This window comes from Nicotiana tomentosiformis, chromosome 6 (genome assembly GCF_000390325.3).
Source record: "Nicotiana tomentosiformis chromosome 6, ASM39032v3, whole genome shotgun sequence".
In the NCBI taxonomy this organism is placed as follows: domain Eukaryota; kingdom Viridiplantae; phylum Streptophyta; class Magnoliopsida; order Solanales; family Solanaceae; genus Nicotiana; species Nicotiana tomentosiformis.
In genome coordinates this window covers 96,474,314-96,545,595 of record NC_090817.1, presented here as the reverse complement: position 1 = coordinate 96,545,595, position 71,282 = coordinate 96,474,314, and the positions used below count along the sequence as shown (strand labels likewise).

Genomic DNA, 71,282 nt, shown 5'->3' with positions numbered 1-71,282 from the left:
TGATAGAACGATTTCAATACTTAATATGATTTGATTTCTATATAAAGAAATTGAATCTTCTGCATTCTATCACTGATAGAGAGCTTCAAGCTTCTGTCTTTAGAGGTAGAGTCGAGAGGGGAACAAAAAAGGCTGAAGAGAATTAGCACAAAGTCGCAAACCCGCAACCGCAACCGCACCGCACAGATATTCAAAAAAAAATATTTTAACATGTCCCACACCCGCATATGTCTAAACCCGCACCGCCCCGCACCCGCACCGCCCCATTGCCATCCCTGAAAACAGTGTCTCAATCTATCGAAAACAACCTCTATATCTCCGCAAAGTAGGAGTAAAGTATGTGTACACATTACCCTCCATAAACCCCACTTTAATTAAAATATACTAGTATGTTATTGTTGTTTATCCTTAGGAATGCCCAAGGTGAGGTAGAGGAAACGGGAAGAGAACTAGAGAAGGGCTGATTAACTACCATCGAGCTACCACTCAATTATTTTAATTGACTTCCTTTTTTCAAATGCGACAGAAATAACTTTAGTTAGTATATTTCTGAATCATAAGAACTTTGAGTTGTGCTCGATTAAAATAACCTTTTGAGTGACTAATAATAGTAAGAAATGACCATTAGCAAATAACATCAACATGGTATTGTAAAGCTAAGTTTCATGGTAAAATTTCATTACAAGGTTTGTATTACAGAAGTCATACTTTTAGGTAAAAGATACTTGGTGGATTAACCATATATCTCAGTTCTCAACTAAACAGATGCTTCCAACTTTTCATCTTCAGAATCTTTTTCATCCTCCGAGAAATTTGGAGCTTTAGGAACAAGTCCAAGTAATTTGAACATATTCTGATCAGCATCATAGTCATTGTTGGGTGTAGTCAATAACTTGTCACCTGTAAAGATGGAATTTGCACCAGCAAGGAAACACAGAGCCTGCTCAGGGATAGAAAACCGAACTCTTCCGGCAGAAAGCCTAACCATTGCGCTTGGCATTGTTATTCTCGCTGTCGAAATCATCCGAATCATATCCCATATTTCCACTGGCTGAAAGATGAAAAATGAAAGATGAGATTGTCAAATAATTTGAGAAACTCAGATAGAATGACATTCATTTTGCATAGCATTCATTTCAAAAAGCTGTCTTCGTATCCTTTCACTTAATCTACTTACAGAAAGGCATTGAATTTCATCTGAGACTACGTGTCAATTATCTTGTGGTCTATGAATATCACGGTTTTGAAGAGTTTGCAAAGACTATCTCTGTTTATTGTTTTGCTCTTTAAGTTGCCGTTAACTAGAGATTAGGTTTCCAGTCATGTTCTAAGTTAGTTGACATTTGCCTGAAACCACGTGTGCTACTTCGCAGAGATTGAAAGGTAAAGAATCAAAGCTCAAACAAGGCTAAAACTTAATAAGATATAGTTCCTTAAAGCGGTAACGCTCTACCAAGAGCTCTTCTAGGACGGCTTAATGTATCATGTTGGTACTATATTATGGTTACAGGCCAAGTCAATCAGCATGTTTTTATTCCTGTTTTGGCCGCTGAAAGGAGGTGTACAAGGCGCAAAGCATTTTAGAATCACAAGTTAACAGAAAGTACTGCAATAATACTTAAAATTTCATTTCTAAAAATTACCTTCTGGTCTTCCAGGGGCGTGCCTTTTACTGCAATAAGTGCATTAATTGGGACACTCTCAGGGTGAGTCGGAAGAGTTGCCAGGGTATGCAACAAACCAATTCTATCCTCTTCAGCCTCACCAAGCCCTATTATTCCACCTGATAGCAGAAAATAAGGGGTTAGCTAAGATTTTGACAAGGTTTGGCACACCTTGGAGAAATTTACGGCACAACCTCAGAAAGATTGTGTCAAAGTAAAAACATTCCTCTTCAGAAAAGAAAAGTAAACACATTTAACACAATTTTTAATGATTCCCTTGAATTTCAATAATGACATATTAATTAAGAATATGTACCATCTATATTAATGATTCTTATATCTATGAACAGGAAGTCATAAAGGAGAAAAACATTTCAAGGAAAAGCAGCAAGAAGCTCATTTTGAAGTAACTGAAAGACCTTTCATTGATAATTTAAAACTCATGTCCAGTACTTGAAGTAGAGTTCAGTTTTATGTTCCATCAAGGGGCTGTCAAGGCTGCTTAAGAAACCTTAAACTGCCGATGAAATTTTACTTACGATCAAATAGTTTCAACTCCATATGTGGCGGTGTGAACCTAATAGTGTGATACTACAGTATTTGCATATACATACACATGCATGCACCAAATATAGAGATAGAGGTGTCTACTTAATGTTAGTTTCAATATATAAACACAAACTGCAAAAACCAAAGGTGAATGACAAGTTTTATACTTCAAACGAATACCTGAACACACATTAATTCCTGCTTCACGTACATGCTTCAGTGTTTCCAGCCGCTCGTCGTATGTTCTTGTGGTTATAATATTAGGGTAGTACTCTCTTGAGGTGTCAAGGTTGTGATTGTATGCTGTAAGACCTGCTTTCTTGAGCTCTAAAGCTTGTTGCTTCTCAAGCATTCCCAAGGTACAGCAAACCTCCATTCCCATGTCCCTTCATATTGAATATATTTTGCACAACATTAAGTGGCCGTTTGGACACAAAAATTGTAAAATTCCAAAAAAAAGTGAAAAAAAATTTCAAGTGAAAATGGTATTTGAAAATTAGAGTTCTGTTTGGACATGAATATTATTTTGAGTTGTTTTTGAAGTCTTGTGAGTGATTTGAGTGAATTTTGAAAAACAGCTTTTTGGAGTTTTTCAAATTTTTGAAAAATCCCAAAATTTATCTTCAAGTGAAAATTGAAAATTTTATGGCCGAACACCGATTTCGAAAAAAAGTGAAATTTTTTTGAAAAAAAAAAGTGAATTTTTTTTAATGTCCAAACGGACTCTTTATTTGGGGAGAGAAAAAACAATGGATGCCTCGGTTGTTTTCATGTCATAGCGAAATATATCAACATGCTTGTGTGTACATTTATATATGATACCAATGGACACTCACAATTTATGGTTTTCCTATTATTTTTGGTTAACTCCAATAAACAAGATTTGGAACAAGGAGCTAAGATGAAAATGCTGCACGCTTTTGGATTAAGAGTTGCAGAATCACAAAATTACCCATCAAACCTTCTCACGCAGAAGAATGCTTTTAGAATGGGTAACAAATGGTTTAACCAACAAAGAAGTAAATATATTCCGGCTTCTGTGTTCATTCTATGAAGCGGAAGGAATGCCTCTCAATTTTAGCAATGATCCTACTTCTCAATTTCATCAATCATCATAAATCCAGTTTCCTCACTCTTTCAATTTCACTACTTCAAAGAAAAAGCAAAATAGAGAGCAAGGCCATGCATTACTGTCCTCAACATCTAACCCATGTCCATGTCTGTTAGAGCACTGTGCAAGCACCAAAGCAAGCAACTAGAAGAACCAGATGAAGAAGCAGCAAGGATATTGCATAAGATGAGCTTAAATAAAAGTTCCTACTAAATATTTCTCATAGATTCTAAATGAATCTAAATAGCATCCATTTTCAACCCTCCTCCAATCTCACTTGGCTGGACCAAATATACTAAACCCATTTGTGATGCACTGCTAGAGAAATGAGCTCACAACGCTCTTCACTTCTGAGCGCTAAATCCTGAGAAAAGAAACATCATGTCTACGGTACCGACCTTGAAGAAATAGGTGCCAATACAGCAGAGCATTAAACTTTTTTATCAGGATATCAAGATGACCCTGTAATATACAGACATAACAGTGTTCACTAGCTTTCCGTTTTTCTTTGGATAAATAGCTTCTGACAAGGTGATTTACCCAACATATCTTATTGACCTTGAGGTTGGTGTTGCCTACATATCTACCTATGTAGATGAGGATGTGTGGTCCTGAAACTAAGCTTGAGAACCTTCTAAATGTTTGTAGATAATGGTCTACAGTACGTCAATTTTTTAGCTAGTTCTCTGGTAGGAGACAGGACACTGCAAGACAAACATACTGAATGTGTCAGGAGCAGTCTCCTGAATACATTCTTTGACGAGAAGAATAAACAAACAACTCCCTGCAAACTTGCATCTGTTTCTTCTTTACATAGATTAACACTTAGTTAACAAGTGACATAGTAGCTTATACATTAGATGAACAATTGTAATCTTTACCCTACCCAGAAAAGCAAAAGGCAGAAACAAGCCTCTTTCATTTTCCCTTCTCTAACCAAATAAGAGGCTATTGAAATAGAGCTAAAACAGTTCCTTCAGCTTCTTTTCAGCGAGTTGCCGTTCAGTGAGTATTATGACCAGCTAGCTAGTCAGATACCCCTCTGGCAGCTCAGAAAATGTGAAGATAGAAGAAAATAAAAAGAATAAGGAAATGCATAAACATTAAGTCCAGTGAATAGGGGACACCAAAGAAATGCTACAGATTCATCAAACTGCTGTCTACTTTACCCACCTCATTATAGTGGTGCATAACACCAGATATAGAAATCACTTGGCTTTCAGTGTAATATCAGAGACAGTTTATCGGAAGGTATTGGAGTGTAAAGGAGAACCATAGCCCATACCTTATTTCCTTCACATACTTGGTGATCTGGTTCATATTGGTTTTCCTTCCTATGGTATCCCTCCATGCAGCACCCATACAAAAACGAGTGCTTCCTGCCTCTTTTGCCTGTCAACACATAAAAGTAGCTAAAATACATTTAAAAGGAGATTGAACCTCATTGTATGTTACGTATAATGCTGCCAAAAGAAATCTAATTGATTGAGATAATTAATTTTTACTGCATATATTGTCATATTTATACATCTATAGGTTGGCCTATTATGGGTTACTTTGTTAGCCGTAGTGGTACAAGGGGCAGAATCTAGGAAACCTTAAATTTTTGAGAAATCATAACTTCCTCAGATGCAGTAGTATTTTATTAAAGGGCATCAATTTCAGGAGGAACTCCTCCCTTAGAAGTGGGATCATTATCATCTAGCCATTGTCACCCTCCAATATCAGGCTAAGGAATAAATAATGTCTACTTATACTTGAGGATAAAATATTCCACCAAGAGAAACAGAACAGAGCACCTTTCTTGCTGCTTCAAGAACAGCATCCTCATTCATGAGTTTTTGTGCTTTCAGTCCTGTATCGTATCTAGATGATTGAGGACAATATGAACAATCTTCACTGCATCCCCCTGTCTTAATAGACAGCAAAGTACACTGCTGTACTTCTCTAAAGTTATGAGAATGTCTATGTACTTGAGCCTGTAAAAATATTTTTTTCAATGAAGAAAAGAAAATATCAAAAACCAGATAGAGGGTCTCACAAGAACTTAAGTAAAACGATTAAGGAGCAAGCTCCAAAGTAACTAGAAATGATAACTGAAAAATGCATTTTTCACGTTGTTCTGGAATGAATGATAAAAAGTTCAGGTCACTGAGTTGTGGAATAGATGAAAATGTTTTCCATGAATTCATTTTTTACCTTGGGAATAATTCTTTTTATCTAGGAAAATAATTTCTGAAGCATTTTCCATTATTTGGTTGGACAAAATGCAGATTGGCATAGGATAGTTGTAAAAGAAGTAGCCCCGAGTATAAGGATTGTGTTACTTATTTTTAAGTTATAGGTTGACAAAAATATCTAGATGTTGATTGAAGTAAATATATGTAGTAGGAATCAAGATAGTTGTAAATCAATGTATTTGATGACATTGATTTACAAATATCTTGATTCCTACTACATATATTTAATGTATATAAATCAATGAATCAATGTATTTGATATGAAATTGGTTTACAATATATTTGATATGACGAGGGGAGCCTTGGCTTAACTGGTAAAGTTGCTTTCATGTGATCATGAGGTCACGAGTTCGAGCCGTGGAAACAACCTCTTGCAAAAATGCAGGATAAGGTTGCGTACAATAGACCCTCGTAGTCCGACCCTTACCCGAACCCGCGCATAACGGGAGCTTAGTGCACCGGGCTGCCCTTTAACGTATTTGATATGATAGGAGAATGTTTTGCTCAAAAATGTTCTTTTTTCAAGGAAAATATCTTCCGCCACAATTGACAAAATGACTTCTCTCACCTATTTTGTAATTTTTCTTTACAAATTTCTCAACTGATTCAATCTCATTGTATCAATCAACACCTAGACAGTGTTAAAAATGTTTACTAGTTCCTAAAAGTATCATCAAAACATTGTTTTTATAACTTCTATATCCAACCAAATGCTGAAAAATGATCCAGAGAATTATTTCCTAAGGGGACACAGTTTCCTCCACACCAAATGCACCAAACACGCCTTAAAAAAAACTAAAAATCATACTGTAAATTAGCACAAAGTTAACCACGTTAAGGGAAAATTAAAGCAAAACCAGTCAGGCTAAAACTCAGAGGAAACAACAAAATAGAACAAAAGAGTAAAAAAACTAATTTGATAGCTTATTTATGATTAAAAATGTACGGTCGACACTCAATTCATCCGCAATAGTAGGAATTTTCTTTAGAAAAACTCAAAATAAAATCAATGCAGGAAAATTCAGTAACTCAAATGATTCAAAAATGGAAAATTCGTACACAAAAATGTCAGTAAACAGGAGAGAGGTAAAAAGGAGAAAGAATACGGACGCCATGAAAAAGGAGATCGAGGAGTGGGGAGTCGTAAATAGACTTGATTTCATCTCTGCTCCAGTCATTTCTAGGCCCTTCCCTTATACATCTCTCCGATTCTATTGCAGCTGCTGAAGCTGATAATGAGGAATAATTCGGGGGGCGCGACTGCAGTAGAACTAACGACGATAACGGCCGTCGAATCGATCGAAGCCACATCATCGTCTTCACTAACAACGATAACGGCCGTCGAATACTCAACAATGGCCGCTCTTTTGCAGAAGCACTAGTGAGCTGAAGCAGCAGTAGCAGCTCTCTCTATTTGCTATTTGCTGCTTTGGAAGTTCCGCTGTGTTATTGTTAGCACTGATTTTAATAGAGTGGGTAGTGGTTTAGGTTCGATTTTATTGTACTTTGTGCATCTTTTGTTGTGACGTTCTCCTTTTTAGTCGTTTCCTTTTTCTTTCTTTTTGAAATTTACTCAAAAGAAACCAAACTTCCGTTTTCTTTTTGCATAACATAAATCAAGTTTTGTTTTATTTACTGAAAAGGATACTCTCTGCCGTCCTAAACTAAACTATCCAAGTTTGCTAAATTAAGCAACTTGGTTTATGTTCCACAAAAGTTTGAGAGCAATAATGCACTTATGTACTTGTAACTCTTTTATAACTTTAATTAATGTCCGAGCTAGTTCAACTCATCTTGTTTAAATTTCGAGTATACGTTAATTCCCACCCGATAAAATTCACATAATGTTGTCTCTAATGGGATTCAAACATTTGTTTACATAACTATCAATCCAACTCTTCGACCACTAGCTCGCCCCCATAGAAGCTACTGTTACATTTGAGTTTATTAGAGATATATAAGTGAGACATATAAAGGGTAAAAACAGTCGCTTAAAACAAAGTACATATTTTTACAACTTAATTTGGATTTGTAAAAAATAAGGAAACGGGTCATTTTTGTCTGGACATACTAAAAGATGATGCTTATATTTCTTGGTTGAAAGTAGAAGAGATTGAGAAAAATTAAAAGGGAGTGGTGCACTACATGGACTCCATTAGTCCCAGCCCTTCTAATTGGGAGGTTCCAACTATAAAAACAATTAAAGAGAATGAATAATACTTCAATATAAATTAACAAATCATCCTCCCACTTGCACTTGATTATAGAATATAGTGTGAAGGACAAAGAGGGAGGAACAACAGTTATGATAAATCAGACTTAAGGGTGGCTACTGGCCACTTAAAATCCAATATACAAGCTGGTTTCTGTTCAACAGAACTTCTCTTTATTGGTTGAACAAGGAGGGATGTCACTCTTACATGGAATCTCTTGACAGGCAAGCTTAACATATCCACGACGAGCAAAATAATGGATTGGCAGTGCTAGTACTTTTGTTGTGCTTTTTCAGCATCTGAGAAATCACGGATGATCAACGACCATGCTGAACTGAATAGGTGTAAACTCATATTTTCCAACTGGAGCTCCGGTACAACGTGTGGTAGACATGAAGCCTCCAGAAGCAATGTAGAGTTCAAGTGCGCCTTTCTCAAGGATTAGCTTCACATAGTTCTCTTGTTTCCCAAACAAAGACCTTCAATTCATGCAGTGATATTACTAATCCTAGATAAGCTAAAAAATCTGCAATTCAGGTACATGTTACAATTCATAGGTTTAGTTGGTGGAAGACGAGAAGGTACCTTAAGTGTATATGATCACAATAATACTGATGCACAATAAAGGAAAGAACTGTATACATCATGTGGCATCAATTCTAATGCAAATCGACAACAGATTGATGAACTCTCTTAACACTTTAAACTAGAAATTACACCTCCATTATAATTTGCAGAAAGGCCACTTTACAGATGCAGATAAAAAAGATTTCAGAGTCCGTCAGCACAGCCAAAATGTTCCTAATCCATAGGTAAATCAATCAGCATATAAACTTTTTTGCAAATCATTTTTCATTTTGTGATGCCTAAGATATTTATACTTGTTTGCTGCTGACACCTTAAAGAATTTAAGGCGTCTTAAAACGGACAAGCAGCAAGCACCACTAGTATGAACAATTAAATCATCACAATTGACAACCATAAACTTTTCAAAATAATACAACCCAAGGATATAGTTCATCGGTCCATGAAACTGAATGAAGAACATTGATAACAGGATTTGAATATCAGTACAAGAAAGAGAAGGGAAAAAAGCTTTGTGATTTCTTCCCATCTACCTAAGCTTTGGTGAGCCAAGTTACCCATATCCTTGCAAGTTGGCCCAGATACTACCATTGTTCTCCCAGAGAAGAAAACATAATGATGTTCATAAGTCAAATGTGTAGTTTTCCAGCATTGAAACTCTGATAGGCCTCATTACCAAATTTCTTGCCGCGAATTAATGATAGTAACAGGTAATAATGATATTTTCTGAAGAAATAGACGGTAATAAATGATACTTTCTGAAGAAATAGACAGACTTCATGAACAGAAATTACTAAGAAGGTCTATTAGTTCAAGTTAAATGCCCAACTGCCACTGTTACATGAATTGCATTAGGCAGTCAATGTCTCTCCTACAAGTTGGCAAACTAATTAAAGGAAAAATAAGAAGTGATCAAACTTCTTCAACAAGAATAATACAATTAAAAACGACAATGACGACAGCAATAACTGTTTGACAAGTAATGTATCAAGACACTTACCAGGAGCTAAAAGCAATTTGGCCTTTAATCCATGCAACGTAGATTTACCTTTGGTCAAAACGGCACATAACTTTCCTTGATAAAGAGCAGAAACCAATCACCAGCTCTTAGATTGAGTTTTCCAGCCATGAGGAAGCAGCTTAATGAAGTCGTTCCAGGATTATGAAAATATGCCTTTGCTAGATTTTCTATATATTATAATGCTGGAGGAGAAAATTTTGTTAACCTGTTCTTCAGTAAAAGTGAAACTTTATGTATGAAACAGCTAGAATATTCCAAAAGGTTATTCAATCCCCGGGAATGGGCTTCAGCAGTCAATGATGTCAGGATCTCGCTTTAGGTCATTACATTTGGCGTATCAGGAGACAAAATTCTCTATAGTTATCCAAGGCAAGACTCCAAGCTGTAAAATTGTTTCAATGATCCCACAAGATAGTCCATGGAAGACCATTGGTGCATTTCCAGCACTTCTCCAGATTATGTGTTTCTAGTGTTTCCATCCACCTAAAGATAAATATACTCATGATCTGTGATCTGAGACTGAGAGTGTGAACCTCAGTAAGAATTTACAAAGGAAGAAGGCTGTGGAGGTTCACGCGATAGATGTAGTATGCCATGACAACCTTACTGAGAAGCTGGTATTTTCTCCAACTTCAAAGTGTATGGCTTCATTATTAACATTGAAAACCTATAAGATTCCAGAAGTTTTGCTTTCGCTGAAACAGAAAAGAAAAATTGGACAAGTTTGACAGGCCAATAGCCATCCAATTAATCATGGAAAAAACTAAAGGGACAAACTTCCTCTTAGCTGGAGGGATTAATGGAACCAGAGCCAGGTGTAGAATGTCTTCCATAGATTTATGTCCTTATTTAGGGATCCTTTTTCTATCAGACTTTAGGCTTTATGAACTGTTGTGATTTTTATAAATCCCTTGGTCTTCAATCCATTGTTTTGTCCTCCACTGTTGTTTCATTCTTATTTTATTGTTATCCACAGTCGTTTCGTTCGTTCACTTTGGTTCTTGCCCGAGTCCACACTCAGCGCCCTTCATAACAGAAGAATGACAGCAGAGAGTCTAGCTCAGCTCACAAATTTCCCAACAAACTTAACGCGATAGCTTTGTGCAATCATTTTGGATCCTAAGTACCCTTTAACAGAGGCCTCACCTTGAAAACTTGGTTATAAAATTCCTTAGAGATTTTAAAAGCTTTCTGATAGATGATACAGTAAAGAATTACTTCGTAAAAAATATTCTACTTAATTAAGTATTAGTAAAAGATAGGCAGAAATTCGAATTTAGAACAAGAAAAAAGGAACTTAATAGTGCATCAACTAATGATTTCAGAAGTCATAATAGATACAAATTAATGCATTAATAATGTTACAGAATTTGTTAGATTTGATCGCAATATAAAAGTTGTTAGACTAGCTTTTGATAGAAATCCAAGTACTACAATCAACATGTTGAAAATTCCTCCAAACTTCAACCATTTTATTAATTGAACACTTTATGAGATACTTATCTTCTTAAATCTGTACACAAGAGACTCTATTGACTTTTGTATCCTGGAGTTTTCTGTTTGTCTCACTGCCTCAGAAGCTTGATGTAAGCTTTGGATTCCACGACCCAAACTGGCAATTGAAGGAGCTGATGGAAGAGATTCAGCAGCACATTCTATTCCATCTCCATAAACAAGCAAGGTTGCACAAGTGGCTATACTGCATCCAAAGGTAGTCCAAGGCAGAAATCCAACTGGCCGGACTCGGCGTTTCCTCATAATTTCATAGAATGCCGTTCTCATGGCTGAGAGGCTAGTTTTCTCTGCAGAGGCTATAACTCCGTGAGCCACGGCACGGATTTTCTCTGCTGAAGCAGTTGCCTTAAGGACAGATGATTTGACACCAGAACTTGCCATTCCAGGTGCTACTACGTTTGACTTCCCAAATGCAAGAGCAAGGGCCTTTTGAGTTTGAGTCATGATGAGTTTTAGAGAAGCAGGGACTTTGAAGGTAACAACCTTCACTATCGTAGATGCAGGAACAACTTTAGAAAACGAAGAAGCTCCTAAAACTGCTGTGGCCCCAGCCCCAACAGCTACCACTGGCTTAACAGCTAGTAACCCTTTTCTGTCACTTCGGCTCGAGTTGTCCCCATCGCTCTCAGAGTCAGTGACCAGCTGCTCAACAATGTCCTTAACTTCTTCAGGTATATTAATTTTCCAGTGCTTCCTTAGTCCAGCTAAGCCACTGGCATCTACTACTGCAACTATTGATTTGAACTTCTCGGCCTGGCTTCGGAGGGCCTGTGCAAGAAGGGCGTGCGACTTGTCCTCAACAGAAAGCTCAGAAAATTCAGTTGTATGATATCCCATTTTACTAAGAGGCAGCCGACCAGCATTATTCAAAGCTATTCTCAATCCTTCGACGGCAATCTTGAAGACATAAACCTCAAAAAGGATATTTGAATCAACAGCATTTCCATTGCAAACATCATTAAACATCTTCTGAGCACAAGCTAGAGCTCTTCCTATTGAGGGAATATCAACAAAAATATCATGTAGATCAGAGAGCAATGGATAAACAGTCTGTGCAAACTGTGGTACTTGATAATTCAACTGCAGCGGAACATCCTCAGACCCCATCTTTTGCAAGGAACCTGAATTGACCAAATGCGACGACAACAACTTTACCATCTGAGACTGAACATCACTCGTAACACAAAATGCACGCGAATTTGCTGACACCAATAACCCCGTTCTTAGAGGAACCAGACTATTACCAGCCTCTAAACCAAACACTCCAAACCTATTCTCGTACCCCTCATCCCCCACACTAGAACACTCATTAGACGTGCTGCATTTAACAAAAGGTGACTCGAGCAACAAGAAAGACGAACCAACTTCTTCAGCTGCTTTCTTAGCAGCAGACAAATGCCCATCAAACCCAACACCAAATATCTCCCTCAAAACAACCCGCCCCGCAACATTCTCATACTTCTCCTTATTAATTTTATGCACAAAACACCTCTTCAACACCTCAACCGACGAAGTTGGTACCGAATCCTCCTCCTCCTCCTCAAAATTTCCACTATTACTCAACAAAAGTTCCTCTTTTTGATCACCATCTACTGAATTACCCACTTGGACAACTACAGCCTCAGGCTTAACTTCTCTAATTAAACACTGGGCATCTACAGCAGATCGTTCAGATAAATTCTGAACACACAATACGTATATTACAGCCTGTGATTCGGGTTCACGAATCGCGTAAACAAACTGCTTTGTGTTTTCGGGTACTGATAATTTCCTAACTAACCCATCAGAAATTCTCAAGTCATCAGGTTTTATTACAGAAAAAGGCCACAGATTTTGCAAATAGCTTAAACCCCACATGGTCTTTGATAGCTACTGCACCTTTTAAAGCTTTATATGTAAGTCTAGTTACATTTGAAAAACAAAGAATAGACTTAATACTGGATTACGTATACAAAAAAGGGCTAAAAGGGATGTATGTAAATGGAAGAAGCCAAAGAAGAGAGAGAATTGAAGAAGGGTTACCTGGCGTTGATGAAGAAGTGTCAAAACTTTTTGTGTTTCAGCTGTCTATTTTAAGGGATTTTTTTTTTCCCAAGGGGTGAAATTATGTAATTAATGGTGTATTTGGTACAACGGAAAATGTTTTAGGTGATGTTTTCCAAAAAAATATTTTTTTGAAAAATAAGTAGTAATTTTATTTATTTTTTGGTATTTGGTACGCAAATTAAGAAAAATAACTCAAGAGAATTCGTAAAAATTTAGATACAATAAACATGAAGTTATAAACTTTCAAACCAAATAACCTTTTTTCGGGGAGGGGAGGGGCGGGAGGGGGTGGTGCATAAACTCGAAGAACCAATAACCATTGGTATAATGGAAAATATTTTTCGTAAAAAATATTTGACAAGAAAATATTTTCTTGAAAAATAAGTAGTAATCTTATACGTTTTCCGGTGTTTGATACGCAAATTAAGGAAAATAACTTCTCAAGAGTAGTCATAAATAATTTAGATACAATACACATGAAGCCATAAACTTTCGAATCAACAACCTTCCGAACACACAAATTTCATAAACTTCTGAACCACTAAACTTTCAAACCCGTAAACTCTATAATTTCTAAACCCGCAAATTTCGAAACACATAAACATCTGAACTAATAACTTTGGAACTTGTAAAATTTCGAACATGTAAACTGAAAAATAAAAAAGTCCGGAACTGAAAATATAAAAAGAAAAAAAATTGTGTGGGTGGGGTGGGGTGGGGTGGTGCAGAAACTGCAAAATATAAAATACAAAAAAATAAAATACTGGGGGGGGGGGGGGGGGCAAAAAATGAAAAATAACAAATAATTAAAGTTGGAGGGGGTTGGGATTAGAACTTAGATGTGAGGATAGGTGGAATTTTTGAAATTTTTCTAACTTTTTTTAGAGAAGTCATTTTCCTCAAATTTTAGGAAAATCTGATATCTAAAAAAATATTTTTTAAACTATTTTGTGCAACCAAACAGTAAAAATAGAAAAATATTTTCCGTCGTATCAAACACACTCATAGAATAGTAACTTTTAAGGGATACTGTGAGCTATGTTTTGAACCGGAACAACTCATTTAACCATAGCTTGAGCAATGCAAGATTATATTTTTGAAAATAGATTACTTTAAGTTGTGAAATATAACAATTCACAGTGTTAAGCCCCGAAGAAGAAGTTCCAATGCTACAAAATACATAAACAAAAAAGTTTTCAATTTATTACTTTGGGCTTTAAATACTTTTAAATATTTTTCAAAACAATGATGGCATCCTGCAAAAGGTCGAACATAGATTGTTCAAGACAAACCATTTTGCTTCATATTTGACAATAATATGAAACAAAATTGTATCTATTGCAATAGATATTCAAAACGGAAACTTGTCCAAATTATATGATATATAAATATTTTTATTTTTTATAACCTCGCGTCAAACTAGTGATTGTTTTCACTACCTAAAAATTCAATTATTAGCTAGCGTTTAGACATATATTTGATTGAAACTTGAAAAAAACAGTTTTTGAAGTTGTGTTGAATAATAATTTTTGAAAGTTAAAGTTGTGTTTGGACATGCATTTTATTTGAAAAAAAGTTGAAATTTTGTGAGTGGAAGAAAAAATTTCACCAAAAAATTGCTCTAAACAAGTTTTTGAGAACTTGAAAATTTTTGATTTTTTTTCCCAAAATATAATCATATTTCATAAATAAAACAATGTTAAAAAAAAATTTAAAAAATCAAGCCAAAATCTATGGCAAACGGGAGTTTAATGCTTGAAAGATGTATTTTAACAAGTGAACTTAATCAACAAGATTTAGACTTTTCCAAACAAATTGCATCATTACAATTTACAGACAAAACTTTATCTTCTTTTTTTTTCCAATTACTGGTTGACAAGCATGTGGTCGTTGAAGTATTTTGGCAAATCTTGTTGGACTTTGACCTTTGATTCCTCGTTACTTGTGTGACCATTTCATTTATGGAGTGTCAAATGGGCGAGTCGAGATAAATATGGACAGGTCAAAAACGGATAAATATTCGATCTATTTTTTAGTGAATAATATGGAATGATAACTGTTTTTTATCCATTTTGTTACCGTTAATCTCATCTAAAAACTTAAGTTCTTAGACAAACCACACTTTTATCTACTTAATTATGTCTTCAACACGCCCTCTCACGTACGTGCTTGACTCCTTTTTATGAGTCAATCACGTAAAAAATCTTTTTTTTATTGGATGACGGTGAGACTCAAACCCAGAATCTTTGTCTGCTCTAGCAATATGTTGAAGTGTGTGATCATCCAATCCAAAAGCTTAAATTATTAGAGAGAACATTATGACTCCAGCACTCATTAATGTTCAAGGATTGAAAATAACAATAAAAAATAAAGGTTGAATATTGGCTGATAAAATATATTAAACTCTACATATTGCGCAAATGTAATTGGCAGGTTCAATTCCTGATTTTAATAGCTACAATTTACTCATTAATATAATTTAGGGCAAAAGACTGAAAGAATACGTGTTGTCAATTCCTAATAATATTCAATTCCAGACATTATACTGACAGTCTGACAACGATTTAGATTTAAAGTAAATGACCGAATTAATAAAGGTTAAATCAATTATTCTGCTTTTTCATGTTTTCCCATTTAATATTTAGAATCTTTAACAATGCCCAAAATAGAATAGCGACTAGATAACTATAATAAGAATTTCAAAAACAAAATATAGCAATTACAATGGGAGAAAACACAAATATAAAATCTTAAGTTGAGTTGTATCTATCTTCTATATATAAAATAGGAGAAGCAAATCAATATGATGATGCCAAAGTGTAACAATAAATATTTAACTAGTTTCAAATTTTAGGACAAAATTAGTTAGGTTGGTTAATAACTAGTTACTCTTTTTTGAATTTGAATTTAAAATAATTAAATATCTATATAGTTTAAAGAAAATATTATCAAAAAAAAATATATATATAAATATATAACTTCAATGTAGAGATCTATCTATATAGAATAGGAGAAGCAAATCAATATGACGATGCCAAGTGCAACAATAAATATTTAACTAGTGTCAAATTTTAGGACAAAATCACTACTAGAAATTACAACTATGGCAACTCTTCCAAATCCGTTGCAATAGACACACTAACCGTACATGTAGGGCTATTGGGACGGATTTGGACGCGTTTCAAGATCCAACGTTACAATAGGTCTATTGGAACGGGTATTTGTAACGCTTTACAAACTGTCTCCATATAGGGATATTGTAACGGTTATGGAACTGATACCATTGTTCTGTCTATGGGAACATTTTTATTTTCTGTTGGGACAGTTTTAAACCGTTGTTGTATAATAATACCAGCGATTTTTTAAGCCTATTGCAACGGTTTCATGATATATTGCAACGGTTTTTGTAATATATTGGAACAATTATCAGTACCCTATTGCAACGGTTATTATGGGTTGTTGTTATTATTTGCTAGGTCTATTGGAACGGTTATATTCTCTATTGCAACAATTCACAACTGTAATTTCTGATATTTATGGAAGCAAAATGAGGAATATTTTCCTATTCAATGAAATTTTTTACACCCATAACTTATATAAACTACGAAATAAAATTAAAATATCCAACTAACATTATCCATATACAAAAATAAAATAAACATCGTTTGATTAACAATTCAAAAGTCAAAATATATAAGTTTGCATACAAAAAGTTCTAAACTAAAATATCCTTAGACATGATAATAGAAAGTCTAACAACGATCAACAACACTAAAGTAAGGTATTCATCACTGCTTTCATCCGCAATCATTGTACCCACAAAAGACAATCAGAAATAATTAAATAATTTTTTTAAGATAATGGAATCACAAAGTAATTAAATGACCAATTTGATAACTCAAAATTTTCACTCTCTCTAAATTCTTAAATTTTTCGGCAGAGTTTTCTTTGTAAATACGACTATCGCAAAATTTTCAACCCGCTCAAAACATTATTTGTAAATACGACTATTCCAAGATTTTCAACCTGCTCAAAACATGATACAATTTCCATACAGAACCTAAGATTCATCCACAAATCATAAGATGAGTAGGTGTACTTTAAGCAACATACAACAAACCAAAATCGTAACAACAACAACCCAGTATAATCCCATAAGTGGGGTCTGGGGAGGGTAGAATATACGCAGACCTTACTCCTACCCCCAGAGGGATAGAGAGGCTGTTTCCGAAAGACCCTCGACTCGAGAAGAAGAAAAATAAACAATAGACAATAGGTCAGTGACAGCAATAGAAGATAAAAAATATTAACAGCATCGTAAGAAATAGAAAAATAGATGTAAAAGCAATAACTATAAACAGCAATACTGCCATAGAAAATAGTGAGAAAACTACATAAAGCACTAACAACCCACAACAAAACAACAACAACAGGCCAACCCTGCCCCCGGAACAACCCTAACCTACAATCCTAATGCTCGACCTCCACCCCTTCCTATCCACAGCCATGTCCTCGGAGATCTGAAGTCGCGCCATGTCTTGCCTGATCACCTCATCCTAATACTTCTTAGGTCGTCCTCTACCTCTCCTCGTACCTGCCAATGCTAACGTCTCACACCTCCTAATCGGGGCATTTATGCTTCTCCTCCGCACGTGCTCGAACCATCTAAGCATCGCTTCCCGCATCTTGTCGTCCATGGGAGCCACGCCCACCTTCTCCCGAACATCTACATTCCTAATCTTATCCAGCCTAGTGTGCCCGTACATCCATCTCAACATCCTCATTTTTGCCACTTTCATCTTCTGGGTATGGGAATTCTTGGCTGCCCAACACTCAACCCCATACAACATGGTCGGTCTAACCACTGCTTTATAGAACTTGCCTTTGAGTTTCGGTGGCACTTTCTTGTCACACAGGACTTCGGATGCTAACCTCCATTTAATCCATCTCACTCCTATACGGTGCGTGACATCCTCGTCTATCTCCCCACCCCCTGAATAATTGATCCAAGGTATTTGAAACTCCCTCTCTTAGGGATGACTCGAGAGTCAAGCCTCACATCCATGTCCGCTTCTCCCGACTCATCGTTGAACTTACACTCCAGATATTTTGTCTTAGTCCTACTCAACTTGAAACCTTTAACCTCAAGGGCCTGTCTCCAAATCTCCAGCCTCTCATTAACGCTGCTTCCTGTCTCATCAACCAGTACTATATCATCAACGAACAACATACACCATGGCACCTCCCCTTGAATATGGTGTATTAGCGCATCCATCACCAGGGCAAATAAGAACGGGCTGAGCGCAAACCCTTGGTGCAACCCCATAACATCCGGAAAGTGTTCTGAGTCACCTCCCACAGTCCTAACCCGAGTCTTAGCTCCCTCATACATGTCCTTTAATACCATAATGTAAGCTACCAGCACACATTTCCCCTCAAGGCATCTCCAAAGAACCTCCCTAAGAACCTTATCATACGCTTTCTGTAGGTCAATAAACACTATGTGCAAATTATTTTTCCCATCCCTGTACTATTCCACCAACCTCCTGATAAGGTGGACATCTTCCGTAGTGGACCGACCCGGCATGAATCCGAATTGGTTGTCGCATATAGACACTGCCCTCCTCACCCTTCCTTCCACCATCATCTCCCAAACTTTTATGGTATGACTTAGTAACTTGATGCCCATATAGTTGTTACAATTCTGGATGTCACATTTGTTCTTGAACAACGGTATCATCGTACTCCACCTCCATTCATCTGGCATCCTTTTCGTCCTGAAGATAATATTAAGTAGCGTAGTCAACCATTCCAAGCATGCTCTACCCACACTCCTCCACAATTCCACCGGAATTTTGTCCGGTCCGGTCGCTCGGCCCCTACTCATATTGCACATAGCTCCCACGACCTCCTCAACCTTAATACACCTACAATACCTAAAGTCTTGGTGACTCCCACAATGACCCAATTCCCCTAGCACAATGTCTCTGTCCCCTTCTTCATTCATAAGCCGATAGAAGTAATCCTGCCATCTCCGCTTAATCTGGGCATCTTTCGTCAATACTCTGCCTTCCTCGTCCTTGATGCACCTCACTTGATCCAGGTTACGAGCCTTCCTCTCTCTAGCCTTGGCCAGCCGAAATAGCTTCTTCTCCCCTCTTTTGTCCCCCAACTCCTCGTACAGACGACCGAACGCTGCATCCTTAGCCTCCGTGACCGCTAACTTCGCCTCCTTCTTGGCTTCCTTATATCTTCCTCTAGTCACTCTCCTCTCTTCCTTATTTGTGCTCTTCACTAACCTAAGATACACTATTTTCTTTGCTTCCACTTTACCTTGGACCACATCATTCCACCACCAGTTGCCTTGGTGTCCGCCATAGTAACCCTTCGAGACCCCTAGCACCTCTCTCGTCGCCTTTCTTATATAGTCCGTTGTAGTTGTCCACATCTTGCTAGCGTCCCCACTACTCCTCCAGGCGCCCATAGCCATCAACCTCCCCTCCAACTCCTGAGCTTTATCTCCGTCAAGGCTCCCCACCTGATCCTCTGTCAGTCGGTTGACCCTGGACAAACTTCTTCTTCCTCCTTAATAATATATCGACGTCCATCACCAAGAGCCTATGTTGTGTCGCGAGAGTCTCACTCGGGATAACCTTGCAATCCACACACAGCCGCTTATCACATCTCCTAAGAAGGAGGTAATTCAATCTGAGTCTTAGCCACCGTACTCCGGAATGTAACCAAATGATTCTCCCTCTTCGGAAAACTAGAGTTCGCAATCACCAACTCAAAAGCTCTAGAAAAATCCAACAGTGAGGTACCTCCTTCGTTCCTATCCCCAAAGTCGAAGCCACCATGCACCTCGCTATATCCATCAGCACACGACCCTATATGCCCATTGAAATCCCTTCCTATGAATAACTTCTCCGCAACTTCTGCGCTAATAACATTCAGAGTGATCCCACCAACTACTAACTTAATCTCCGTTAATCTATCGTTTACCCTCCTAACCTCTACCACTGACTCTCTAAGTTCCCTATCTACCCAAATACCCACTATGTTCTTACCTTTCCTGCCACCCGAGTACCATAGTTTATACCCGTCCGCATTCCTCGCCCTCGACCCTACCCACCTAGTCTCCTGAACACAATCTATATTGATCTTCCTCTTCTGTAGGATCTTCGCCAGCTCTATAAACTTACCCATCAATGTCCCTATGTTCCACGATCCAATTCTCAACCTATAGGCTCCATTGGTCCCCTTACCCCCTTTTGGCCCCGTCACTTCCCATATCTCCTGCCTTCTCCCCCGCCCACCCCGAGGACATGCCCTTACTCCACCATTACAGGCTCCAGCTACTGGACGAACGGTAGCCTAGGGAAAATGCTAACACAAACAGCAACGGTCCAACTCTAAGCAAAAAGTAGTAGATATTGGCATTCTACTAGAATGACTAAACTAGAATGTACCAATACGGCAACAGTATAACTACACAAGAGTATAACTAACACAAGAGGAGGGAAACTAAAGAGCGGAAGGTACCAACTACCGAGAATAGAACCTGGAGTGCCGACTTGATGTACACCCGAGACTGCGGAGCCTGACGTACTCCCTTCCAACTTTCCTTCGTCCCTTGGTAAAGCTCACCGACATGCTCAGCTACGTTTGCACGTGCGTCCCGCCCGTCTCCAAGTATCGCAACAAAACAACCTAAAAAACACTCAAACACAACGGGCCAACAAGAATGGGGGAGGGGTGGCAGGGCAGTCACCGTACTGATGTGACACAGGGAGTCTGGGGTGGTCTGCCTTGGAGGTGCCAGACCGGACTACTGTCACCGGTCTGCAATCACCGGAGAAGAAGAAGACGCAGAAGCTAGGGTTCTTACTCTAAGGAAATAGAAGAAACAGGGGGAGAAGGAGAGAAGGGCAGGGGGAGAAGAGAGAATATATAGAGAGAAGGGGGTTGGGACTGGAAAAAGAGAAGAAAAGAGAGTGGCCGGTGGCGGCACAGTCGCCGAAAATGCCACTACTAGGGCTTTGAAAAGAAGACGAAGAGAAGAAAAAAGAAAAAAAAGGGACGAAGAGGTGGTCGGGGAGAGAAGGGAAAATAGAGAAATATGAGAGAGGGTGCTTACCTGGCCACTAGTTGTCGGCGGCGCCAGAGCTGGAGTTTTCTCCGGCCTATTTGAGCGTTACCTAATGAGAACGAAGAAAGAGAAAGAGAGCGTATGGAAGAAAGAGAAAGAGAGAGATGTGCGTGTGCGGTAATATCAAAACAAAATCCGCAAACAGACAAACCAAATCAAACAACTCACCAGTCTGTTATTTTTTAAGCAAGACAATCTGCCTTAACAGCTTCGAACATTATTTCATCACAAAACAACAACACCCAAACACCAAGATAATTTGTATCCTCTTACGTGTATATGCTCCGTGTAGCTACATTAGTAACTATAAGGACGATATTACGTACTAATGATATGACCTGAAGAATTCAAGCATGACACACAAGAAGATATAACAAGTTACAGGGCATAACTTAGAAACCGAATCCATTAGATCTTCCGAGATATACTCGCATACAATGTAAGTTAATAACATAAATTAGAAATAGAATCCTTCTAATCTTCTAAGAGCACCATCTGCATCAGAAGCCAGTATTACTCTGACTTGTTCAAATACCTTAGATGGAGAAAGTGGGCATGTTATTGGCTTAGTGTTCTTAATCACTACTGAGAAAGACATGAATAAAAACTAATTTGTGTCTGATTCAACAGGGAACGGACTTTGACAAACCTTAATTTATTAGAGCTAACTGGGCACGACCCTTTAGATATAAGAGGGTGTCTGATGCATTTTCATCTTTTCCCCCTCAACTTTACTCAAGTTCAGCACGTTGAAGCAACATCAACTTAGGATTCTTGAAGTAAACTTCCATTTCTACATGTTAAAACTAAGTGGAAAAGTTATCTTGTCGGCTACTCAGTTGAATGCCTTTTTACAGTGACCAGTTCTGTATTTTCACGACTAATTAGGTTTAATTGTAAAAAGAATAGAATGTTCCAGTTGTGTGTTAGTGAAGGAAGATACGGAAGCTAATGAATCTCTGATGAAATAGGAAGAAAGTCCAGGGACAACTGAACATTGTAAGAGAAATTACAAGTTTCCCACACAAGAGAAAAAGGCAAAAAATATCACAAGCTTCCATTGTCATTTGAGATAAATATCGTCAAAATCCAAACTTTATAAAATTTTGTAATGTTGGCTCTACTATGCAGAAGTTATATATCCTCCACATAAATAAAATCACCATAAAGATACAACTAAAAGATAAGGTAATAAACTGAGCATACCACAACTGCCTTGATTTTTGACTCTAGTAACAACACATTTCTCTCTCCAATCCAAAGACGAACGACTATCAACAATACCAATATCACTTAAAACTCTAGCAGAAGACGATCCACACTAAAAATCTAAAATTCAAGAACTCATTGTTGGTTACAAACAACCTAAAATTAAAGAAAAAGGAAAGATTAAAGGAAAAAACCCAAATTAGATAACAAAACTTACATATTCGTTTGGACGACTTCTCCGATTCGAGCATAAAATTGATTTTGGAATTTGAGGATTTGGGGAAGGTTAGCAACTGTCGTTGAGATGAATCTATAAGGAGTTGAAAGACATTAGAAGTAGAATGATCTTAGGTTTCTGGATTTGGATTTTAGGAGAGAAAGAGAGAATTTTGGGGGAATGAATCTTAAGAGGCAAAAAAAAAGAGATGGGTTCATTGGATGTATCGAATGAACCAGTGGGTGGGTTTGCTGGGAAAAGATTTTAACTTTATATTTACATTATTAAAATTAATCAAAAATATAAAAGGGGGTGATTTGGAGGGTTTAGCAAATTTCATAGGGGGGAAATGAGGAGGGAATGAAAAACTGTTCCCATAAAAAAAATTCTACAACCGTTCCCATAAATATGTCTATTGGAAGGGTGTACAGACCGTTGCGGAAAAAACTTCTATGGCAACGGTTCTGCTACAATTGCAACGGTTTGATAGTTAAAGTGTGCTGATATCACCCAAATGTTATTGTAACGGTTGTAACTGTTGCTATATACACTCTATGGCAACGGTTTGTGAACCGTTGCAGTAAACTGTTGCCATAGGCCCATTTTCTAGTAGTGAATTAGTTAGGTTAGTTAATAACTAGTTACTCTTTTTTGAATTTGAATTTAAAATAATTAAATATCTATATAGTTTAAAGAAAATATTATCAAAAAAGGAAAAAATATATAATATATAAATATATAGAATAGGAGAAGCAAATCAATGTGATGATGTCAAGTGTCACAATAAAAATTTAACTAGTATCAAATTTTAGGACAAAATTATTTAGGTTAGTTAATAACTAGTTACTCTTTTTGAATTTGAATTTAAAATAATTAAATATCTATATATTTTAAAGAAAATATTATCAAAAAAGGAAAAAATATATAAATATATAACTTCAATGTATAGATATATAAAATGATAAGACTAGTTTATTTTTTGAGATGAGAAATATTTTGAATAATAATTCATATGGTCATATTATATGCTATATGGATAAGATAAAATTAAAGAAAATAACATAAACAATAATTTCAAGAAATAAATAAAATGTATAAATATATAATTTAACTTCTTATATAGTAATCTTAATAAAAAAATTAAACTTTCATATTAAATACAAACGGGATGAACAATTTAATTAAATTTCTTATTGAAAATAATACAAAAATAATTATTAGTAGATTTATGACATATAATAAACGGAAAAGGGCCAGAACTAACTGTGAACTATAGTTCAGGATTAAAAATATCCTTTGTCCACCTATTGGGTTATTGGTATCCCTAACATTTTTTCCCCGGCCTTTACATGCCACTCCGACTAACAACTGGTAATTTTTTTAAAAAAAGGTTAATGACTAATTACGTGGAAAATGCTCATTGGTCTATTTTGAAATAAGGGACCTCAGTACATATTCAAACCAGATGAACTGTACCCACCACAAAAACCCACCCGCTCCGACCCACAAACTAATAAAATACGAATTTCACCTAACTCTAACCCTTATTTTCTCAACCATCTTCTTCTCTCCTCTTTAGGCGATTTTATAGTCCCGAAAATGTCTGCCACTTTATAGAGATTGTGTAGTAAAATATTCGTTAAAGCTGAAGGATTAATGTTAAAATACAAGATCCGCACAAGATCTTCTCTCATTCAAGTAAGATTCTACTGCTTTTGTGAATAATATATGTTTAGGGTTTCCTTGAATCTATCAACTTTTGTTGCTTTTGAAGTTTTAAGAATATTCACTTATTTCTTCCACGTTTCGATGCCTTTGTTTAGTCAATTTCACATTGCATGTGGTCCCAATTTATTATGTGTTGTCCGAAATATAGGGTTTAAGGGATGGTCTATGATTTATTTATTCTTACGAAAAAGGTCGAGAACTGACCCTGAACTAGTGTTTCAGGATTAAAAATGTCCTTCGTCCACCTATTAGGCCATTGGTATCCCTAACATTTTTTTCTTGGCCTTTACATGCCACTCTGACTAACGGCTGGGAATTTTTTTTAAGAAGTAGGTTAATGACTTATTACGTGGCAAATTCTCATTGGCCTATTTTGAAAAAGGGACCCATTGCATATCCAAAACCGTTGAGTCGTACCCACCCTAAAAACCCACATGCCCCGACACACAAACTACTAAAACATGAATTTCATCTAACTTTAACCCTTGTTTTCTCAGCCATCTTCTTCTCTCCTCTTTAGGCAACTTCATAATTCCGAAAATGTCTTTCACTTTATAGAGATTGTGTAGTAAAATATTCGTTAAAGATGAAGAACTGAAGTTGAAATACAAGATTCGTACAAGATTTTCTCTCATTCAAGTATGATTCTACTGCTTTTGTGAATAATATATATTTAGGGCTTTCTTGAATCTGTCAACTTTTGTTGCTTTTGAAGTTTTAAGGATATTCACTTGTTTCTTCCATGCTTCGATGCCTTTGTTTAGTCAATTTTATATTGTATGCAATCCCAATTTATTTTGTGTTGTCCGAAATATAGGGTTTACGGGAATGATCTATGGTTTAGATATTCTTATGGGGTCTAATTTTTTGTTGATTCTTGTTATATATTTGAAGCTTTTAGGTTAGTTAGTTGTTTGTTGGTTGCGTGTGGTCCATGCATATTTTATGTTTCTGGTAGGGTTTGGAAAAATGATTTTTTGTGTATTTATTTGTATGTGGTCTCATTTATAGTTAATTCCAGATATCTATTTGTAGCTTTTTGTTTGTTATCTCCTTGGTGGTTGCATGTGGACCCCTGCCTTTTTTATTGTCTGTTTTTAGGGTCAATAAAGAATGTTAGTTTGTCTTTTATTTTTTTGATTTTATATGTTAGATGGGTCCCTTTATCTTATTATTGTATGGCTTGCATATGACTTTTTTGTATAATGCTTGAGAAGGTAGACTTGATCTTTAATTATGGGGGCAGATGGGTCTTGAAGCCTCTTGTGATTTATATTTAAAATATGAATCATGTGTTGCAAAGATATGATGTGGATATGTTGCCTTATATTGACATTTGTGCTTAATACAGTGAAGTCCTTAGGTTAAAGGAGGTGAAACGGATTTTATACGACAGGGTATTCAGGTAGATAATATGTGGTTGAGGGTGATGAAGGCATTAGAAAACTAATATCTTTACTATCTGCCAAGTTTAATGTGGTCCAGTTATTTGTTGTACATGAAGGTGAAGAACGAGTAATATCTCCTAACATTATTCAGTATAATAAACAAAATATTGGCACACTAGAGGTTGGTACTAATTGTGACTCCTCTGGTGAAGAGGGTGCTAGTGAAACTGACTCTAGTGATTATGATTGTGAGCAGTTGGAACTCTTCAGGAAGGAAATGACTAAAGAAGTCACTGAAAAACTGAAAAAATACAAAGAACTAGAAAAGGGAATGAGTTTTAAAAGCTTGGCCGAAGCTAAAAGAGTTATGGGATTATATGCAGTTGCTACTAGCCATGGCCTTAAAGTAAAGAAGAGTGACACTACTAGGGTGAGATATAAATATGATGTAGGATGTCCTTTTGTGTGCCATATATCCAAGGATAAAAAAGATCAAGGATTTAAAATCAAGACCTTAAACTTGGAACATAAATGTGACCCGGCTTATACAAAAAGAAGAGCCACTACCAACATTTTAGCACACTATTTCAAGAACAAGGTTCAAAATAGTCCAAGTACAAGGTTCAAAATAGTCCAAGTACAAGGTGAAAAACATGAGAGTGGATTTGGGGGATCAATTCAAACTTAATGTTAGCTATTCCACTATGAAAAAGGTTAAAAGGCTTGTGTTAGAGAAATTGAAGGGTAGCTACATTGATGGTTACAGTAGATTAGAGGCTTATGCTCAAGAGTTTAGGGATATAAATCTTTGCTCTGATGTGGGGATAAACATATCCAAAGATGCTTTGGAACGAGGAAAAAGAAAATTTCTTAGAATGTATATTTACTTCCATGCTTTAAAAATTGTTGTAAAGGAGGATTGATGCCTTTAATAGGTATGGAGGGTACTTTTCTAAAAGAAAAATATAAGTGAATATTACTTGTTGCTATGCCACAAGATTTAATGAAATACTTTTATCCCATAACTTGGGCAGTGGTGAATAAAGAAACTAGTAGGATTTGGAAGTGGTTTTTAGAGCCACTAAGAAGTTCCTTTGATTTGGAAGATGATGCATCAGTGACATTAATATCTAATATGGAAAAGATAATATCTAACTATTTTTATCCACATGTTTCTTTGTACTAGTTTGACTATATGTTTAACTCGTTGTTTTCATTTTTGTAGGGTCTGCTTGATGTTGTTTCTACTATGCTTCCTAATGCAAATCACATATGGTGTGTTAGGCACATAGAAGCTAACTATAGCAAGAAGTAGAGGAGTTTGGAGTTAAAAAAGTTGTTGTAGTGGTGTACTTGGAGCACATATGAAGAGGAATTTAAAGATTATTTGAAGTCCATGGGTGATGTGACTGAAGAAGCTGCTAAGACCTTAGTAGGATATCCACTCCCAAAAATTGGTGTAGAGCATACTTTGACACCATTTGCAAGAACAATATGGTGGACGATAACTTTACAGAATCTTTCAACAAATGGATTTTAGAAGCAAGACAAAAACATATAATCAAGATGCTGGAAGAGATTAAAGTTAAGGTAAAATTTTATTTTCTTTACTGTTTTCCATCTTCTTAACTATTTTTTAACTTCTTAACTATTTTGCACTTCTTAACTATTTTTTTCATTTGTTAAATGTGTTCTCAACATTTTAACTGGACGGTGATGAACCTGTTAAAAGATCATGAAGAAGAATGTACAAATTAGAAAAGGAAACATCAGCCTATATGCCATGGAACTATATAGTTATTACAAAGCTATTGATGCAGAATATGAAGTTGACTTTAATGGAGAATTTGGATATGAAGTGATTGAAGGCACAAATAAGAATATGGTCAATTATGAATTGAAGAGATGTACATGCAGGGCATGTGACTTAACTGGAATACCATGCTCTCATGCCATCAAAGCTTTACTTCATAAAAAGCTTGATCCATTAAGTGAGGCACATTAGTGGTATTAAAAGAAACTTCCATGATGATGTATGTGCATAAGATACAACCTGTTAGAGGTGATGAATTCTGAAAAGTTGAGCCAAAACATGCTATGGAGCGACCAGATGTGCATAAAGTGGTTGGTAGACCAAAGGTCAAGAGAACAAGAAAAAATGATGAGGTTAGGAAGAGAAAGGGGTTATAGTCTGCTTAAAGGAAAAGACTTCTCGTTTAATGTGGGTATTGTAGTGAACCATGTCACAATATCAGAACTTGTCCATTGGTAATCTATTATTCATCTATATTCAACTATTTCTTTATTGAAAATTTGTGTTTAGTTCCACAAATTTAGTTCCATACTAAGCACATGTTTCAACTTTTGTAGGTTCATGGTAAGCACAAGCATTTCTTCCAAGGAGAATATTCTCAAACTGTGGAAGATGTGCCCTTGACAACACCTCAAGATAGTCAAAATTCAAACTTTGACTTCATGCCTACTCCTAGACTGTGATGACCCAAAAATTTTATCTTTAATTTAAACATTAATTTATGTGTTCTATGAAGATGTTGAGAGCTTACCTGCTATGAATTACGTATCACCAGAATAGTTGATGTGAATGACGTTCATTTTCTAGAAATATATTGCTTATCGGGCCACTGTTAGTATTGTTTTCATGTTATATTACATTGATTGGATTATGTATGTGTTGTTAGGATTGATTTTTGAGATTCTCTGGCAGGTGGATAGGCCCAGTTACAAATGAAACTCTGGCTAAATTTTTGAAAATTTTGGGAGTTAGTAAAATCTGAAAAATTGAAATATGCAAAAGAAGAGATAAGTTATGTTATGTGTTTGGGGGCGGACTCTACTTCTCATTCGAGGACTATTAATATGATCAGTATTAATTGGATATGATAATAAGTGTACGGGGCATATTATAAGTGACGTGGGGTCTAAGGAGAGGCCTAAGTCTAAGTCAACTTGGAAAATTTTATAATAGACTAAAGTTCCAAATGAGTACGCACAAGATGAAATGTTGGATGAGCATATTTACTTATATATAAGGGGTTATGTGATGGACAACCTATCAAATGAAAGACCTTCGAGTCTAGTTTCTAACTCTTCACATCGTTCGTCATTTGGACACTCCTACAATAAGTTATGACCAAATCACCAAACGCTTGCAGAATTTGTACTACCGCGTTGCGCCTGTGGGAATTTCCAGAATGTTCCGAAATTTCATTTCCAAACACTTTTTGCACAACCCCGCATTGTACAAAATTGAGTTTTTATAACCAGACCCCCATTTCATTTAACTTGATTGGGGTTCATTTTTGGGCAATTTCTGGTGTTTTAGAGAGAAGGGAGAACGATTCTAGTGAGAGGGAAGGGGAGAACTAAAGATTTCACTACTCTTCCTTGAATCAAACCTTGAAATCGCATCAAAGGGTTGCTAAGGCTTCAAAGAGGTAAGAATTTCTTTCCCCAATTCTTCAATTTCGAAATCCAACTAGAAATAGGTAATTAGTAAGATGATTCTTGGATGTGAAAGTATTAATTATACATGCGTGTACCAATAAGGTTTGTGGGAAGATTGTTGAGTTCAAATGAGTAAATATTGAGTTGAAAATGGTAGAAATCTTCAAAGATTTTAATTGAGGATTTGAAAGGCAATCCGATGTCGGAACTCCATAATTTTTGTATAGTTGAACTCGTATCGGAATGGGTGTTCGAATTCCATGAGTTTTTTTGGGATTCGAGACGTGGGTCCCAATGTCGATTTTAAAAATAAATTTCGGATTTTAATCCGAAAAATTAGTAATTTCATATGAAATTAATTCCTACGATTCGTGTTGAGTATATTAAATTATTTCTGACCAGATTTGAAGCTTTCGGATGCAAATTCGCGAGGCAAAGTTTTATTGGAATCTTGAATTTGGTTGTAAAACGAGGTAAGTGTCGTGGTTAACCTTGACTTGAGGGAAAAGAGCCCTTAAATTATTTGTTAAGTGAATTTTCATGTGTAATGACATATAGGCGAGGTGACGAGTGCTTGTACGTCGTCAAATTGATTGTTTGCATAATTATCTAAAAATCATAAATTATTTTAAATCATGAATTAATTATTACATTAATTATTTATCTCAAATTCCTTATTCAATATTATGTCTTAAATCCATGTTATAATTGCTACATGCTTATTTGAATTATGTGTCGTAATTGCTACTTGACATTTAGCATATTATATATTAAATTGCCTATTTTTTCCATGATTTTCACAATTAATTGCTACTTGTCATTACTTGTTTCCTAAATAAATCATAATAGTTGTATGCTTCGTTGTCTAATAATTTCTTATTAAATGTGGTATTTATTGGAGTATTTTTTACATTTAAGAGTTGTTTAATTATATTGTTGGAGTGGGTTGCATGCCGCAACGAATTTATTTTAAGTTTATATTGTTGGAGCGGGTTGCACGCCGCAACGGAATTTAATTGAAAGATTATATTGTTGGATCGGGTTGCACGCCGCAATGAATTGTATTTTAAATTTATATTATTGGTGCGGGTTGCACGCCGCAACAGAAATAAATTAAGGGATTATGACTGCTGAATTGACTTCAATTTTTGATATGATTTACCGGTCTTACTTCTATTCATGTTATTATTATTATTAGTGCGTACAGGTTAATGTAAGCGACATGCTTTAACCTCGTCACTACTTCGTCGAGGTTAGGCTCGACACATACAGAGTACATGTGGGCGATTGTACTCATACTACACTCTGCACTTCTTGTACAGATACCGAAGTTGGTCCCAGTGGCGTACAATAGATTTGCTTGAATTCAGCTATTCGCAGGAGACTTGAGGTATAACTGCATGTCGTTCGCAGTTCTGAAGTCCCCTTCCACTTTATCATAGATGTGTATTTCTTTCAGACAACTTCATTTTCATTCAGACCTTCATTTATATTATTCTAGTAGCCCGTGCACTTGTGATACCAGATTCGGGGGATGTATTTGGATGATTAGGTTGTTATGGTCTTCCGCACTTTATTTCAGTAATTGACTTCCGTTTAATTTGATTTGTTAAAAATGGCTAATATTATTCTAACGTTGGCTTGCCTAGCAAGCGAATGTTAGGCGCCATCACGGTACCGAAAGTGGGAATTTCGAGTCGTGATAGGTTGGTATCAGAGAACTAGGTTACATAGGTCTCACGAGTCACAAACAAGATTAGTAAAGTCTGAAGGATTGGTACAGAGACGTCTGTACTTATCTCTCAGAGGCTATGAAGTTTTGGAACAATATCACTTCTTTCTTATTCTATCGTGCGATTTTATTCTGTCATCGATTATTGAACCATTCTATTCTTATTCTCTCGCAGATGGAGAGAACGCGTAATACATCTACCGACGGACAAGGGCCAGAGCCCCCGGTGGTAACTATGACCAGGGGTAGAGGTCGAGGCCGAGGTCGCGCTAGAGGTAGAGGCAGAGCTCAGTCTAGAGCTCGAGCATGAACACCCGTTGTAGAACCTCAGGTGGATCTTCAGGAGGAGGTTCCAATTCAGACTGTATCGGTTAGACCAGTTCAAGTTCCGGAAGGATTCATAGCTACTCTAGTGCTTCAGGACGCTCTAGTCCGTTTGGTGAGTCTTATGGAGGGCATGGCTCAGAATGGTACATTTCCAGTGGCACCAGCCGCCTCACATACTGGGGGAGGAGAACAGACTCCCACTACTCCCGCTTCGGAGCAGATGGCTCCCCAGTATCAGGCTCCAGCAACCCCGCCAGTTGGGGTAGTTCATCCAGTTGTTGCGGCACAGGTCGGTGATAGGCCTGCCATGTCTTCTGAGGCTTTATTGAGGTTGGACAAGTTTACTAAGCTCTTCATAGTTCACTTCAGTGGTACACATTCTAAGGACTCATAGGATTATCTTGATCGATGCCATGAGGTGTTGCAGAACATGGGTATAGTTGAGACCAATGAGGTCGATTTTGCAGTATTTCAGATGACGGGTTCCGCCAAGAGGTGGTAGAGAGATTATATGTTGACCAGACCAGCTAGGTCGCCTGCACTGACTTGGGAGCAGCTCTCGCGACTATTTTTAGAGAAGTTCCTCCCTATTACATTGAGAGAGGATTACCGTAGTCAATTTGAGCGCCTCCAGTAGGGCAGTATGACTGTTACTCAGTACAAGACTCGTTTTGTGGATCTAGCCCGTCATGCTCTCCTTTTACTTCCTACTGAAGGGGAGAGAGTGAGGAGGTTTATTGATGAACTCACTCACCCTATCAGGTTTCATATGGCCAAGGAGACCAAAAGTGAGATTTCTTTTCAGGCGGCTGCTAATGTTGCTAGGAGGATCGAGACAATTCTTGCACGGGAGAGAGGGCAGGGGTCTGATAAGAGGACTCATCATTTCGGTAATTTCATAGGCGCCTCATCTAGAGGCAGGGGTACTTATGGTAGGGGTCATCCTCCCAGACCATTTTATTCAGCACTTCAAGCATCTCACTGTGCTTCATGGAGTCATGGTCCTATTATGCCTTACTCTGGGCAGCCGTCATTTAGTGCACATCCAGCTCATATCAGTGCATCACCGCTCCAGAGTCACTACAATGGTTATTCGGCCTGTTCGAGTCAGTTTCAACATCAACAGCCATAACAACAGGATGGTTGTAATGAGTGTGGGAATATTGGTCACATCAGGAGGTATTGACCTAGGTTGCCGAGCAACAGATCTCAGCATGATTCACGTGCCATCATACCGGCACCGGTTTCTCCACCACCTGCCCGGCCAGCTAGAGGCAGGGGTCAGAAAACTAGAAGTGGAGGTTAGATTGTTAGAGGTGGATGCCATCTAGTTAGAGGCCATCCCAGAGATGTAGCTCCGAGTGGTGGGGCCCATCTCCGATTCTATGTTTTTCCTGCTAGGCCTGAGGACGATTCATCCAACGCCGTGATCACATGTATTGTTCCAGTTTTCCATAGAGATATTTCAGCTTTATTTGATGCAGGATCTACTCATTCCTATGTGTCCTCCTACTTTGCTTCATATTTGGTTCTGCCTCCTGATGTTTTGAGTGTTTATGTGCATGTGTCCTCGTCGGTGGGGGATTCTATCATTGTAGCATGGGAAATTGAAATGTGCGAAAGAAGAGATAAGTTATGTTATGTGTTTGGGGGCTGACTCTACTTCTAATTCGAGGACTATTAATATGATCGATATCAATTGGATATGATAATAAGTGTACGAGGCATATTATAAGCGATGTGGAGTCTAAGGAGAGGCCTAAGTCAAAGTCAAGTTGGAAAATTTCATAATAGACTAAAGTTCCAAATGAGTACGCACAAGACCAAATGTTGGACAAGCATATCTACATATATATAAGGGGTTATGTGATGGACAACCTATAAAATAAAAGATCTTCGCGTCTAATTTCTAACTCTTCAAACTGTTCGTCATTTGGACACTCATACAAGAAGTTATGATCAAATTACCAAGCGATGGCAGAATTTATACTACCGCACCGCCCCACGTGCCGCGCCTGTGGGAATTTCCAGAACGTTCCAAAATTTCATTTCCAGACACTTTTTGCACAGCCTCCTCGCGCCGCCCCATGCACCGCGGCTGCACAAAACTAGGTGTTTATGACTCGACCCCCATTTCATTTAACTCGATTGGGGTTCATTTTTGGGGCCATTTTTGGTATTTTAGATAGAAGGGAGAGCGATTCTAGTGAGAGGAAAGGGGAGAACTAAAGATTTCACTACTCTTCCTTGAATCAAATCTTGAAATCACATCAAATGGTTGCTAAGGCTTCAAAGAGGTAAGAATTTCTTTCCCCAATTCTTCAATTTCGAAATCCAACTAGAAATAGGTAATTAGTAAGATGATTCTTGGATGTGAGAGTATTAGTTATACATGCTTGTACCAACAAGATGCGTGGAAAGATTGTTGAGTTCAAATGGGTAAAGATTGGGTTGAAAATGGTAGAAATCTTCAAAAACTTTAATTGAGGATTTGAAAGGCAATCCGATGTCGGAATTCGATAATTTTTATATGGTTGAACTCGTATCGGAACGAGTGTTCGGATTTCGTGAGTTTTTTCGGAATTCGAGACGTGGGTCCCAATGTCGATTTTTAAATAAATTTCGGATTTTAATCCGCAAAATTAGTAATTTCATATGGAATTAATTCCTACGATTCGTGTTGAGTATATTGAATTATTTGTGACCAGATTTAAAGCTTTCAGATGCAAATTCGCGAGGCAAAGGTTTATTGGAATCTTGAATTTGGTTGTAAAGCGAGGTAAGTGTCGCGGTTAACCTTGACTTGAGGGAAAAGAGCCCTTAAATTATTTGTTAAGTGATTTTTCATGTGTAATGACGTATAGGCGAGGTGACGAGTGCTTGTACGTCGTCAAATTGATTGTTTGCATAATTATCTAAAAATCATAAATTATTTTAAATCATGAATTAATTATTACATTAATTATTTATCTCAAATTCCTTATTCAATATTATGTCTTAAATCCATGTTATAATTGCTACATGCTTATTTGAATTATGTGTCGTAATTGCTACTTGACATTTAGCATATTATATATTAAATTGCCCATTTTCTCCATGATTTTTATAATTAATTGCTACTTGTCATTACTTGTTTCCTAAATAAATCATAATAACTGTATGCTTTGTTACCTAATAATTTCTTATTAAATGTGATATTTATTGGAGTATTTTTACATTTAAGAGTTGTTTAATTATATTGTTGGAGCGGGTTGCACGCCGCAACAGATTTATTTTAAGTTTATATTGTTGGAGCGGGTTGCACGCCGCAACAGAATTTAATTAAAATATTATATTGTTGGATCGGGTTGCACGCCGCAATATATTTTATTTTAAGTTTATATTGTTGGAGCGAGTTGCACGTCACAACAGAAATAAATTGAGGGACTATGACTGCTGAATTGACTTCAATTTTTTATATGATTACCGGTCTTACTTCTATTCATGTTTTTATTATTAATGTGTACATGTTAATGTAATCGACCTGCCTTAGCCTCATCACTACTTTGTCGAGGTTAGGCTCGACACTTACAGAGTACATGTGGTCGATTGTACTTATACTACACTCTGCATTTCTTGTGCAGATACCATAGTTGGTCCTAACGGCGTACAATAGATTTACTCCGATATAGATATTTGCAGGAGACTTGAGGTATGACTGCATGGCGTTCGCAGTTCTGAAGTCCCCTTCCACTTTATCGTAGCTGCGTATTTCTTTCAGACAGCTTCATTTTCATTCAGACCTTTATTTGTATTATTCTAGTAGCCTGTGTACTTGTGACACCAGATTCAGGGATGTATTTGGATGATTAGGTTGTTATGGTCTTCCGCACTTTATTTCAGTAATCGACTTCCGTTTAATTTGATTTGTTTAAAAATGACTAATATTATTCTAACGTTGGCTTACCTAGCAAGTAAAAAGTTATGCGCTATCACGATCTCGAAGGTGGGAATTTCGGGTCGTGACATGGATTCAAGGTGTCTTCGAGTGAACCACCAGCTTGTGAACCACCAACTCAAGCTTCTCAACTTCCTAGTCAAACAAAGAAATCTACTCAACTCCATAGTCAAGCAAAGAAATCTTCTCAATTCCCTAGTCAAGAAAACAAAGCTGCTCAATACATCAGCCAAGTAAAAAAAGCTGCTCAACACAAACCTACTGCAACTAAGAAGACAAGTAAACATGCTGCTACACCTCCGAACATGCTGGTACACGAAGATGAATATGATGATGTTACTGGAGATGAAGATGAAGATAAAGATCCGGATTTGAGGCCAATGGTGATATCTGAAGCTTGGACTATCCTTCAACAAAGAAAGTTGCACCAAAGACCTATTGGTACCAGGAAGATTAATTTTAAGGGAGATGGAACTGGTGTAAATTTGCCTACTAATCTTCCCAATTCACCAAAAAAAGTCACTTGGAAAGGCAAAGAAGCTGTGACTATGAATGGTGTTGTGTTAATTCACCCCAAAATATTTTTTGATGTGCTTAACTTGTGGTGAAACAGTATAACAACATTCTTAAGTCTTTATGGTTGTTAGTTATCTATGAGGAATGTCCTTTAATTATCTATCTTTGATGGATGTCTTGTGTGGTTGTTGATTGATTAATTACTTTGCAATTCAACGAAGAGACAGACAAATTAAGGAATAGTCAAATTTGCTTGATTGAACACAACAATAAGTACTACAAAAACTGTATACTTGTTCATTTACAAACAAAAAAACCAACTGAGATGGGTACGTTGTAGTGCACCTTCAAATTTTTCTACTACACCCGTAACAACTAAGATGGATAAACTGGATACCAACTAACATTTAACACCCACACAACTTCATTTGACCAAGCCAATAACATAGTATAACAAAATAAATATGCAACTTCAACTTCAACACATGGTCTTCCTGGCTACAAAACAAACAAAAACCGCCCATGACAACAACATAGATTTTTTCCATCGTTGTAAATTTTATTCCAAGTTCGACACTTTCTTCGAATGTGCAACATTACTACCTAACAATTCATCCAGGGTATTCTTCAAATTGTCCCTTTCTTTACGAAGGGCATTCAATAAAATCTTTTGAGTGTGGATAAACATTGACACATGGGTCGGAAGTTCTTCATCGCGCCATTCCCAATAACAACAAACAATGTCTTCAGGATGAGGACATTTAAAGAATCTACTACCACCATTCATAGGTGTCGTAGCAGTAAACTGGTTGGCAATCAATCCGCAAAAATATGTGCGGGATTTACCTGATTCACGAGAAGAAATAGCAGATTCCAACATTATAGAGGACTACGAATTGATTTTGTTGAATTTGAGAATTCAATTTGACAGGTGGGAGATAGGGAATTTGGTCTGCAAAGATGAGAGAATACGATGGATGAGAAATAAAGTGAAATCTGTTTTTAATTTAGGTTATTAGTTTGTGGGTCAGGGTGAGTGGGTTTTTTGGGGCAGGTACGGTTCAGTTGGTTTGGATATGTAATGGGGTCCCTTGTTTCAAAATAGGCTAATGAGAATTTTCCACGTAATTAGTCATTAACCTTCTTTTTAAAAAAATAATAATTATCAGTCGTAGTGGCATGTAAGGGCCAAGAAAAAAATGTTAAGGATACCAATAACCCTATAAGTGGACAAAGGGTATTTTTAACCCTAAAATTATAGTTCAGGGTTAGTTTTGGCTCCACATAATAAAAGAACTTTTATGTTTAACCTTTGAACTAATTCAACACCATCCATTTAGAAAAATAATACAATAATATTCGTATTATAGATAAACACTAAATAAAATACAATAAAATATTATTGAACAAAAATAACTAAATTTTAATTAGGAAATTATACATAATATAAGCATACTATATATAACACAAATTAATAATTATTAAAAATATTGGTGGGTTTTTATAAATATAATAAAAGGTTTATCTCCTTATGCTTTTGATGAATCCAAAATTATAATTTAGCAAAAAAAAATATTATATTATTTTAATTTTCAGTAAACTACAAATGAAATAACTAATCAAATATTACAATAGAAAATAATGTCCGAAAATAGGAGATAAAGATAATAATATGATATTTATATTTTAAATTAATTAAAAAATAAAAGATAAATAAATAACACTCAAAAACAATTATTGCTAAATTTAGTCCATTGAAGAAATTTGAAGAGTATAACATAAGTTTAAAAAAAAAAAAATTCAGAGTAAGAAAATATATATCTATGTTATATTAAAAGAGAAGTAGTATCAAAATATTAAGCTAATTGACAAAAAAATAAAGAGTTATATTAGTAAATGTATAGCACTAAGTACTTGCTAATTTAATAATAAATAAATAAGGAACAAATAATTTATTTGATTACTATATAATGTGTATTATTTGATTTTGTATAGATTTTGTATATTTCAGCATGCTATATTAAATAATAAAATAACAACAAAAAAATTTATTAAAATAAGATGATATATTAGAACATAATTTTATAAAATTAATATTTTGTCAAATTATCGATATAATTATGTAATTTACAAAATGTCGCACGAAAAGTTGAACTAAAAATAAAACCTAACCTAACTATAGTGCGAAACTACGAATTAAATGACGTTCTAAACAACACAAGTCACGTGTACATACATATTAGCCGCACATGATCTGCGTCCGAATCAGCATGTGGAAAACGACACCTGTGTCTAAAGCCCCCCACTGACCCACTCATCAGACTTCCACTGAGACTCGCTCCGGTTTGGGGTCAGAGCGACCAAAAATCTTCGATACTAATTACTATTAACGTTTTGCGCTCTACGCACTTCTTTAATTACACAGTTCTTTGTTCTTCTCCTTTCTTCATGTTCGTCTCCGCACCTTCTTCATCAATCTCCATCAGTAAGTCCTTCAAATATTATTTCTCTTCTTACTGTTTCAATTACAGTAGCTTTTGATCTGAAAGTCTTTCTTTTTTGTCTCTGTCTGTTTGAAGAGAGAATCTATTTCTGTTTTTTCACTTCATATTTTGTTGGGTTGACATAAAAAAATTAGCATCCTTTATGAATTAATTTTGATTTTTTTTGGGTGTATTTTTTTCTCTTGTATACTGCAGCAGTATTCGATGAGTAGTTTCTTGTATTGTCATGGAGGTATTATTTTTGGGCAATTAGTACTTCTATTGCAATGGTGGTTGTATGTCTTAACTATACTGCCTTAGTGGCATTTATTATGGTGTCTAAATGTTGCTTTTAATTCTATTTTCCTATGGCCACACATCAGTCACTGTGGGACAACCTACTGATTAACTGTTTAATGAGTATTTTTGTTTTTCTTGAGCTTTTACTGCACGCTGTTTGCTTCAGTTGCAGGTTTTCTGGTTGTCTTTTATGTGCGTAGAGTTCCAGTCATTATAATGTCAAATAATTTGTTCTGCTTTGGAAAACAACAGGTCTAAGAAGGATTTGGGAGAACCAAACACTGTGCCTCTTGCATCTGTTGCATTTATCTGCAAATGAATGATTTTGTATATCATTTATTGGTTCTTATTTCTTGAAACCCAGAAAGAGAAGGGTAGTCTCTGTTAGTTATTGTTAAAAGTGTTATGGGTGACTGAATACCAAAAACCTCGTAAGCGCGCTACTGCATAAGATGTAGCCTCTATTTTACCATATTGTTAATATCTTTATTTGGTGTTTAATGTCTGAATACGACCGACTTTCAAATGTGCACAGAGAGTTTTAACATTCTTGCTTGGTAAGGGTGGCAAAAGGTACGAGAGGTGGCACCGTTGTGTCTCTTCTGCACCTCTTGAAAGTAAAAAACAGAAGAGCTTCGACAATATCAAGAACTTTAAGTTGTTTATGTTTATTAAAAAAAAATATTTATTGAGTTGTGGAAATGGATTCAGCGCTCTATTTAAATTGTTTGGAGTGATTCAGCCTAAGTTAACACTCTGTGCTCCTGATTTTGCTTCTAGACATATTTGATCGGAGTTTTGATTTGTTTATCGAAATAAAATTTAGATGAAAGCCTAATTACTCTTTTCTCATCATCTTAATGAGAAGATGTGTCTTTATTAGGTATATTATTTTTTGTGTGTGTTTTACGTGGTCCTTAGTTTAGCTTTTTCTCTAAAGATATTGGCTGCTGTTATAGGTCCTTCGCATTGCTTCAAATGTCATACTGATGGAGTTGGTTGCTCAGTATCAGTTGGAGTTACAAGCAGTTTGATCAAACCATCACATGAGGTTCAGGGATTCTCTGACCATTCAGGTATAAGGTATGTAACTTGAGAATCTCTCCTGATTAAAAAAAAGATTGAGAATCTGTAGCCCATGAACAGAAGGGTGCTTGACTTGATTAATATTTCTGATTTATTCCAATCTAATCCTCAATATCCTAATTTTCTTTTCAGAATCACTAACATACTAATCTATAACGTCTTCTTAAGTCAACGGTCAGCCGTAAAAATAGTGGTTTGTCAGCTATGGTTTATGTAGTGCTGCTATCTTCAAGATAGAGGGTCTGGGTACCTATACTAAAGTGTCGACATTAAGCGAGGCAAAGCACTCATTTTAATTACACCGAGTTTCAGGGCTTAACAGCTCCCCAAGCTTGCCTTTAACAACACTAGAATGAACAGTAGGAATGAACTTAGAATCTTTTCTCTCTTCATTAAATTTGGTATTATTTGATTCTACAAACCATCAAGGCTAAATAGGTTGAGAAGGAATAGTTTGGTCAGAATCGGACAACATATTAGTTATGTACGAGAGACTTTTCAGCTACAAGGTTCTTTAGTTATGTACTCCTTGAAAGAGATTAGGCTTCCGGTGTATCATTTTGGAGACTCTAGTTGAGTGCTTATTGGACTTGTCATGCAATTTGTTTACTTTTGCTATTCTGGTTCTACCAAAGTTTGACTTTTTCTGATTAAATTTTGTGTCCTTAAATTTCAACTGATATATGTGCTTCTATGTAGTTTCAGGCCTGAGAATCCTTTCCTCGGAGCTACACAATTGCATTGGCTGCCTGTAGGACGTGAGAGTAGCCTTTCAAGACTTTCAGTTGCAGCAGATTACCCAGATTCATTTCCTGATTCCTCTAACTATGTCGGGAATCATAGCTATCACCCTCTTGAAGGAATGCGAGACCACAGAAGAGTTCGTGATACTCAACTTACAGCTGCTGAAACAGCAAGGACAATTGTTGAGGTTTCCTTATGCTGTATAAATTAGATCTTATATCCGTTCTACATGAAGCGGAGAAAGTTTTCATGGCAGAAGTACTAGCATATATCATCTGGATGGCTCAGATGGTGTGTCTGTTTTTTTAATTGCAGGCTAATAGCAATGCTTTGTTGATATTCCCTGGCATGGTTCATTGTGAACCTCACGAACAAGAGTCATGGGCAGAATTTGAGTACGTGATTGATGAATATGGAGGTTTGGCTGTTTCTGTTGTAGTGTTCCTCACAATGTTGTAATTTGATCCTTTTCCCTTATTAAATTCATAGTTGATGGTTTGCCTTAATGTGTTCAGACATATTCTTTGAAATTTATGATGACAAGAATATCTTGCGAGATCGTGATGCAAGTAATCCCGTGGTACAGATTTATACATAGTTGGATATTTATCTTTTGTGGTTAATTTGAAGATCATGATTGAGCTTTGCGTGTTCTTGTCAGATATTGTTATCTGTATCTTCATAAGCATGCTCTTCTCTGAATCACTTAGTGAATAGTTATGCTTTTTTGCACAATGCAGTTATAATCTGTTGGCGTCTTCTTTATCAAAAAAATAACCTGTTAGCATCAATTTGGCTATGTGTCATTTCTCTATTCATATTGTCACAACCCAAAATCACACCCAAAATCACATCTGTCGTGATGGCGCCTATCTCAATACTAGGTAAGCCGACAACCTCAATAAAATACAATATCTTTTAAATTTGAAAACATAATATTTGAATTCAATAGAAAACCTCATAATTTCGGATATAAAACACTCCCAAAACCCGGTGTCACTGAGTACATGAGCATCTAAATGATAACAAAGTCTGCATGATAAAAACACTGTCTGAAAATATAGAACATTACAATAACTGAAAGGAAGAGAGTCAAAGTCAGCGGACGCCAACTAGCTACCTTGATAGTTTCCAACTGATAACACTCTGAGATCTAACAGTCGTCGTGTCCGGAAGCACCTGGATCTGCACACGAGGTGCAAAGTGTGGTATGAGTACAACCAACTCAATAAGTAACAAGACTAACCTTTGGGCTGAAAGTAGTGACGAGTTCAGCAGGTACAGTCCGGTATAGAAATAACAGTACAGAAAGGTAGGCATGCTTTCAAGTTCAACAGTTAACCTCAGTACAAGTAAAATAGCTCAATTATGACTGATATGAGGAATATGACATCTCTATATCTACATGCCAATATACATACTGTATGTGATGCACTTCAGTGGAAACCTCGTATACTCAAATCTCAAAATACTCAATCACTCAGTGTTGTATATGGCCAATCCAACCCAGGGGAGATCCATCCCATGTATATATACACATCGACTGACAGTCAGTCACTCACTACTGTATAAGGCCAATCCAGCCCAGGGGTAAATTTATCCCCAAATGTAAATGACTCGGACAAGATCCATGTCAGGGAAATTCATCATAATTATAAATAAATAAGGCAAGTCCATGCCCCGGGAAGTCCATCCCGAATAATATATAAATAAGGCAAGTCCATGCCCTGGGAAGTCCATCCCGAATATAAATCATCTACGCTCACTGTGGGGGTGCAGACTCCGGAGGGGCTCATTCAGCCCAAGCGTGATATAAAGTCGATATGGCCTGCTGCAGGCGGGCATCCCCGATCCATATAATGATAAAGCCGATATGGCCTGCTGCAGGCGGACATCCCCGATCCTGTAAATATCCTCACAATGAATGAACATGGCTGAGTATGAAATGTATATTTTTAAAGAATTAAATTCAATAGCAACACGACCTTATGGGTCCCAAAATATCGGCACGTAGCCTAAACATGATCTTTAATACGAGTCTCAGCTCAATTCCCTAACACGTGGAGAATATTCGGATAATAACATGATTCTTTAATTTTTACAACTCCACAAAATTTATTTAAGTTACAATTTCTATGGTGCATGCCCACACGCTCGTCACCTAGCATGTGCGTCACCTCCAACAATTGATATAACACAAAATTTAGGGATTCATACCCTCAGAACCAAGTTTAGAAATGTTACTTACCTCAAAACCGTGTAATTCTTTATTCCGCTATGCCTTTGCCTCGCGAATTGGCCTCCGAAAGCCTCGTATTTAGTCACAATTAATTCGATTCAGTCAATACAAATCATAGGAATTTATTCCATATGAAAATACTAATTTTCCAATAAAATCCGAAATTTAACTCAAAAATCGTCCGTGGGCCCTACGCCTCGGTACCCGACAAAAGTTACAAAATATGAACGCCTATTCAACCACGAGTCCAACCATACCAAATTTACCAAATTCAGACATCAATTCGACCTCCAAATCTTAAATTCTTATTTTGAAATCCCTAAGTCCAAATCCTCTAATTTCACCTACTCCTATTTCGGCTCTTATACATGCTGCTGTCACCTTTCAAACCAAGCTCTTGGTGCCTGCTTTAGCTTGCCGGAGGCCGTAACATAAATCGCTTTCTTGAGCTTGCATACCAAGTTAGGATTCCTAGGAGAAAGAAGCCTGGAGTTAGAAGAGGTTGAATAGAAACTTATTCTTGCCCCGTTCCCTTATGTTGTTGAAAGGCATTCTATTCTTCACGTCAAATTAAAATAAGGCCACCTTTTGATTGCAGCCAAGGCAAGAATGCCACGAATGGTGTTTAGCAATCTGAAGCAAATGTTTTCCCTATCTCTAAAGGGGTTCGACTCAATATTCTTGAAGGAATCCTTTAGCTACTAATCTAGCCTTGGATCTATCTACCGAGCCATCCGCTTTATGCTTGATCTTGTAAATCCACTTGCAGCCAATGGCTTCTTTCCCTGCAGGCAATGAGACTAAGTCTTTTTATTTTTTTCTTGGGCATTGATTTCTTCCTGTATAGCATCTCTCCAGCAAGAAACACGTAATCTAGTCGAAATACTCAATGATAATCCAATATTATTGACTAACATAGATCACAAGTGACTTACCTCAAGTTTTCCCGTGAATTCTCTCCGAAAAATCGCTCAAAACCGTGTTGAAAATGTCCAAAATGACAAAAATGTCGGAACCCTATGTTTTTGTACACTGCCCAGAGGTTCCGCTTCTGCGGAATTTTAACCGCATTTGCGGTTCCGCTTGACTGCCTTCGCTTATGCGGAGAAGAAGTACGCTTCTGCGGTCTGGTGGACGCTTCTGCGGTGCCAGTCCCCCTTTGCCCAGGCCGCATCTGCGACCATTTTGTCGCTTCTGCGGGCTCGCACCTGCGAGCCAATTTCCGCAGGTGCGATTGCATCGGTAGGCAGCAACAAGTTTCAATTGTTCTAAGTCCAAATTTGATCCGTTAACCATCCGAAAATCACCCGAGGCCCCCGGCACCTCAACCAAATATACCAACAAGTTCTAAAACATCATATGAACTTAGTCGAAGTCTCAAATCACATCAAACAACGCTAAAACCACGAATCATACCCAATTCAAGCTTAATGAAACTAAGAACTTCCAACTTCTACATTCGATGCCGAAACCTATCAAATCAAGTCCGATTGACCTCAAATTTTGCACACAAGTCATAAATGACACAACGGACCTGTGAAAATTTTCAGAACTTGATTCCGACCCCGATATCAAAAAGTCAACCCCCGGTCAAACTTCCAAACTTAAATTTCTAATTTCGCCATTACAAGCCTAATTTAGCTACGGGCTTCCAAATAATATTCCGGACACGCTCCTAAGTCCAAAATAACCATACAGAGCTATTGAAATCATTAAAATTTTATTCCGGGGTCGTTTACACATAGGTCGACATCAAGCCAACCTTTTCAACTTAAGTTTTAAACTTTGGAACTAAGTGTTCTAATTCATCCCAAGACCTCACCGAACCCGAACCAATTACCCCGACAAGTCATATAACAACTGTAAAGCACAAATTGAGCAATAAATGGGGGAACGAGGTTATAATACTCAAAACGACCGGCCGAGTCGTTACACATAATGTCCAAAGGATCATGCATGCCATGTAATTATTTCTTGGGCTAAAGGTTCAATCATGCTGTCATCCCAATATCCAACCTGCACATAGTTGATAACTTGATATCATTATTTGGATCTTTTGTTTTATTGTGTAGAGTTCTTTGTTAAGTTCTCGTGGATTCCAAGATTATAGTTTTTTTGAGACAATTTTCCTAATGTAATTTTTGGACTATCTCGTTCCCTTCTATCACGGCCAAACTCGGATCATGACCGAGACACGGGAAGTTGACCCTCTAGCATGCCTACCTGTAATTTACAAGAATTTTGTCAGAGTTTCCCTGATTCTCCCTTGATTTTGCACACCCGTCCACAACCCGAAGCATCCTCTAGACAATCTCAACCTCACAGGCAGCTTTCATACATCCCATGTCTTATCATAAGAACCTGTCAACGTAAAGATCTAACACAAGGATCTTAACATACTAAAGTTTAACTAGACTTTTTACATAACTGAGTTCACACCTCAAGTGTAACTAATGGAGCATCTCTAGAGTGCCGAAAACACAAGTCTCATGATACCATACACATATTATACTGGCCCAGACAAAAAGACATCAGTCTTTCAATGTCAATCACTCTGTCTATGGCACGGTGTCAATCTCCACAACTGAATCTGTATTTCATAAATAAAGAAAACATAATCTATAACTTACCGTTTGGACAAGTCATTTAAAAGAAATAGTAATAATATAACATATGTTGTACCAGTGATATTTAAGTGTTCTCTTTCTGTTCAAACCTCGTCTGACCAACTCGAAGCGAATTTGAATCATGTTTAACAGGTTCCAAACATCGTTTCTCGCTTGGTCAAAGGAAAACATCATTTAACATCCAACGACATACACAAATACTGTTATAACCTGTAATTTTATTTTATGCGCACATGAGCGCACATAACATATAAAGTCTAACATATACAACATGTACAAAGCAGTTGGGGTATCACAAAATTTTAACACCTTTAATCATTTGTGTCAAATCCGCAAATTGGGGCAATTGGATGTCCATATAAAACATGACCGAACTATCTCAAGTGGCCTTGCATTTTATCCTCTTTGTACTTGTACTTTCTGTAGGATGTGATCCAATTGAATAGTTTTACGGTAGCCGTCAACTTACCAAAATTCGTCTCTTTTATCCAGACTAGGTACCAATTTAGAATGGAAGCTCATATGTCGCAGTTAATGACTTAAATATGTTTTTCCCCTTTAAATTGTATTTCCTCCTGTGGGATCTTTTAATGAAAGTTCTTCCTCTGGCTTTATATGGAGTGGCTAGTGTCTCGTTTTTGACATTGAAGTAGACTTGTCTTGAGGTTGATAACCAGTTGTTTAAGAATGTAGTTATATTGGAATTTGAGTTGTAAGAGCGTAGATTAGTCGTGAAATATCTGGGTCCTAAGCATGTAGGTCAGTGCTGAAATTTCTACTATCTCTATTCGACTGGATTACTTCAGAATGCATTGATTGGAATTTGTTTCTCGTGCTGAAATTTCTACTATCTCTATTTTACTGAATTACTTCAGAATGCATTGATTGGAATGGATTTCTCCCAATATGAGAAGAGGAGGGCAGAATCATCTGACTACAGCAACTTCATAGGTGATTCTATTGATGATACTTATTTCTTGGACAATTACTTAGAGGTGAGTAAGCAACTGCTGCTACTTCACTATATAAGTCGGATGACTAGCCTTAGTTCTTCTTATTCTTATATGTATCCTAGTTTTTTTTGCCAGGTTGAAAATTCTGAGATGTCCGACTATCAAGTTGATTGGGCGATGCCAGATAGTTCTAGCAAGTTGCACCCAGTTTATTTTGCAAAGTGCTTGACTAAGGTGGTTATCATTTCTTTTAGGTTTTAGCAACTCTCCTCCTAGTTTTTTTTTCTTTCATAAACGAACTGTTGCAAGAAATAATCTAAGGAGCATGTACATAAGAAAAATGCAGACAATATCACTATAACAGCTTATTTCATTTAATAATTATGTTTCAATCCAAACTAGTTGGGGTCGCTTTATTCAAGTATAATAAGACAAAACTTTAATGCTCTAAAGCAGAACACAGAAAGTTTCAACTTATGATCCTCGACCTTTTCTTTTTTGATAAGTTTGGATTTCGTCGATTTTTTCTGGACTTATATCAAAGTAAAGCTCTCAATAACTATATGACGAATAGAAATATTAAGATAACCTTCACAAATAAAGCTCTGAATACCTACTTGACGAATAGAAATATTAAGATAATCTTCACAAGAGGAAGAATTAACTATCCTTGTTGCGAAGAGGTTTGGCGGTTTCTTGGGGCCTCAATCTTGTAAGTTGAGTCAGGCCTCATTGGCTACGGGAATAGACTAATGCTCCTTACAAGAGACCAGTGGACAAACGAACCCTATAAGCAACTAATGGATAAAGGCAGTCAAACAGCTGTAGACGTGATGGGCGAGAACATGGAGTGTACTGTATTGCAAATTAAAAATAAGGGAAAGGCACGTGTGCAACACATGCAAGGTCCAAGTTTAAATACAATTGATCTGGGCCTTAATGATCCAAATAATGAGTTGAAATTAAATGGGCCTGATTCTGCAGCCCAGGTCATTTTTAATGACCTTTTACGCAAGCCCACTGAAGAAAAAAGAATGACACCTTTTATTGAGGAACTGGGCAGCGCCTCTTGCTCGAAAATTCAAAAAACCAACGCAGGGGATCCAATTCCCACTGCAAACCTTGAAATTATGGCACAGGCAATACCACACATGTATTGCGACCAGCCAGAATGTGTAGCAGAGACAAGAAAATCGGGACAGAAGGCAGGGGAGGATACTATATGCATGAAAATGGGGGAAGATCAAGTTGATACCAGATTGGAGCACCAACAGCAGTTATGTCACCTCAATTCTGATCAAAATTGGGAGGTGGAGGAGGTTACTCCTCTCTCAGTACAACACCACAATTCATTAATGGAAAAAGAGATGGATGCGACACTGTGGGTACATCAGGATATGATTAAATTGGGAAAAATGTTCGGAGTAGACTTTCAAGGCCATGAAGAAGAAGCACTGGAGTTACTCATGCAAATTGACAGCTGTAGACAAGTCAGAAGATTGGAGACAGAGGTGGAGGTGAAGAAACAAAGGTTCAAAGGCTCACTGGAACTAAAAGGTTTGGCCTCTTTTGATGTCAAATTTAAGAGTGATGGGAAAAGAAATAGGGGAAAAGATATGTCTATTCTTGCAATATGAAGATCAATTTAATAACATGGAATGTAAGGGGATTAAATGACAAGAAGAAAAGGGAGATCATAAAGAGTCAAGTACTAAATTGGAAGGCAGACATTATTTGTCTGCAGGAGACAAAATTGGAGGGGGAAATCAAGAAAATTGTCAGTCAAATTTGGGGTGGGAGATGGGTGAGGTATGCATGTTTAGAAGCTAGTGGCACGAGAGGGGGAATTTTGTTATTATGGGACTGCAGAGTATGGAAAGGGGAGGTGTTACAGATTGGTGCATACACTTTGACATGCAAGTTCGAGGCTCTTTTACAGAACTTCCAATGTCATATAACAGGGGTATATGCTCCTAATTGCAGAATAGAAAGAAGAACAGTATGGAGGGAAATTGGTGCAGTGAGGGGCCTGATGGAAGGCCCTTGGGCAGGTTGTGGTGACTTTAATGTCACAAGGTACCCCTCTGAAAAACGGGACTGCTCGAGGAGGTCCAGTGAGATGGTGGAATTCTCAAATTTTATAGAAGACATGGAGTTGATAGATCTTCAACTCGAAGGAGGCTCCTACACTTGGTTCAAAGGGGATAATCATACCACTGCTTCTAGAATTGACAGATTTCTAATTTCAGAAGAATGGGATGATAGCTTCAGAAATATCAAGCAAACTATCCAACAAAGGCTGATCTCTGACCATACCCCTGTGGCCCTACGTTGTGGTGCTTGGGAGCAAGATAAATCATACTTTAAGTTTGAAAATTGGTGGCTGAATTCCGAAGGTTTTGATGACAGAATCAGGAATTGGTGGTCTTTTTTTGAATTTTCAGGAAGACCAGACTATATTTTAGCTTGCAAACTAAAAGCTCTCAAAGGTAAGTTAAAAGAATGGAGCAGAAGTTTTAAGGGAAATCTGGGAATGCAAAAATCAAAACTGCTGAGTTAATTGACAGGTTTTGATGCAACACAACAATCAAGAGCTTTGACAGAGGAGGAATCAGTGAGGAAGGCAGCTATCCTCATGGAATTTGAGGACCACCTCAAGAATGAAGAAAGTGCATGGAGACAGAAATCAAGAGCCCTGTGGCTCAAAGAAGGGGATAGAAATACAAAGTTTTTCCATCGTACTGCCAATGCATACAAGAGATGCAACAATATTGACCAACTAGTGATTCAAGATGAAACAGTGGAGGAGCCAAACAGAATAAAGAATGAGATCATTGAATTCTACAAGAAGTTATACACAGAACCTGAAGAGTGGAGACCTGCAACCAATTTCGACAATTGCCCCAAAATTTCAGAATTATAGAAGGAGTCTCTACAAAGCAAATTTGAAGAGCAATAGGTCCTGAGCTGCCTGAAGATGTGTGCAAGAGACAAGGCCCCAGGTCCTGATGGATACACAATGGGCTTTTTCATTAAGTACTGGGATATTTTGAAGCAGGACATCATAGAGGCTTTCAACAACTTTCATTCCCAGGAGATGTTTGAGAAAAGCTTCAATGCAACATACATAGCTTTGATTCCAAAGAAGACGGGGGCCAAAGAATTGAGAGATTTCAGACCAATCAGTCTGATAGGGAGTTTCTACAAGCTGCTCTCAAAAGTCTTGACTGAAAGACTTAAGAGGGTGGTAGGCAAATTAGTAGATGCTCAACAAATGGCTTTTATCAAAGGAAGACAAATAATGGATGCAGTGTTGATTGCTAATGAAGCTGTGGACTCAAGAATCAAACAGAAAAAACCAGGAATTCTATGTAAACTAGATATTGAGAAGGCTTATGATCATGTCAACTGGAGATTTCTGCTGAAAATGTTAGAAGAAAGGGGTTTTGGACAGAAATGGGTCAATTGGATGAAATTCTGTATCTCTACTGTTAGATTCTCCATTCTCATAAATGGATCTCCTGAAGGCTTCTTCCCTGCTTATAGAGGTCTAAGACAAGGTGATCCCTTATCTCCCTTCCTTTTCATTATAGCCATGGAAGGCCTGAACAACATGATAAAGGCAGCTAAAGTCAATTTATGGGTTAAAGGTTTTGAGGTTGACAGGAATGGATCAAACAGTCTAGAGATCACACATCTCCAATATGCTGATGATACTCTAGTCTTTTGTGATGCTGAAGAGGAGCAACTGAGGTTTCTGAGGATTATCTTGGTTCTGTTTGAGGGAATCTCAGGACTCCACATCAACTGGAGAAAGAGCCATATTTATCCCATTAATGAAGTTTATAATATGGAGCAACTGACTTTTGTACTGGGAGGAGAAGTAGGGTCTCTACCTACTACATACCTTGGGATGCCGTTGGGTGCAAGATCTAAATCCAAAGAGATTTGGAACTCAGTTATTGAAAAATGCGAGAAGAAGATGTCAAGGTGGAAAGCACAATATCTATCAATGGGGGGAAGGCTAGTCTTAATCAACTCAGTTTTAGACTCACTTCCTACCTACATGATGTCTTTGTTCCCAATTCCAGCCAGAGTTATACAGAGATTAGACAAAATTAGAAGATCATTCCTTTGGCAGGGGAATAAGGAAAAAAAGGTCTTCCATTTGGTCAAATGGAAATCCCTCACAATGGCGAAAAGGCAAGGTGGTCTGGGAATCAGAAACTTGAAGAATCAAAGCAAGGCTCTCAAAATGAAATGGCTATGGAGATATTCTCAAGAATCCCAAAACTTATGGAGCAAAGTGATCAAAGCTAAGTATGGTGAGGAAAATAACTGGGTGTCAAAGAAAGTCAGCACATCATATGGAGTTAGTGTGTGGAAATCCATCAGGGCACTTTGGCCTACAATGAAGAATCACACTTTAATTAGAGTGAATAATGGAATGAAAACATCATTCTGGAATGATAACTGGTTGGGACATAGATGTCTAAAGGAACTTTACCCTGATATGTTTGGTTTGGCACAAAACCAACAGAAGACAGTAGCTGAAATGTGGACTTCTCAAGGATGAGAACTCACCCTTAGAAGACTTTTATATGATTGGGAGATAGCAAGATTAACTGACCTCTACAACAAGCTGGAAGCATTCAAAGGAATACAGGAAGGGGTGGACTCACTTTGGTGGCAGAGGCACAACAGAGGGGTCTATCAGGTGAAGGCAACATATAAGATTTTGAATCAAAGTGATCTACAGATAAATGATTGGCCATGGAAACATATATGGAGAACCAAGATTCCCTATAAGGTAGCTTGTTTCACTTGGCTACTAGCAAAGGAGGCTGTCTTAACCCAGGATAATCTCATAAAGAGAGGAATCTCTTTGTGTTCAAGATGCTTTCTATGTGGGGAATATGCGGAGACAGTTAGCCATCTATTTATACACTGCAAGATAACAGACCAACTATGAAAATTTTTTATTAGTCTAAGGGGTATTTCATGGACAATGCCCTGCAGGATTACAGAAGTTCTTTTTAGTTGGGAAGAAGCTGGAGCTGAAGCAACTAACAGAGATAGATGGAGGACTGTTCCAGCATGCATCTGGTGGACAATTTGGAAAGAAAGGAATGCTAGATGTTTTGAAGACAGAAGCAACTTAGTGCAGAAGATTAAACTCAATTGTATTCTTCTTTTTTGTTTTTGGTGTAAACAGATTTACACAGAAGATACACTATCAATCCTAGACATACTAGGATCTTGCTAGGACTGCACACTAGCACATCCAGCTAGCATTTACCTGTAAATATGATTCCCAGTACAACCTATGTACTGACTTTATTAATAAATACTAACGTTATCAATTAAAAAAAAAATAGACTAATGCTCCTTACAACCTTACTTGGACAGGATCTGTTCTATAGGCCAGAAACCAAGTCTGGTGGATGAAACAAGGCCATTAGACCAGACCGCGATTAGCAGCCCCCATAGCTTTTGAGTCATGGAGCCATAGAGGATCTTTTTCAACCCCAATCTTGGTGTGCTGGGGCGGTCTAATGGCTGTCCAAAAGACTCTTCAATATTTAAAAAATTAGTTAGACTATGCTCCTTATGATCACCTGGGGTGACAATTAATCATAGATACTGTACACTTGTGTTGACACGTTTGTCTTGTTATTGTTTCATCACTCATTCATCAGTTACACGCTTATTTTTTGAATACCACCATCCATACCTCAGCAAAAGAAAAGAGGGAATAAAGGAAGAGAAAAAAAAAAGGATCAAAAGGAAAAAAAGAAAACCCAAAGAAAGAAATTAGGTCACAAGAAATGTGTGTTTTCCTATACTTCACGAGATAAATGGTTATTGGGTATTTGCTATCTGACTTACAAGGTTAGGGTGAAAATTACCAAATAATAAGTTATTGAGAAGCAAAAGTGCCAGCCAAGTAGCACCCAAGGGTGTGGCCTAGTGGTCAATGAAGTGGGTGAGAACCATGAGGTCTCGGGTTCAAATCCCAACGGAGGAAAAAACACTAGGTGATTTCTTCATCTTTGTCCAAGTCTTAGTGGATAGAGTTACTTGGTAACTGTTGCTAGTGGAAGGTAGCAGGTATTCCGTGGAATTAGTTGAGGTGCGTGCGAGCTGGCCCAAACACCTCGGTTATCAAAAGAAAAAAGTGCCAACCAAGTAAAATACAAGGGGAAAAATAATAAAATTCTTCTAGCATACTGCCCTACAGTTTCAGGTACAACTTTGTGTAAATTATCTAATTATTGTCTCTCTTTGGATAATGACCTTTCCCAATTTGGTTCTGCTCAAATGTACACTAATTTGTGTATTTCTTAGGCTGTTGACATGGAACATGCTAAGATGATGGATTATCCATCAAATGGCATTTCAATTTGGGGACACCTCAAGCCTGCCTTTCTGGAAGAAGAATTTTATGTTCGAAGGCTCTTCAGTGATGATGAAGTTGGTGATGGCTACAGCTCGGATTGGAAAGGTAAAGTTAAACTATTAATTCGTTTCACACCAAGAGGATGCAGGAAATTTTCAAATTCAAGGCTAGAAAATGTTCTTCTAAGTAGTTTTGGTGTGATAATCTGTTGTCTTGATAAGTAAAAAGAGTTTCTTCTGTTGATACCTTCATTTAAGGGATGATTGCTCTATACGTCTAAACTGATAGATGGTGTTTGGCATTGCTGAGTGATCACTTCTAATTTAAACCATCTTTTAGGAAGTTGAGATATTAGGAGGTCATTCTTCAGGTCAATAGACACTGGATTTTGCATTTACCCTTGCCCAATTGTGAGCTAAAAAGCAACATATTTCTTATCCCTGAGTGTTCTGTTTTATTTTGTCTTATATCTTCTTTGGTTTACAACAATGCATTTCCTGCTGAGGAAGTCAGTGTGGGTTTTCATCAATAGTCTTTAATAACTGCAACTGAATGGTGCTTTTCTCATTTCCATTTTTTATTTCTCCTGCTGAAAATTTTATCAGTTTGCAGCATTTGCAGTGTGGATGTTCTGTAGGGACGGTGTCATTATAGTTTAGAAATGATATATCTCAGATCAGTGTGACAGTGAAAGATCTCTCGCCACAGTAGTTTTTGCCTTTTCGAGTAGATTGTTTTGATTGTTTTATTTGATTATCTGTATTAATTCAATCATTTAACTTCCAGATGGAGAAACTTTGAGCTTCGGTTCAAGCTACGACAAGAGCTGCAGCTTATCGACTATTTACAGATTGGAAATCATCAAGATTGAGCTATTTTCTGTATATGGTGCTCAGGCATGTATACTTTAAACTCATTTTATGTTTGTAACAATTTGAAATGAAATAGCGCTATCACATGTATAGGTATATATGTAAGTACCTTTTGAAGCTTGAGATGGCAAGATTAATTTGTACGCGAGGCAAAACTAACTGCAAAAGCCAAGATTTTACAAATTTTTTGATGCTTGTGAACTGTGGAGGTTAGAGAAATATAAGACAATCGAGATAAAGCTGCATTGGCACTGTATTCTTGTTCCTTGGTTATATTATACATGCAATTTTGTTTATTTTGTAGAAGACAAAACAGATATTTTGCAACTCATATGTAGGATTGTTGCTTGGGGTGTGGTTCAGACTTGGAAACTAGCAGTTTAAACTTTAGGTTGAATTCAGCAGTGTAGAAACTACAAATTGTCCATGTCAGTTAGTGTCAGCAAAAAGGTGATTCATGTATCTGCAATTAATCAGTTTAGTAAAATTAGACCTCCTCGTAATATGCTTATTTCTCTTTCGGCTGGTACACACTTTTCTTCCTCTACTTGCAAAAAAAATTCTCTTACACACCTTAACTTTGTGAGTCACTTTTGACGCACTCCAAATTGTAAAAAGTGAGTCTGAGACCCGTAAATTGCCATGTCGCTTGGGTGTCCTAAGCTAAAATTTTGAAGCGTGTGAGATGTTAAAAAGTCGGAGAGGTCTCATTTCACCGCCACATTTCCAGAGTTATTTTCTTTGGGGGTGAGATGAAGGGTGACTGGAAATTCAATGGAAAACCACGTTTGTTTGTTCAAAGAGGAGGGTCCTTCCGACAAAGCATTTCTTCACAACTTTGTTTTATTACAGAAAAAAGAACCCACAAGAAACACAAGTTCAGATTCCGGTCATCTACTTCACATCTCTTGGTTTATTACAGATCCAAAGCTGTGAAGAAAGGTGTTTGCAAGGAGTCGGAGGAACTGAGCTCTCAGTGGGGAAAAATAAATGAGGGTGGAAAAGTGGGGTCACTTCTAATTGAACTCCAGCCGACTAAAATCAGATTCCTGGGTGTAGTTGTGTTCTTTTAAGTGTTGTATTTTTCTCCTTTTCAAGTTTAGGAAACGCATAAGACACGTATTTGGCGCGAGTTATGCACAACCCATTTTGAAGTGATCATACACAGAGCAAGGGTATACTAGGCTCATTTTTGCAAGATGAGGTGTTTAATGAGTCCCCCGTGTAGTTTAGGCGTGTAAGGGGGAAATGTTGACAAATTTTAGGGGCATAAGTATGGACTAAGCCTTTCTCTTTTGTCACGTGTAAATTTTGTTTATAGAGTGGAGCATGTACGGGTTGTCTATTTTTAGGATTTCCTTGAAAGAACTGAAAAATGGTAGAAGCATAGTGGGCAGAAATGAGAAAAGTATGTTCTTTAAAGTATTTAAGCACCTTAGTAAGCTACGATATCATGTTCAATGCTCATCCTTCTTCTTTGGTGCAGTTAGCAGTAAATTTGCATGACTTCCAGGATGCTGAGCCTGACATTCTTGTACACTCAACTCCAGCAATTGTAGAGTGGTTTAGGCAGCAAGGAATAAAGTGCAAATTTGCACTTAAAGCTCTTTGCAGAAAGAAAGGACTCCGTGTTGAGGTTCTTTTCTAACACTAGTTTGGACTATCAAATTTACTTTTATTCGTTCAACGGATTTGGAGTAAAATAAGTTTATTTCATGTAGAAGTTGAAATCTGGTATTTCTGGTGTAAACTTTGGCAGTTACCTTCATGTCCTTTCTCCCCGCCTCTTTTTAAATTTTTTGTTTCATTTGGAGAAATATTTGATTGATTATGTCGTCTTTTTACATCATGCAAAATTAAACTAACTGGTAAAAATCATAGCTAACTCCAACATTTCCTACTTCAGCGGGAAGAGGCGAATTTGCTAACATATACCATCTGGAACATTTTTTCATATCTTTTACATATCAATATTTGCAAATCCCTAATATAATTCCACCTTTTTGCAGAGAGCAAACTTGATTGGATTTGACAGTCTTGGCATGGATGTCAGAGTTCTATCGGGAACTGAAGTACGAACTCATCGTTTCCCCTTCAAAGTTAGGGTAAGCGATACAAAATGCTTTTGGCTTTAAAAGCTCGCTGATATTCTAGTGAAACTTTGCTGACTTGGGATATCACAAAAAAAACATGATTTTGATTTTCACCATAACCTCTTTAATATTACTGTGCAGGCAACATCAGTGGTTGCTGCTGAGAAACAGATACGGCAGCTTCTGTTTCCCAGGTCCCGCCGCAAAAAGTTTAGGACTCCTGAAAGAGCTGGAGATTTGGACTCACTTTAAATTTAATCTTACTGTTTGGGAGCAGATCTCGTGAATAAACATATTATCTATATTTCAATAAATTCTTGCATGCAGTTGGTTCTCAGTTCCTCTCCAGTTTTGTTTTCTCTAATGTTTTCCTGTAAATGGGTTACATGCTGGATTTAAATTCTAATGAAGCTCTCTATGATAAGACATAAAAGGAAAAAGGAAGGTGAATTACAGCTAGGGGCGGATTTAGGGGGCGGATTTAGGTTACCCGAACCCCCTTCGCCGAAAAATTACGCTATATATAAGGTAAAATTTATTTTTTACCTCTATATATTAAGTTTTGAACCTCCTTGACACAATCCAAAAGTGTAGCTTAGTGGTCAAGGGGGTTCAAAATCTATAAGTTCAATTCTCACTAGCTACAATTCTTTTTTTTTGAACTTCCTTCGGTGAGATTCTGTCTCCGCCACTGATTACAGCATATGCTTCTTCCATATTGGTAATTAAGTTGAGAAGGGAAGGGCCAGTTTCCACTTTATAACTCAAATATTCTCTCATCATTTGGCAAAATAGTAAGGGCACCTTCTTAGTAGATTATCATTTGCATGCCCCCCAAAAAAAAAACACATTTCTTAAAAATTAAAATAACAACTTATTGTAAGGGTATTGTTTTGATAGATAACTCTTTTGCAGAGTTATTTATATTTGGGATTATTAGCCCCGTGCTAGAGCACAACTAATGATACGTGGATTAGGCGCACATTATATAGATAAAAGCTTGATTCAAGTGGTTTAGTAGTAAGAGCATAACAAGTAATTATTTTATTCTACTGTAGACAAAGGCTTGATATTTATTTAAGTGAAGAAGGTTAAAAGGGGCTGGTTAATTGTTTCAAACTGTGTTACAGATTCTCATGCATTTTTCGGATATCAAACAAAAATATTTGAGGTTATTAGTTTGCTTAAATCTATCTAATTGTCTTGTCTCAGTTCAGGAGAGAGAATTGATAATAGACACTCATTGGTATATTCGCTGTATGCAAATGTTACCTACATTTGCTAACGTTTTCTTTGAAGAATCCGAACAAAGTATACACATCTGTGGCGCATACAACTCATTCGACACGAGCAAAAGATCCGCGTAACACATAACTATGCACTGTATCTAATTACAATGATTACTAATTACATTCAATTTAAACAATAATAATAATAATAATAAAATATTTAATTTGTTCTATTAGGTTTAATGTAAATTAAATATTGATAAATAATTTTGGATTCTGATTCCTCTATGTAGGAATCAATAGCTTTTTTCTCGGTTCGTGAGGATGATTGAGTTTCTAAAAGTAATTAGTGCATTAAAATACTTCACTTTCTCCACTATGACCAAAAATAAAAATAAAATTAAAATTTGAACTCTACTTATAGTGAAAATAAGCTTCAGAACAAGATTTGGTATATTTTATCCTAATAAATTTCCCTCAAATCATTGTCAAGAATCAAGATAAACATCTCAAGCTGTAACTTAATATTTCCCAAGTTTACAACTTTACATGCACATTTAGGATATCAAAACATCGCTAAGGAACACAAAGAAAATGTTCATTTATCCTCCCCTCCCAAACCTCTTACTATTGCCTTGTTGTAAACAATTAGCGTTCCAATAAAAAAAAGATTTTTTCATTTTACTTTGCACAATCTTCTTAATTTTGAAGATAACTTAGCATGCCATATCAACACATGACATGAATTTTAGACTTTATGATAAGGTAACATTTGAATGGACCTTGGATTAATAAAGTAAATTCATCTTATGTGAAGGAAACAGGATGACCTAACCAAAACGAAACCGGTCTATTACTTAAATTCATGTTTTCGAACTTAATCCAAATAATTTTTTATTAACCCAATATTTGATTTGTCAAACATATCTTGAATTAGGATTTACCAAAAAATTGTATGAACATAATTCAATAAAGTTTAATTGTCTGCAATTACAAGCATCCGAACCTTAACTTCACTAGATTGTCACGTTAACTTTTCTAGTAGAGTAATTTCCATTTGCAAATTTGTTCTTTATTTCGAGATACATAAAAGCTGTGTTAAAACGAAAGGGAAAAGTCAAGAAAGAAAATTTTCATCGAGTAAGAAAAATGACTAAGTAAAACTGTTAAGCAATGGAATATGATTTTCCTACACTATGAAGTTGAGAAGCGCTTTTCTGGGAGGTTGAGGTGTGCAGGGAGGGGTGGAGGGAGAAGTAAAAAAGGAAAGTCACCAAACTACAATCAAGATTTCCTCCATTCTGTTTCTTTTCCGCCCGCTGTTCGAGTTACATTAACCTCTGTAATGCTAGTAGATGCAAAATTTTGCCTACTATCTTCAGTTTTGAAGTTCTCGCAGGCATCTTTCTGTGCAGGATGATCTAGGCCAGCTTCTTCGTCAAACCGCTTGCTTTGTGCAGTGTCTTCATCAGCAAGGTTCTGATCCACCTTATCACCTCTGAAATAGAGTCAAATATGTAAATATGTTCTGCTATCTCTATAAAAGCATTTGGCTAATTGAGCATTTAACTATTGAGATTGACCAACAATTTATAAAACTAGCGACTTGCTAAGTACAGAGTTCAGGTTGCGGGCTGGCGGACAAAAATATATCAGGGTTACATGGGTAGCTTTATGGAGGAGTATCATGAATGGAGTTCTACAAAAATGTTACAACTAGGGCAGGTAATGGGCACCAAAATCAGCTTGTGGAAGCAAATGGGGCATCCCCCTTGGTGAAGCATTCCGACCATTTTCATCATGCCCAACCAGCAGAGAGCAACAATGGCCCAGATTTGCGAAGAACGGAGAGGAATAATTTTATGGGACCTGAACTATTGGAGAAACTTCAAAAACTGGGAGATCGGGGAGCTTGGCGATCTACTTGAACTCTTATATAAGAAGCAGGTCTCATTTATGGGAAACGATACATGGAGATGTGAAGGGCAGAGAGATTGTATGTCTACAGCATAAGTGTCAAAGATATGCTGCTAGGATGGAAATTTAAATGGAGGAAACAGAGAATAACTTGGGTATAGCCCCACTGATACTTATGTGAGTAGATTGGGAAGGGAGAAATATGAAAACGTTTGAAGGGGTAGAGAATCCTTTTGTACATATAATGGAATGCTTTGTTCCTTTTACACTTTTGGAGTGGTATCATATCTCAGTGTGACTGATGATTGACCTCCCAGAAGAGATTATCCTCCTACGGGCTGGAAAATAAGAATTATGCAGTCCAGGTCAGCATTGATGACTAGTTGGTACTTGTAAAAAATCATGTTTAGCCGCAACATTCTCTAAACTTTTTAGTATCAGCTTGCTTATGGGGTTTTCCCGATCATATCAATGAAATTTTAACTTCATCAAAAACAATCAACTGCAATGCGCACATTTATAACATGCTGCTCTTTTGAGCAAGATCCTGAATGCCAACCCCTCAGTGACAACAGACATGTTTAAGAAGCCGCTATGCTATCTCTTAAGATACCAACCACTATAACGATTGGAGCAGTGAAGCAATAACCCAGCAATTAGATTATAGTCTTAGTTCTATGAAAACATGGACAACAACAAATATAAGCGCTAATATCAAGAGAAAGATAAACCCCATTCATTGACCAAATTTGTTACTTACCCAGAATAAACAAGGAGTCCCACAGCAACAGCAGCAAAAGCTACATAATACATCCAGTCAACCTGAAGAAAAACGATACTGATTTCAGAATAGCACTAGTGTATCACAGCAAAAGTAGTAGTTCCACGTTAAAATAGATTTTAATCCTCAAAAATTAAAGTAATCTGATTGTTCTGCAAACCTTCTCATGATATGCAAAGATACGAATTAAAACAGCCCACATATCAGAGGTAAGCAAGGCTAGATTTAGCATTGTGGCACCGCTCATCTGCATGAAAAAGGTGGCATTTCAGAATGAAAAAGCTAACTCCAAACCTGATGATCCGCAACAGAAATTAATTTTCAAGAGCCAGGACTGATTATATCTAGAACCAGGAAGACATCACTTTTCTTTAACAGGTCAGCATATTGAAGATTGCACCACTACTAGCTTTGGATTGGAACATGATTGCTTGATTGATCAATTTATCTTTCTATACATGTATTTACATGTGTGTGTGAGAGAGAGAGAGAAAGAGAGAACAGTAGAAAGACAGCAAGATAGAGAGAGTGGCAATACCTTCAGCAAAACGGGAACAAATGAGTAGAATAGAAACATCGCCAATGCAAATCCAACAAAGGGAAGTGTCTGAAATTCCCCATGGTAATAAATGTTTAGGCAGCTTGATATGAGGATAAACAAAAAGACTACCATAAGAAGGAAAATGAAACAAAGTATGTAAACTCAAAAAATGAGAAGGAATGGTGAGCCAGTTCCGCTGCAAAAGAACCTCATCAATACTCACATTATATGATTATAACACTTACTTTTGGAAAGGCAAATTAGGCTCCTTGAGATTTTTTTTTTTAATCTCAGATATCTCACATTTCTATAATGTTTCAGTTAACTGCATTGTGGTTTTTTTTTTCTTTCTACTAAAGCAGTGTATCTTGACCAAATTTTAACCTTTAATATTTTTTATCTTGAACCTCTTGCTAACCCATCCAGTGACTTAGTGTGTCCCTAACCTGACCCCTCCCACCATTGCCCACCACCTTTATCCCCTTTCCCAAAATATCAGCCCTCTATACTTTCTTTTCCAGTTTTGAAATTTGAATTAACATGCGCAAGACTGACCTTTTCGTAAGCATGTACAATTTGCAAAAAAAGTGGTTGAACATAAAAAAGGAGTTATCAATGTTTTTGGAAGGAGACAATCTGAAAACTGGATGATATTTTATATAATGTTTCCTCAATCGCATGATATTCATGCCTTTTTCAGCTTGTCTTCTTTTTCATTATCGGGACGGTAGATAGGACATCAGGAAAATGTTGACCTCAATCTTCTTAGAAATATGCAGACTGTATGTTGCTAATTTCACCTTTTATAATTACAGCTTCATGTTTGGGGTCCGTTGATACTTGTGGGAAGAAAAAAATCAAAGTGTTCAAATGAGTCATATCCAACATAAGTGGACTTGCTTAGAAATTAAAGAAATGATACTACACAAATTTGCTTTTCCAAAGGCAGCATTAATTTCTTTTTTCATTTTCTATATCCATGTTCATTGGTGAGGAAATAGATCAAAACATAGGAGACTTACTGCTCCAGCTGACCAATGAATGGACTTCAACTCATTGCGCTCAAGTATGCTTCTGTAGCATGGTTAAAGAAGTCATGTACATCACAGAACATCAGCAGCAGTTAAAGAGTATGAATTTATCAAGAAAGAAGGTTAACCCCCAGTAAACTCTTAAAAAGACTGAACATTAGGATACATTTGGCAAGCACTAACAATGGCACCAAACAGGCCCAGAAATGCCATGAGTTCAACCCTATCAGCACTTTTAACAAAAAACTCCTGCATAGAACATGAAATAAAAGCATTACAATGCGAAACAGGAGAGCCGACTTGAGAAACAAGACCAAGAGAAAAACAGTTCATAGTTAAAAGGGCACTGCACTGTACAAGGAATCAACACTACCTGAGAGAAATAAGATATTCAACATCAAAACTCCCAGTCTATTCTTGCCTTCACAGTTCACTGGAATGACTTTTACCCTTTACCATTAGGTGAATAGCATAAGGAATGTTCAATAGTGTATGGGTTGCCAACTGATCAAATTTGATTATGGAGCAAACATTAAACAATGAATCTTTTTTTACAAGTATTTATCAGCAAATTGTCACTTAGAGGTAGTTTGCGGAACCACATTAATGCACTCAAAACAGAACAACCCAATATCCTCAGACAACCTAGGAAGAAAAGTTTAATGGCACTACTGAATTTTATAGTTTATGCCGGAGGATAAAAGAAACATGCATATGGACCGATGTCAAATAATTAAATAGATAATTGCAGACATCAAGTCAAATAATTTAAAAGTAGTCTTTTGCACAGTGCTGAACTGCTGATTGGATCGGCCAAAGGGAATACAAGCAAATACTGTTTCAACTGGAACAACCTTGCTATGTCACACAGGGAAGAAAGAACTTCTCTAACTACACATAGATATCATTTCTGGTTCGAAAAGTTAGTGAATTTTCACAGCTATCAATTGTTTACCTCACTGACATTAGTCACAGCATACAGCGTAGCTCCAGCAATCACAAGTATATCCCCTTTGAGAGGATTGCTACCACCTACAACAATGAGAAATTCAATGACACAAGGAATTATATATTCACCCCCTTTCCAAAAAGTATCAGATGATATACAATCATATATAGGAAGCAACATAAGCAATAGGAAAGACCATGCGGTGAAACCATCCTGATAATTAACATCAAACAGAAACAAGCAGGATGACAACTGGTTGTAACAATATTACTTGATCGATCTGCGGCATGTACATCTGAAAAGATGACCAGGACAAGACCAGCGATACAGATGGCAACAGCGACTAATTTTCTGGGTATGTATTTTGTCTTCAAGAAAACCCATGTAAAAAGCAGAACACAAGGAATTGTCCAGCAATCCAGCAACATCACGCTTGTCAGGGATGTGTACTGGTAGGCCTTCACAACTGCAAAGCAAAGGCAACAGAAAATGAACTGAGAGTTTGTTTAATGACAAAATGTGGAGTTTGCATTTCGGGTAAACATGCATTGCCAATCCTCAGAATCTCTATCCAGAAGAGGTGATTATAGTCTGTGGAAGTAGCAGAGGAAGCTGCATATTTTGAGCTATTGATGCAGTGCTTAAAAAAAACTTCATAACATTCATATGACACTGGCCAATCCTGGCAAGAAACAATCCAGATACAAAAACAAGAACGTTGAGAAAGAACCTGTAGTACTAGTTTTCTCATTTCTGTGTCCTGTTGTGCTAGCAATATCATGATGTTTCTATAATGCACAATAAACATATAGTTCAACTGACATGCACGAAATATAACTATCCAAAAAAAAGCAAAAATGTAGGGCAATATTTGTTTAACAAACGCAAGTCATCAAGGTTTGATCAGTGAATACAGAAAAGGGACTGTAAGAACATCAAGTAAAACATATTCATCTTTCAAAGATACAAGGTGGGGTAGGTGAAGAGGCGGGACAAAGATGAGGGGAAACCGTTTATTTGGCTTCCATCGACAAGAGAAGATCAATGAGGCAATTACCAAGGAAATTGGCCTCCACATCAACTATTCCAAGGAGGACATAATAATACCATTTTGCCTGGTCAAAAAGAGAACAGAAACAAAAGAGGTAAGCCAAACATTCAATCTTAATTGCAACAGCTTGCTTAATTAAACGAGCATCAATAAATAAGATCATTTAAAAACACAGAAACAAGAACACAACTCTTAGAAAAGCTGAGTTATAAATGTCCTATATCAGATAAGGGCATGAAAAGGAGTTTTACATGTCTTGGGCTACTTTAGCCATCATATCAAGGTTTCTAGTTGAATGCTCGTCTTTCATATGGTATGAGAGCCAACTTTTGGTCTTAAGAGCTTTTTGAAATGGTATCCTTGTAAGTAAAAAATGACATATTAAACTCACTGGTATATTTTTGTAAATTTGGCAACCAGCACAGCTTTTTGTGCTGATTGATGTATCGTTACCATTCTAAAAAAAAGAGAGAGTTTTTTGAAATGGTAAGAACTATTGATGTCAAAGTCAGCACTAAGAAAATGATGTGGTTACAGCCAAAAAAAGATCAAAAAGAAGAAAAGTGTGATTATCTATACAAAAGATCCTATGAATTGTAACAGGATCTCAGCATCCTCTACTAAATTCATTTTACACCAGAAGAATCCAAGAAAAAAATCAGATTTTGATTCTCCATATTCAGCTCATTTGTCCATCAAAATATCTTCTCTTTCTTTTGTCCATCAAAACTTTTGGACGTAAGAGTTTTTGAAAAGGTTTATTAAAGTCTTGAGCTACTCCACCTGTCACCTTAAGGGTTTAATTTGGATGTTCAGATTCTACAAAAAATAGCAACACAACACTTGATTAAAGACAAGTAGATGGGTTCAAGTAATGTGCTACGAAAACGAGTTCAAGCTAGCTTGGGTTCTAAAATTTAAGATTTGTCAAAACTCTTAAATTTCAAACCCAAAAGCTTTTACTCTATCTGTCCTAAATACAATTTCTATAACTGCTTATTGAGAAGTACAACAACAACAACAACAACAAAAAACCCAGTGCAATCCCACACGTGGGGTCTGGGGAGGTTAATGTGTACGCAGACCTTACCCCTACCTTATGAAGGAAGAGAAGTTGTTTCTGATAGACCCTCGGCTCAAGAACAGTGGAAAGGACCAAATAAACAAACAGTAACTGCTTATTGAGAAGTGAAAATAGTAATTGTACTAAGTGGGAGAACATGGGAGGCTAATACAAAAGAAAATATTGAATGGAGAACAATAAAATTAGGCCTAATAACTCTTGCAGGAGTTGCGTAGATCTTGAGACATTTTGATAAACTAGATTTTTTCCAGAGCCTAGAATATTCAACATGCCTTAAACACCAATAACTAACTTTTGCCGCAAAATACTCGCTTTCATACACTTGTCAAAAGTATGCTCATTCCTTAGATAATTGTCAATCAATTAAATGACAACAAGCACAATAGAAAGCCTTATGGTGAACATGATGAAAAATTAAAGGTTCTAGAAGCACTCGAAGAGTGAAAATAAACCTTGAGTGGCTTTTGCCTGTAAATCATAAAGCCTCCATAAAATAACGCCAATAGCACGTAATTTAGAAAAGACTGCGACGTCGGTGCATTGATTCCTATAGCAAGGAAAAAAGAAAATTACTTGTCAAAAAAATAGACAGGGATAAAGGACACTAACTTAGATTACATTTTTGTCTTTTAGAGGAGGGGATGGAGAGGCCATGGACGGAATACATGGGTGGCAACATCTTCTATATCACCCCAAACTATTGCTATCTTTGTAAGAACCCTTTTGAAAATCAATTTTTAGAATTTAGAAATCCATCACAAGATTTAAAGATAGCAGTACTTAGCCCCAGGAAAAATTCTTGCTGCACTCCCCTTAAATTTTACCATCCCTTAATACTAACTCAAAGAGCACTAGATTCACAGAGTAAGTTAGCCATCTCAAGAACGCAAAATGCAAGTACTGGCCCCACTCCTTAAGGATGATACTAAGCAAAACTCTGTGGAGAAAGATAGTTTGGTAGACAAAACTATAAAGGGACGTATGTTTTCCAATTCCATACTTCTTCAATTGAGTATACAGTTTTCATGTACAACTCCAAAATCAATGTTTTACTACTTATTCAATTTGACATGTCAATCTTTCTTTTCTAGCAGTTCAAACGAATGTCTATTGTCCAAAAAGTAAAAATTCCATTACATATTTTATTGTCTCTAGAGATTCAATAATTAGAATTTCCATTACACATTATACAGAGTATTCAGTAAAAGAAACAGCCAAGCCACTCAGAGCTACAGATATGATGACGATTGAATTAACATTAATTTGCTTTCAGTTCGAAGTTTTGGTACACACATTCCAACTTCCACTTTAAATATTTATTTATTATGTTTATAATTTTAGTTGCAGAATGTAGAAACCAAAAGGACCCATTGGTAGTCACAGTAATCAAACAAACTGTCAAGCTACTCAAAGCCTCAGGCCTTCAGCTATGATCACAATCGAATCTAAGATTAAAAAATCAAACAGAAACTCAAGAAGTAAAATTAAGCAAAAGAAAAGGACACAAATTGTACCTTTTCTTGCGAGTTCGGAGGATGAAAAACCAGTGGCGGTAATGAGAAGGGACAGAAATTGGCCTAGCAAAAGACTCAGTAATGTTTTCTTCGTCCAAATTCCCTTCGCGTTCACCATATCCTAAACCTTTATCTATAAATAAATATTGGCAATCACCAATCTGTGAAAACCCAACCCCAATAAATGACCTTGAATTTTTTCACAGAGGCATCTCAGAGAATGCAGAAAAACTGCATACTCTGTTTTTTCTTTGATACCTATGTATATATACCTATATATATAGAGAGAGAAAGAGAGAGGTGATAATTATTATGATGATGATGAAATTGATTACTATTAGAATATAGCTGTAAGCCGAATCTTTACAAAAATCAACGGCCGTAAAGAATTCCCAAATTCCTTGTCACTGTCGCTCTTTTGTTGTCACTACTCGCCGTGTCGCCGTGAGAATTTGACTAACAAATTATTGGTTATTTTGATTTTTTTGTTATAGTCTTTTAAATATTTTATTGTTTATATTATTTTCTAATCACCAGGTGGGTCCAGGGTAAAGTCAGACGTTAACGGATGGAATGCGACGACTTTAATGTAAGTGAATAAACAATGGATTGAGAAAATAGCAAATACATCCTAATATCCTATGTTACATGTTTAACTCAAACAAAAAAAATTATTAGACCGTCAAACATCAACAAGCTTACAATAAAACTAGTTTGAGTAGTCTCATTATAAAAGACTAGCATAATTCTTAAGCTTTTTATTAAGCAATAAGCAACTAAATTTGCTTGCCGTTGTCCAAAATCAGAGAAATATTAGAATTTCTTTTTTATAACAAACGACAATCCTCTAAAAGTACTTCAAACTCTGTAAATTCTTCATTTGAGAAGATACCGAGAGGCTTTTAAGCTTTGTATAACTTAATTTTAAGCTTGGTGTAACTTAAAGAGGGTGAATGGGAAATGGAAGGAAAAATGAAATATTTGAGTTTCTCTCCTTGACAAATGGACATTGTCCCATATTGGAGAAAAAAAAGACTTTTGATGGTATATATATATATATACAATTGCTCTTCTTCACCTCTTAAAGAGTTAAGAAGAAGGCAAGCCTCGCGCCGTCATTGTCGTCGCTCGCTCGGCTTCGGCTTTGGATTTGGATTTGGTCAAAGATCGATTGATTGATTAATCTTTTTGGACAAAATTTATTTCAATTATTTAATTAATTAACGAAAATTCAATCCGGAATAACCCATGACCCGCGACTCGATCCGGTCCGATTGCAAACCTTTTCAGAAACAGTGCCAAATGGTCTATAAATATGCCTTGAATCCCAAGATCTTTACTTACTAAATTTTCTGATTATCTTCTTCGTCTTCTGCACAATATTTTCTAGTGTGTTTTGCGACCATTGAGTGGTTCGAAGTTCACCGGAGTTTTTGGTACCAATACGCTGGTGAGTTAAATCGTTCTATCCTGGGAGGATAATATTCCAACACCTTGGGTAAATGAGGGGAATAAGGACACGCTGTGCATTCGGTGGGCTCGATTTATTCCAATATTATTTTTTCAGAATTTATTTCGTGCAACTGATTCTACTAACTTTCTGTTTCTATTTGTATTTCAGAAAGTTTAACGATTTTTATTGTTTATTACAGTAATACAGAGTGAATAATAGATACACCAAAGCATAATTTCCTAGGCATCACATTCGACTAAACCCGAACTATCAAAATGTTGAACAAACTAGGGAAAGCAAAAACGTAAACTCATAATTTCAGCAATATCTAGCATTGACATAACCTCAAAAAATCAGAGAAACTGCAGCTACAAACTAACCTGCTAAATCACGCACAACACCCCATACTTTACTCCAACCACAAGAAAGAAAGACATCTCTATCTATATTGTATTTTCAAATCTCATGTGCAAACTTAAACCAAGATGATGCCCTAACCCGAGTGGAAGCACCCACCAAACCTCTCAACCACTTTTCAGGCATGGCAAGATCTTGTTCGCTTTAAATTTTCAAATCTTTAGATAGCACATAAGTAGGAGGAAGAACTTTACCATTCCAAACAAACTCGTTTCTCACGGCTCAAATTTTTTAAAGGACTTCACAAGTCTGCCGAGTCTTCAAAGAATCTAAGGTATTAACAACATAACTAAGGAACTTAGCCATACTACTCATATTGCCATGTCGCCCAGACATCTCCCAAATTATCGCAATCGAGTAATTCTTGTTTTCCATTTTCTATCAAGCCAAAAATAAATGACACCATGCTTGAAGATTAATGCCTTTAGTTAGTAGATTGGACTTATAAGCAAAATATTCCGAGCTAATCTCCAAAACAAATCTTTAATCTTGGAAGACACTGTTAAAACTCGATCAACGAACAAATCACTGAAGTTTATTCTAAGCTCATAGTGAGATTAGAGAGAGAGAGACGAAAGTTTCTCGGTTTCTATTTTGCTCAAAGTCAGAGGAAAAATAAAATATCTGTCTACCAAATATTTTTGTCTTCTATCTATAAATGGGCCATCCCACTACTTACACTACAACTAGAATAAATACATTGTGGGCTTCGGGGCCCAATAGTAAAAGAAAGAAAAACAGCCCAATTTGTTAAGTAATATCATCATCTTGTATCTCAATACCTCCCGACAAGTTGGAGGATGAGATAACCCCTAACTTGCGAAGATGCAGATGATGAATAGCTCCCCCCAACGGTTTAGTGAACATATCAGCAAGCTGATTGGCACTGGAAGTGTGAAGCAGCTGAAGTAAACCTTCATTCAACTTGGTGCGAACAAAGTGGCAATCCAATTCAATGTGCTTTCTGCGCTCATGGAAGACAAAGTTCTTAGCAATATAGATGGCTGCCTGGTTATCACAAAACAGAGTAACAGGAGAAGAAAAAACAACACCAAAATCATAAAGAAGCCTGCAAACCCAAGTGATTTCAGCAGTGGCCTTACTCATAGACCTGTATTCGATTTCTGCAAATGACAAAGAGACTACAGATTGCTTCTTGGACTTCCAGCCGACTAGACAACCCCTTAATAGAAGGCAAAAACCACTAATGGACTTCTTACTGTCTGGTCAAGAACCCCAATCACTATCACAATATACACTGAAAGAAAGATCGAGAGAATTATTGTAGAAAACCCCAAAATCAAGAGTACCATTGAGATAACTGAGTAAACGTAAAACAACCTGCATGTAAGGAAGGCAAGGCTTCTGCATAAATTGACTTAAATGTTGCACTGCAAAGCAAATATCAAGTCTTGTACGGGTTAAGAAATTAAGTTTACCCACTAAACACCTATAAGACTCGGGATTGGGCAGAGGATCACCATGATCAGCCTGCAGCTTGTCATGCATTACAATGGGGGATATAACTGAAGAACAATCATATGAGTGGAACTCTTTGAGAAGATTATGCACAAATTTTTTCTGATGCAGCAACATCCTACCCTCAGAATACAACACTTCATTACCCATAAAGTAGTTAAGATGGCCCAAATCTTTAATCTTAAATTGATCGTGGAGAAAGTTTTTCACAGCAGCGATCTCACACACATATGTCCCAGTGATGATGATATCATCAACATAGACCACTAAGAGTACTAAAGCATCACCAGAACCCTTAGTAAAAAGTGAATAATCATTGAAAGAGTGTGCATAATCTCTAGAGGACAAAAACTGAGACAACTTTGCATATCATTACCTTGAAGCTTGTCTCAAACTATACAATTTTTTTTTCAGTTTACAGACCAAAGGAGTGGAAATAGAAGCAGCAGATGTAGTAGATACAGAAAGACCAGGTGGGAGCTTCATAAAAACCTTTTTAGCTAAGTCCCCATGTAAGAAAGCATTATTAACATCTAGTTGGAATATTGGCCAATTTTTTTTAACAACTACAACAATTAAGGTTTTAACAATAGACATTTTAACCACAAGTGAGAAGGTTTCATGGAAATCTATGCCTTCAAATTGTGTATCACCCCTAACTACAAACCTAGCTTTATATCTTTTTATACTCCCATCAGCTTTGCACTTAATTTTGTATACCCATTTGCAGCCAATTGGCTTCTTGACTTTGGGTAACTCAACTATATCCCAAGTACGATTAGTCTTCAATGCCTCAAACTATTTTCTCATAGCAGTCTGCCACTCAGGGATAGTTGCTGCCTGAGAGTAAGTAGTAGGCTCAAATGCATGATGCTCACTAGAAGTAGACATAACAGTTGAATTAGCAGACCTGGAGCTAGGATTAGGTAAATTGCAGACATAATTATGTAAATAAGAAGGAAGGTTGTGAGGCCTAGATGATCTCCTTAAAGGAGAAAAATCAGATTCAGGAAAAGAAAGAGGGAGATTAGAGGAAACAAGAGAGTTGTTCAGAGATAGTTCAGAATCATAAGGAGCAGGACTAGAGGGAGGAGGAGAAACAGGAGATGCAACTGATGGGGCAGGGTAAAATAGATCATGGGACAGTGAGGAATGTTGTTTAACAAAGTGACCAAAACAGGCAGAAAATGGTAAATTTGACATGGTAAGGGAAGAAGATCCAGATTTAACAAAAGGAAAGACATGTTCATGAAATATAACATCTCTCGAGAAAAGACAGACTTTATTCTGTAAATCATACAGCTTATAGCCTTTCTTCTCAAAGGCATAACAAATGAACACACAAGGAATGGCCCTAGGCTGTAGTTTGCCCCTATGAGGTTTTGGAAGAGTAGAGTAACATAAGCATCCAAAAGCTCTAAGATTTGAGTATGTGGGGAGTTTGTTATATAAGATCTCATAGGGACTCTTGTTCTTTAACACAATAGAAGGGAACCTATTTATCAAGTAGGTGGCTGTGAGTATGCAGTCTCCCCAAAATCTAAGAGGAAGACCAGATTGAAAAAGAAGAGCTCTAGCAGTTTTCAAAAAATGTTTGTGTTTTCTCTCCACAACTCTATTTTGTTGTAGAGTGTAAGGACATGTTGTCTGATGCAATATCCCTTTTCTCAGAAAAGAATTTTGATCCAAGAGTGTTGGATCCCAACTCTAAGGCATTATCACTTCTTACACGCTGGACTTTCAATTGGAATTGAGTTTCAGTCATGGCAATGAAAGCTTTTAAGAAGTCAAAAGTATTGCTTTTGGCTCCCATTAGGTGGGTCCAAGTGGCTCTTGAATTGTCATCAACAATGGTTATAAAGTATTTGGAGCCAGTATAGGTATGGGAGTGATATAGACCCCAAGTGTCAATGTGAATCAGCTGAAAGGGCTTTGTGGATTGTATACTACTATCAGGAAATAGTAATCTTGTTTGTCTGGCTAGTGGACATATTGGACAAGAAAAATTTTGTTTGGAAGCTAACTGTGAACCAAACATAGAGATATGTTTCATTCTAGAAAAAGGAATATGCCCAAGCCTATAATGCCAAACGACATCCATTTTATTGATATTATTCAGAATTGCATTAGTATTTATATGTGTTTCATCAGCATCAGCAATATTTACATTCTTTGCATTGTCTTGTATCTCAGGGAAAACACAAACAGGAGAAATAACATGGGGAACAACAGGGGAAATAACACTAGAAGAGTAACTGGATGCAGTACTGGGAGAAGCAACAGGAGGAAGTAGGAGCTTGTAGAGATTGTGGTCCAGTTTACCAAGAACTAGAGGCATCTTCAGAGAAGGGGCATGTATAGTATAAAGAGTTCTGGTAAACAGAACAATCCCATTGTATTATTCTAACAGCTTATGAACTGAAATAA

General features: G+C 36.8%; 7 protein-coding genes and 1 pseudogene across 9 annotated transcripts in view; 3 read left to right on the top strand and 5 right to left on the bottom strand.

The window, feature by feature from the left end:
• Positions 1 to 624: 624 nt before the first annotated feature.
• On the bottom strand, positions 625 to 7,056 carry LOC104088921 (biotin synthase, mitochondrial). The gene is made up of 6 exons (XM_009593688.4): positions 6,675 to 7,056; positions 5,124 to 5,303; positions 4,610 to 4,716; positions 2,394 to 2,599; positions 1,644 to 1,783; positions 625 to 1,051 (listed from the first exon to the last, which is right to left on the bottom strand). Exons 1-6 carry the CDS (start codon positions 6,876 to 6,878, stop codon positions 758 to 760), a joined length of 1,131 nt encoding a protein of 376 aa, XP_009591983.1. The 5' UTR covers positions 6,879 to 7,056; the 3' UTR covers positions 625 to 757.
• Positions 7,057 to 10,652: 3,596 nt separating this feature from the next.
• On the bottom strand, positions 10,653 to 12,956 carry LOC104088920 (uncharacterized). Its single transcript, XM_009593687.4, has one exon. It carries the CDS (start codon positions 12,753 to 12,755, stop codon positions 10,872 to 10,874), a length of 1,884 nt encoding a protein of 627 aa, XP_009591982.1. The 5' UTR covers positions 12,756 to 12,956; the 3' UTR covers positions 10,653 to 10,871.
• A 4,544-nt stretch (positions 12,957 to 17,500) lies between these two features.
• On the bottom strand, positions 17,501 to 19,428 carry LOC117274821 (uncharacterized). Its single transcript, XM_070179155.1, has 4 exons — positions 18,881 to 19,428; positions 18,574 to 18,721; positions 18,042 to 18,426; positions 17,501 to 17,937 (listed from the first exon to the last, which is right to left on the bottom strand). The coding sequence occupies exons 1-4, from the start codon at positions 19,426 to 19,428 to the stop codon at positions 17,501 to 17,503; spliced, it is 1,518 nt and encodes a 505-aa protein (XP_070035256.1).
• Positions 19,429 to 27,129: 7,701 nt separating this feature from the next.
• Positions 27,130 to 27,640, top strand: LOC138894458 (uncharacterized). The gene is made up of 2 exons (XM_070179154.1): positions 27,130 to 27,225; positions 27,368 to 27,640. Exons 1-2 carry the CDS (start codon positions 27,130 to 27,132, stop codon positions 27,638 to 27,640), a joined length of 369 nt encoding a protein of 122 aa, XP_070035255.1.
• A 10,284-nt stretch (positions 27,641 to 37,924) lies between these two features.
• Positions 37,925 to 55,746, top strand: LOC104088919 (uncharacterized protein At3g49140). 2 transcript variants are annotated; one of them, XM_070177616.1, is made up of 12 exons: positions 37,925 to 38,097; positions 39,355 to 39,478; positions 40,181 to 40,412; positions 40,541 to 40,643; positions 40,741 to 40,805; positions 45,967 to 46,086; positions 46,180 to 46,278; positions 52,393 to 52,549; positions 53,231 to 53,340; positions 54,803 to 54,952; positions 55,326 to 55,421; positions 55,551 to 55,746. In XM_070177616.1, the coding sequence occupies exons 1-12, from the start codon at positions 38,061 to 38,063 to the stop codon at positions 55,659 to 55,661; spliced, it is 1,404 nt and encodes a 467-aa protein (XP_070033717.1). In that variant the 5' UTR covers positions 37,925 to 38,060; the 3' UTR covers positions 55,662 to 55,746. The 2 variants fall into 2 exon arrangements, with proteins under 2 accessions (XP_070033717.1, XP_033510072.2); XM_033654181.2 differs by having other exon boundaries at positions 37,940 to 38,097; positions 40,187 to 40,412.
• LOC117274824 (small nucleolar RNA U3) lies at positions 51,436 to 51,617 on the top strand (annotated as a pseudogene).
• A 2,009-nt stretch (positions 55,747 to 57,755) lies between the features above and the next one.
• LOC104088918 (uncharacterized) lies at positions 57,756 to 65,829 on the bottom strand. Of its 2 annotated transcripts, XM_009593682.4 has the most exons (11): positions 65,507 to 65,829; positions 64,445 to 64,539; positions 62,915 to 62,972; positions 62,129 to 62,323; positions 61,864 to 61,940; positions 61,075 to 61,157; positions 60,900 to 60,951; positions 59,875 to 59,943; positions 59,497 to 59,583; positions 59,316 to 59,377; positions 57,756 to 58,136 (listed from the first exon to the last, which is right to left on the bottom strand). In XM_009593682.4, exons 1-11 carry the CDS (start codon positions 65,622 to 65,624, stop codon positions 57,923 to 57,925), a joined length of 1,110 nt encoding a protein of 369 aa, XP_009591977.1. In that variant the 5' UTR covers positions 65,625 to 65,829; the 3' UTR covers positions 57,756 to 57,922. The 2 variants fall into 2 exon arrangements, with proteins under 2 accessions (XP_009591977.1, XP_070033716.1); XM_070177615.1 differs by lacking the exons at positions 62,915 to 62,972; positions 64,445 to 64,539 and having other exon boundaries at positions 65,507 to 65,765.
• Positions 65,830 to 71,253: 5,424 nt separating this feature from the next.
• LOC138894457 (uncharacterized) overlaps positions 71,254 to 71,282 on the bottom strand; it is a 1,425-nt gene continuing 1,396 nt past the window's right edge. The window contains exon 3 of the mRNA XM_070179153.1: positions 71,254 to 71,282. This exon is cut by the window's right edge and continues 688 nt beyond it. Coding sequence (XP_070035254.1) covers positions 71,254 to 71,282 — 29 coding nt within the window.

Coding starts and splice junctions, on each gene's coding strand:
- LOC138894458 (XM_070179154.1), top strand. CDS start 27,130: ATGGTGGACGATAACTTTACAGAATCTTTCAACAAATGGATTTTAGAA. Junction 27,226..27,367: donor TGGAAGAGATTAAAGTTAAG/GTAAAATTTTAT, acceptor ACCTGTTAAAAG/ATCATGAAGAAGAATGTACA.
- LOC104088918 (XM_009593682.4), bottom strand. CDS start 65,624: ATGGTGAACGCGAAGGGAATTTGGACGAAGAAAACATTACTGAGTCTT. Junction 61,941..62,128: donor ACATGCCGCAGATCGATCAA/GTAATATTGTTA, acceptor TCATTGTTGTAG/GTGGTAGCAATCCTCTCAAA. Junction 60,952..61,074: donor ATTGTTAGTGCTTGCCAAAT/GTATCCTAATGT, acceptor ACCATGCTACAG/AAGCATACTTGAGCGCAATG.
- LOC117274821 (XM_070179155.1), bottom strand. CDS start 19,428: ATGGGCGCCTGGAGGAGTAGTGGGGACGCTAGCAAGATGTGGACAACT. Junction 18,722..18,880: donor GGGAGTCACCAAGACTTTAG/GTATTGTAGGTG, acceptor TATTATCTTCAG/GACGAAAAGGATGCCAGATG. Junction 17,938..18,041: donor TAAGACAAAATATCTGGAGT/GTAAGTTCAACG, acceptor TCAATTATTCAG/GGGGTGGGGAGATAGACGAG.
- LOC104088920 (XM_009593687.4), bottom strand. CDS start 12,755: ATGTGGGGTTTAAGCTATTTGCAAAATCTGTGGCCTTTTTCTGTAATA.
- LOC104088919 (XM_070177616.1), top strand. CDS start 38,061: ATGTTCGTCTCCGCACCTTCTTCATCAATCTCCATCA. Junction 39,479..40,180: donor TCTGACCATTCAGGTATAAG/GTATGTAACTTG, acceptor GCTTCTATGTAG/TTTCAGGCCTGAGAATCCTT. Junction 40,413..40,540: donor CAGCAAGGACAATTGTTGAG/GTTTCCTTATGC, acceptor TTTTAATTGCAG/GCTAATAGCAATGCTTTGTT.
- LOC104088921 (XM_009593688.4), bottom strand. CDS start 6,878: ATGATGTGGCTTCGATCGATTCGACGGCCGTTATCGTCGTTAGTTCTA. Junction 1,784..2,393: donor AGGAATTAATGTGTGTTCAG/GTATTCGTTTGA, acceptor TTCTGCTATCAG/GTGGAATAATAGGGCTTGGT. Junction 1,052..1,643: donor CGCCCCTGGAAGACCAGAAG/GTAATTTTTAGA, acceptor TTCATCTTTCAG/CCAGTGGAAATATGGGATAT.